At 38.9% G+C, this 70596-nt stretch overlaps 4 protein-coding genes across 11 annotated transcripts; 1 reads left to right on the top strand and 3 right to left on the bottom strand.

Moving 5' to 3' along the window:
• Nucleotides 1-6071: 6071 nt before the first annotated feature.
• On the bottom strand, nt 6072-15833 carry MAT2B (methionine adenosyltransferase 2 non-catalytic beta subunit). The gene is made up of 7 exons (XM_054217278.1): nt 15705-15833; nt 14290-14484; nt 13291-13405; nt 12840-12992; nt 9825-10018; nt 8744-8857; nt 6072-7713 (listed from the first exon to the last, which is right to left on the bottom strand). The coding sequence occupies exons 1-7, from the start codon at nt 15765-15767 to the stop codon at nt 7543-7545; spliced, it is 1005 nt and encodes a 334-aa protein (XP_054073253.1). The 5' UTR covers nt 15768-15833; the 3' UTR covers nt 6072-7542.
• Nucleotides 15834-17567: 1734 nt separating this feature from the next.
• Nucleotides 17568-35488, bottom strand: HMMR (hyaluronan mediated motility receptor). Of its 5 annotated transcripts, none has more exons than XM_054217274.1 (18): nt 35219-35488; nt 34016-34145; nt 33312-33388; nt 32391-32471; nt 31432-31620; nt 31029-31115; nt 30400-30500; nt 29110-29184; nt 27957-28135; nt 26963-27111; nt 26433-26647; nt 25702-25818; nt 24707-24865; nt 23065-23217; nt 22858-22957; nt 22440-22616; nt 21744-21906; nt 17568-17917 (listed from the first exon to the last, which is right to left on the bottom strand). In XM_054217274.1, exons 4-18 carry the CDS (start codon nt 32427-32429, stop codon nt 17874-17876), a joined length of 1947 nt encoding a protein of 648 aa, XP_054073249.1. In that variant the 5' UTR covers nt 32430-32471; nt 33312-33388; nt 34016-34145; nt 35219-35488; the 3' UTR covers nt 17568-17873. The 5 variants fall into 5 exon arrangements, with proteins under 5 accessions (XP_054073249.1, XP_054073247.1, XP_054073250.1 ...); XM_054217272.1 differs by having other exon boundaries at nt 34016-34114; XM_054217273.1 differs by lacking the exon at nt 17568-17917 and adding an exon at nt 18288-21031 and having other exon boundaries at nt 34016-34114.
• Nucleotides 35426-42277, top strand: NUDCD2 (NudC domain containing 2). The gene is made up of 4 exons (XM_054217281.1): nt 35426-35665; nt 36399-36447; nt 37741-37892; nt 38866-42277. Exons 1-4 carry the CDS (start codon nt 35477-35479, stop codon nt 38947-38949), a joined length of 474 nt encoding a protein of 157 aa, XP_054073256.1. The 5' UTR covers nt 35426-35476; the 3' UTR covers nt 38950-42277.
• On the bottom strand, nt 41283-47363 carry CCNG1 (cyclin G1). 4 transcript variants are annotated; one of them, XR_008468838.1, is made up of 8 exons: nt 47128-47363; nt 46141-46404; nt 44814-45067; nt 44140-44218; nt 43959-44057; nt 43538-43732; nt 43242-43474; nt 41283-42866 (listed from the first exon to the last, which is right to left on the bottom strand). XR_008468838.1 is itself a non-coding variant. In XM_054217279.1 (7 exons), exons 2-6 carry the CDS (start codon nt 46402-46404, stop codon nt 43541-43543), a joined length of 888 nt encoding a protein of 295 aa, XP_054073254.1. In that variant the 5' UTR covers nt 47128-47362; the 3' UTR covers nt 41283-42866; nt 43538-43540. The 4 variants fall into 4 exon arrangements, 2 of the variants coding, with proteins under 2 accessions (XP_054073254.1, XP_054073255.1); XR_008468837.1 differs by having other exon boundaries at nt 43242-43457; XM_054217279.1 differs by lacking the exon at nt 43242-43474 and having other exon boundaries at nt 47128-47362.
• Nucleotides 47364-70596: the final 23233 nt, after the last annotated feature.

Raw genomic sequence — 70596 nt, 5'->3', positions numbered from 1 at the left:
TGGGAGTTAGTGTCACAAAACAGCCAATCCTCCTCGAGAGCCCTTTCTCAGATTATAAAGAAGCCATTTCAGACAGGAGTCTCATTTCTCTAAGGTTTTAATTAAATACAAATTCAGGCAAATAGGAGTTATAAAGTAAACAAACAACACTGCAAAGCCAAAAGTTCACTGAGCCCAAAGCTGCAACTTAAGGTCCCACAAGTGCTAAGCTTACCATTCAATTTAGCTCTGAACTCCGAAATCTCATCAAAAACTGTGTCTATCATAGGAGGCTGTATATTTCTATCTTATTATACAATTCATCTAAGCTCCTGTTGCACTGTAATCTGGAGATGCCCAAGCATTTTTATATGTGAGTAACTGGTTGTAAAGTTAACACATTAAACCAACAGCTTAACTAAAGATGTGCCACTTACTTAAAAAGAATATCCAGTTTTTAATTATTGAGCATGTGGGAACACAATGGTTAAAAACTTGGGTAATTTATGTCATTAGTGAGTTAGTCTAAGTCAAGCTCACATAAATTAGGTCAGGAATCACTGATATAATTTGAAATTAAGTTACCTGACAGATACGCGCAGGTCTGTCACAGTTCACTAATGAGTCTTCTCTTTTCATTTAGGAAGTAAATTAGATTTAAATTTGGATTGTCCATTTTGACATGTTATTGCAGCCAATAATCAAAGAGAGGAAAATTCTAAAGCAAAATGAAACACTGTTTTGAAACTTTGGTTCCTGCCCCCAACATACACAGAGAACATTTCAATCCTCATGGCTCTGCATCTTCTAGTACTGTCACCAGTCCATGCATCGCAGCATACCTGTGGGCATCCTTGTCTGCCCTCATACCTCACTGACTGCTTGTCCTGCTTTTTGCCTGCTCTGGCAGATGCCACGCAGGCACAGGTCAACATGGAGCTCCTAAAGGTACGTTAGGATGGTTTGGAGCAAGAGTTAGCCTGCATGCCATCATACTTTCTGAGCCTCCTGAATAGACATGTGGTCCCTCCAAAGCATATACTGGGAGCAGGGGAAATCCTCCCTAACAGACTTAGTTATTTCTTGTGATATTAACAACCGAAAAATTGGTTTCAGCCAGCTGTCCTAATCCAGGTACCTATATTCACCTCTGTAGCAGAAGACTCAAATGCAGTGAGTTCACATGCTTATGTATATGTGATATTGTTCCAGGTGGGTCGTGTCAAGCAAGGCTGAGTGAATTATTTCAGCTGTTTTTAAGAGCTTGAGCACACAGAAGAACTTCATTCATAGGAATTATTTTTAATGAAGAATTTCTGTGAGTCTATATTAAGAACTGAACTAAGACATTACACAAATACTGAAGCAAAGAAAGCCTGGACAGCAAGATGACTGGATTTTATGAAGTAGTCTGCTCACGGTATTTCACGGAATTTGAGATGTTCTTTGAGCGGTATCCTTCTCATTATAAAATACACACATTAAAATCCCCAACCCCACTGCTTCAATTGTAGTACCCATGTTTCACAACAGCCTTTTAAACGCGTCTTCTCAAAGGCCCATAATGGGTATGGGAGGGAAAAGCTACTGATATGGTTGCATCCTAAGCCAGTTACAACTTGACAAATCAGTATATTAGTTTTGAGTGGACAACAGAACAACTGTAGCCTAGTGCAGTGATCTGGATATCAGAATGTCATCTCTGCTTTGCTCAGGGATGCAGCATTTGGTGCAAATTGCTTCTGCCTTCCTTCTGCTATAGTAATTTAATATGGAACTGACAGGTGCATTGATCACTTGGCCAGATCCTCTTCCAGACAGCAGCCAGAAGATGGGAGAAATGCCAATCTGCCATTTTCTAACTTACATTTCTTTTTGTGTGATGAGAAATGTCACCAACTTCTGACAACCTGGTTTTATTTGAAATCTACAGTATAATATACAGGAGGAAATGAGAAAAGCTAAAAAATTTGAACTGAAATTGTGTTTTCCTAGAGATTTTCACATAAGTTTGCAAAAATGAGGGTCTTAATAACCAAAAGGATTTAATGCATTATCTGATTGTCCTGTTTCACATTCTCCCCATAAACTATGAATCCCAGAGTACCAAAGCAGAGTGGGTACGTAGAGCTATTACATCAGTTTTACTTCTCTTTCAGTGTTTAACAGAGAAAATAATAAATTTTAAAATGTAAGAGAATCTAGCAAGTTCAGACATTTACTTCTTATTTTTGGATTTTTTTTATGCAAAATCCATAGCAAATTGGAAGTTTAGACTGCAAGGAGACAGTTTAAAGCTTCTTTTTGAAAAAAAACTGGCAACAGCCTGTTTTATAAATCTGATGGGCATGAAAGTCCAGCTGTGCACAAAAGCCCTTGTAGATTACATCACTGGCACTTCTGCTACAGAGCTTCTACTGCAAAGCAAAACACTTCTTATACCTTAGTGCTTCCCAAAACAGCCAAGAAATTTCCTCAAATGACTCACTCCTGAAAAATGTCAGGTTCCTATTGAACTTGTGGGAGCCCAACTTTCTGGGAAATTGGTAGTAGATATTGCTTCATGGCTTCAAGACCACTGGTCTAATAAGAATTCTCTACCTTTCCCTGGTGGGTTTTCAGTTTATCAGTTACAAGCAGAGAGGCATGCCATTTTTGGAACTGATCCATACTTTAGTTACTTACAACAAACTTTAACAGCAAAATGGAGTCAAGTGGACAGAATGACAACTTTGTGAAGGTTTACAGTGACAACCTTTCTGCAGTGCCTCAGCCCAGCAATAAACCAGAAAGTACTGAGTTTAAAAACAGACTTCTGTCACTGTTTGAAGAACTACATGGAACTCTGCTCTGTGCACAGCTATTAACAGGTATCACTGCTATGAACCCATGCTAATAAAATTAGCTTTAGAAGATAGGGCACAACACTAAGTCAACAAGTTATATTTCTCTTGAAATGAAGTAAATAGGTTGTATTAATTTTTTTTTAATTCCAATATTGTATTATTCTAGAACAATAGGGGAGACTTAGAAAAGATCTGAAACATTTATAAAACACTAAGTTCAACTTTGTTTTACTTTCAGTTTAGGGACAAATCTGTATGTTGTTTATGTCATCTTTATGTAGAAATAAATCAGAAGAGACCAGATGAGATAAAAAAACTCATTTCATTCATGAAAAATCCATCCTTTGGGTTTAGAAGGCCGGGAAGATAAAAAGTGAAGTGCCTCTTTGCAGTCTACACAGAAAATGAGACTTTAAAACCAGTGACTTTTCTTTCTTTATCCCCTTAGGTGACAGAGAGCAGTGAATAAATGAATATAAACATCAAATAACCCTAGAATGAGGATTCAAGCAGGACTGACTCTGTAATGCCATACTTTCACAATCACTAAGCTGTCAGAAATTGGCACTGCTTCTGTAAAAGAAGCCATTTTTTGCTCTGCACACAGACTGTGTGCAGACACGCAATCACAATGATTTTGACCCCAAACAGGTCCTGGGCTCTTGTTGACTGACACAAATACCTACAGAGCCATGGAGCCAAAAACACAAAGCCAGAGAAGAAAAAGGAGGAGTATGACCATTTCTTTCAACAGCAACGTAGCTTAAAAGTGATTGGAAAATTACCGTACTAGTTCCACTGTCTTCTTGCAATATCTATAGCGCTCTCTTAGATCTCTATAACCAAAGGAGGGAAATGTCATTAAAGGTGTCTGTCTAGTAATAAAGTATCCTGGAGGCTACATTCTCCAGGGCAACTTTTTCTCTGCTTTATGGTGGGGGGATGCTGAGGGTGCGGATCCCCTCTGACAAGATATAACTGAATGGTAGTCTTCTCTTCACAGGAATGACCGAGTTAACTAATTTTTCATTTCCTATTGGAACCCTGGAAATAATGATTCCTTATTCTTGACTTGGTACGAAAAAGGTAAGAGAAACTGTTGTTTCTGTATTCTAGTTTAAATATTTTTGTCAAAGATGACAGACTGTAACTGATTTTGTAACTATATGTAACAGCTATGATTTTCACCTTTAAGTATTAAGAACAATTTTTCTTGGCTGGAAAACTATGAAGCAAACAGACGTGACATTTAAGAACATACTTGCCTTTTGCCTTTGTAATCTGTCACAGCCTTCAAATGATGGTAGTAAAATAAAGCAATGATAGCCAGATGGAGTTTGGTATTTATTTTTACAGACTACATATGGAGCAAAATGGAAAATACATTGCTAAATAAATATAGATTGCTAAACTTAATCATTAGCATACTGCAATAAAATGTGTATTTGTGTGAACAGAATCCAGATCTTAACACACAATCCAGATCTTAACACACATATATATAAAAGGATTGAATATCTCATCTTGGGACTTCCCACCTATTTAATATGACAGCTTGATGTTCATGACCACCTTGTCAGAATTTAGACAGAATTACCCCAAAACTCCTGGTCAAAAGGATTAACTAGTGAGGTTTCAGTCTAGGTTATACTTTTGAGCCATGCTGTAAAAGTTGATGAATGAAAGGAGCTACCCATTTAACCCAGTTATAGTCAGTGAGAACCTACTTGAAAACCTTTTAGGTTTGATTTCCTTTACACCTCAAAATAACTTTAGAGTTGTCAAAACTGCATCCAAGACATTTTTGAAAGCCCTAGTAACAAGACCCTTGGACTGCGGTCTAGCTGGGAATATAGTTTTCATTGAATATGCCCTTGAATATATCTAAACAACTTTTTGTGGAAGGGATGCAGCAGGAAGTGGGAAAACTCCTGTTGCCTTAAGATTTGATTTTTCTGTATCTTTGGTCATCCAACTATTCAAGAGTGCAACTTAGAAAATGACTTTTTTGATACATCTCTTGTCATCTTTGTATCTTCCAATCATACTGTCATCCTTTGAAACTTACTCCAGTAACCAGATCTAGACACTTCTTTTTCAAATGAATATATTCACCCTCCTTTTAAGTGGAAAAATTAAGTATTGAGTTGGGTAACACTAAATCATACTGCCAACGCCTTATACAAAAATGTTATCTAGAATGCTGAGTTCCCTAAACCACCCTTTCCTGTTTGAACAATTGTAGATTTTACTAAACACAAAAATGATTCTGCAAATGTAGATCTTAAGAAGTGCTCAGTGAGAAAAATTCAAAATTCCAATTCTCTCCTTCCAGTAAAATGCCCAACTCATCCCTATTAAGTGCTTTATGTTTAGGAGAGAACTCCTTTTTCCTTCCTGGTCAAACTGCTCTGTTTGCAGTGACAATTAAATTATACCAGCTGAAGGGAATGGATGGCCAGAGCACTTTCCTGTAGGTGGAAGAGACGGTTTTGCATCATCTGAAATAGAAAGGAAGCCCCTTTTGTTAAAAAAAAAAAAAAAAAAAAGTACAGAATTGGATACTGAGCTAGTCAGTATTGCAACATCCACGTGGTTTTGGGGTTTTTTGTGTGGATCTAGCAATAAGCAATTTGAGAACAGCTTAACAAAAATCAGCAATGAATCCAGAATGACATATACTGCCTTCCAAATATTAATGTATTTTCCCACGTTTTTAAAATGGAAATGAGATAAAGAGAGAACCACTTAGAGAATTATTTAGCTACTTGATTTTAATAAAATACTGTCACTTCTGATTGTGTATGTCAAGGAAAAAAAAAAAAAAAAATCTCCACACAATGGAAGTGCAAGTCTACTGTCCACCTCAGTGCTCCTTAACATTTTGTCTTCTTGTAGCTTTTGTTATCTCTATCCCCTATTTTTCATATCAGTTTTAAATTTACTGTGATTTTTTAAAGAGTATAGTGTCAAATGTAATAAAAACTTAGCTGCCTGCAAGCGGAGAGGATGTACTCAGAATTTTCTTAATCAAGCACTGAGGCACAGGGTGTTTCAGGCTTGTGTTTTCAAAACCTCCTGTATTTTTTTTTTGGTGTACATTTATCACATTCCCAAGGCAGCGGCACAATTAAGGAGGGGCAGGAGGGGCAAGTCACTGAAAGAGCACACAGATTTCAAGAAGAATTGCAAATATTTATGATTCAGATCAACAAATCCTGATGGTAAAGAACAAATCAACAACTGTTTCTCATGCTGCCAATATATATTTATTGTCATTCTGGAAATAGGTCACCATGTATATATCAGGACTTCAGACTAAAAACATATTGGGATTATGAACTCTTAGCATATGCCAGTTGGAAATTAAATGACTGAACATAAAGCTGACCTTTAGAAGATCTTCAGTTGGTTTATTTTTGTTTCATCCCCCCCTATTTTTTTTTTTAAATTAAAAGCTGAACATCTTTCCCTCCCCCTCCATTTCAACCTCAGAAAAATAAATGATCATCCAAATGCAGCTTTTCCTAGTTTTACTAATGATCTGCTGGCAATCTCAGAACATTTATAGTGTTGATTCTACAAGTTCAGAAGGAAGCTAGCCTTTGCAAACCATGTTCTTCCTCCACTTTACCTGGCTACTGAGTCCATCTTTAAGGACTAGACTAAAGCAGATTAAAGATTTGCTTATATTAGACAATTGCAGTTACACTATTATGATGCAAACCTTCAACACATGCACTTTGCTGTTCCAGAACAAGCTACATCAGTGCAAGATCTGAGAGTCTGTGCAAAAGAAGCCACAGTGCTACAAATTCTTGAAATAATTTTCCTCTCCGTCTCACATGTATTGACTAACAAACATCTTCCTCCCAGTAATTTCACCAATCCCAAATACTACCCAAAAGAAAGAGAAAGATGAAGATATTTCATGCTTTTATACAAAACACAAACAACCCCCTACTTGGGGAAAAAAAAAAAAATAGCAATCACCCAAATCCAGTCCCCCACCCAAAAAAAACCGGGTCAAAACTATTTGTTCCCCACCCTCCCAACCCTCTTTTAGCTTTAATATGTCACCATTAAAACAAATGCATACAACTTACTGTACAAATATGAAGCTGCAAGCATTCAAGTTACAGAACATTCTGAAAATATTTCAAGCATAAAAAGTACACTTGATAATTGCAAAAATAAAGTTTCACTTTTCTTTAAAAAACATTTTGATCAGAGCTCAAGCAAAACAAACATTTAACAATTCCTACTTCAACTTCATAAGAACACCACCTCCAGAAGTTAAAAACAAAACCCTCAGATTTGTGGTGATAAAGTAACTGACCACGTCTTTTAATGAAGGGAAATGGTATATACAACAATGGCACAGAACCTTAAGCATCAACAATGTATTTCAGCCAAAAGTAAGTCTACAAGTGATCTGAGTCATCTTAGCATCAAATGGTACAAAGAACCAGAATCCGCTAGGAACGGACATTAAGTTAGACTGGTACAAATGAGAGGAAAGATCCATGACATCAAATAGGCTCAGTTTTTGTCACTGAACTTTTTTTTAGGCTAACGATTTCACTAGTGCAAGACCATATGTTTACCTGATTAAATGAAAACTGATAAATGTCACAATTTAAGAACACTCATACAAAACTATTTTTTTCTTTTAAAAAAGTGCCACATACCATACTTTTACTAAAAAAGTTACAAACTAATGGAAGACTGTCTGCCTCCATCTTTTGTCAACAAGGAAAGGCCAAAGTGATTCTTTGATCCCAGCTCGAAATGGCGTTCTCTGACCTATCCCCAGCATCTCCAACTTTGAGCAGTCTAGCTGAGCATTCCTCGGACGAAGAGCACCCACAACTGGACAATCAGTAATCTAAAAAATAAACAGAAGAAAAACCCCACCACACCAACAAATTATCAGAAATGACAGAAAAATATTTATTCTTACATGTGCTCATTTAGAAGTTTTCCTTTCCTAGCTTTCTATAAAGGTATGTTTCCCTACTCCCTTTCAACTACTTTGTGGAGGTTTTTTGGTTTCGGGTTGGGGTTTTTTTTGTTTGTTTTATGGTTAACTTCATTCCAACACAAGAGATGTGAGGCAGAGTGACGTGAAGTGTCTTAAGTTAAATTTTTCTCACTCAATTACTGCTCACCATTTATGCTTTTCTATGTTTTATTCCTGTTTTCACTCTATGACTATAATCACAAGATAAAAAATGCTCTAAAATGTTGACAGAACCACGTCTTGATCAATATACTTGAAGAGAAATAGATTTGGGCAGAAAAAAAAAAAAATCAGACTAACTTAGTATTCTCCATTCTTTTTCTCTCCATCTTCCAAGCCACATTTCAGTTCCAGCCTTTACTAATTCAGAATCCTTGGAATTCATTTTGGATATAAATAATATCTTATTTACATGTTGTACTCTCAGACCATTACCAGCATATCTTTAAGACTAGTCTTACTTTTAAGTGTCTATAAAACTGAAGGACAAGTGTTTTAAGCAAAGCAAAAATGATTTTAAGTTCTCTAGTGCATGCATTCAGAAATAAATCTGGACATTGCAAAGTTCTTACAGAGAAGCTTTTTTAAAGACAAAAATACAACAAAAAACATGAATTTACTCCTGACTAAGGGGAACTGTTTTGCAAAAATACCATTACACTACAGACTGTGAAACTGGTTGCTGACAATTCTCCTAATTCAGCAGGTCAAAGCAGCTGTTGTTTTCCTGCGTTGAAGTATCAGGCAGCGTCCTGAGCAATACATCTGCTGTGAGAGACATACTCACACAGATCCTCCTGAAGAGGAAGCTTCCTTGTATAGCTAGCATGAGACCTACTGCTTGAAATGGTAAAGCACATCCATCTTTCTACAGGTCAAAAAACATACGACTTACCGGTCTCAAGTGGCTGCTGGGCAGGTTGAAAGCATCTGCAATTGCACACGCCATTTCATACTTGGTCATCTGTTCATTGCCAGACCAGTGAAACGTTCCTTTTACTGATGGGTCCTACAGAAGAAACGGGAAACACAGGTGGAAAAAAAAGCAGGTAGCTAGGTCTCCGACCAATACCCGTGCAAGAATTGTGCAGAATCTTCCAGCAAGATCCTATCCTGAAAGGCATGTTACAGCACCTCACTGACATTGTTGGAATGTCTTGCGCGTTTTCAGAGAACACCTGACTAGGGATTGAGACTGAAAACTGGGGTTACATCTATCTGACCTGGCTTTTCACAAACAGCTTATATGCTGTAGAATTAACAGGAGGGTCAGGACTCAGACAACTAACCAAAGTCAAATAGCTGGGGAGGAGGAACTCAACTGTTCTGTACTATTCACTTACTCGAAAACAAATGCGAAAGGCACCAAACGCATTCTGAATGTTAAACTGCACACCATGTACTAGTCCTATCAAACAAATTGATTGTCCCACATCCACCGTATATGCATGGTTCATTTTTTTCAAAGTTATATGTATGAAAAATAAAGGTGGTTGGTCAGTTTTGTTATCTCGCAGAGGTGGTAATCTGAAGGTGCTGGGATGAATAAACATAAAAAAGTATTTAAGTCCACTGGCTTTTTTTTTTTTTGCCACCTCAGCGTTCTTAATACAATAAACAAGGGCATCTTTGAGAATTACATTCAATCACCCTGGAATTTTTTTAGTCCAAAATGGCAATTTGTGAAAGGCATATTAGAATAAGTCAAGTATTTGCATTTTTGTCCTGCATACTAGCAGACACATGACAAATTTCAGAAGGTTTTGTCCCATCACTTTTGTTTCAAATATCCACAGAATATCCACGCACTGTCATGTAAAGATACCGTAGTATTACAGCTAGTTCTTCCTTCCCTCCCAGTGTTCCAGAAATGCAAAGAATAATGCAGGTTATGTGCAGTTCTCAGTTGTTCAGAAACAAAGCCAAGAACTCAAACTGGTTTTACCTTGAAAAGGCTTGTTTCTCTAAATTCTTACCTGCATTCTCTTCTCTGCTAGTTGTCTGCAAACAGTCGCTACATCCTTGACATTAGTAGGAAATCTTTGTTGCCAGTGGTCCATGTTGGCAGATTTATTACTGAACTGCACTTTATCAAACATAACAGTCACAGCACTTTCCTCCAGTCTTTCTACCTCTCCGTACAAGACAGGAATCCTAAGTACTGCAGCATCTAAAAGAAAGATTATTTTCATAAGTATTAGCATTGTTATGAACAGGCACGGATGCTCTAGCATAACCTGAAAGGTGTTCTGGAAGTGTTAAGAAATATGCTGGTGATATTAAGCATCTACAAATCACAAAGAAAATGCAATTAATATTTTTCCCCTCAGAATATAATTTTAATTTATATCAATTTTAAAAGTTTATAAACACTAAGTTTATATAATTTTTTTTTCTTCATTTATGCCATTGATTTCTATAAAGTTAAGAAGCTTTCATTAACACTGCAAGAGAGAACAGACAGCTTGTTTGGGTTAGAATAAAAATTAAAAAATTAGAAAAACCCAACTGCACTATGCGGTTACTCCAGCACTCCCCATCCTTCCTGGGTAAGAGCAAGAACAAGAATTCCCACCAATCACAAATCACCATACTGAGGCATCGATGACAAAGTTTTTTTGTCCAGCATGCAGAAGCCTCCTGCATAAAGGAGGATATTATTTACCAGAAAAAAAGACAGGAACCTTGGAATTAATAAAAAGCTTCGCCAATAAGGAAGAGGTTCACAGAATACAGTAGTAAGCAATATTAGATGTCAAGATTGCGATTTGAGAAATTAAACTAACAGTAAACACGTGCAAAGAGAAGGATATTTTATGACGGAATACACTGTACCAGTCTATCTCAGTCATGGAGACTCAAAAGGCCTCTTTGAGGGGAAATCCAAGAAGGCTACGACAAATTCATTAGAAGTAATACAGATACTTTTACTTAAAGAAAAAAAGAATAAAATCAGTCCTTAAATTAGAAGTGGAAGTCATCAAATCATTGCAATTCTTAAAGACCTGTAGGAAAATGTTATAGCTATTAGAAAGACAAAAAGAAAAGGCTAACAAACAAATTATTCTCAAAGAAAAATAAACCAAAAGAAGTACTTACACAAGAAAAACAAATACAATTAAAACCCCCACATGACACTTATTTCCTGCTGCTCTAAAAAATAGTTATTTGGTCACTCCACAAATATGTTCTTCCTCTCTTTAAATACTGCTTGCAATATCTCTTTTTTAATATCTTTGGAAGTATTCGTTGTTTGAGAGAAAGGCTGATGCCTTTTGTCCTCAGAGAGCTGAGACTTGGAGAGCGTTACCTTCATTACCAATGGTTCTGAACGCCTACTGAAACTTTTTAATTTTATAAGCATGAATAGCTAACGTAACTTGTATCCTCTCCTAACCAAAGAAAAATGTATTTTTAAAAAATATGCAAAAAAACACATTACTTGGGGAGATTCTTGCATTATACAACAGAAATGGTCAGGGAAGTTCTTCGCTTAGCTGTAGACATTTGATAGACTGAATTCTGCCTTATACAATATTAGCAAATTAGTGGTTGTAAGACTAATGCACGTAAAATATTTACATTTGTATGAAACAATCGAACCGATGTTTTCAAGCATCTTACTTAGCACCATCTCGAAATTCCGTCTGCTACTAATACCACCACTGCAACCCACTCCTGCCTGACAGATCATGCTCAAAAAGGTTATGAAACAGAAGTGAAGCGCTGAGTTCGGGGAAGGATCTAGCAAGATACCCACACATACTTCCATTTGGAGCAGCCTTATCTCCATTACCAACCTAGAAGAGGGAGCAGACAGCACCACAGTCAAATTCAGAGATGGTATTTAAGTACGAGGCGGAGTGAATAACTTTAAATTTAAATTGATTTTTACTTAAAGAAGACTCTTTGTATCGAAGTATTTTTTTGGAAGACTATTTCTTACTAGCAATGAAAAACCTATCCTAAGGCCTATCATTTTCAAATATAATATGTGTTTACTTACTGAAAGACCATCAAGCTAATTTATCAATTGTTAATTCTCTGGTTAGACAGAGCAGAATCCCAGTGCAGGCATCATACTGACATATCAGAAGCCTCTGCTGTAAGTGCACCGAGATTGTTTCCTTCAGATTCTGTGAGAAAATAGAAGTGCTTCTTTCTTTATAACCCATGAACAGAAACTGACGGCATACTTACTGGAAACAACCAAACCTCTCTTTTGTACAAGAAGTAAGTTTTAAATGCAAGGGAATATGTTCAGTCCCAAGCTTTTTTCCTTTAAGTAGAATTTTTTTTAAAATTATGTTTGTATATTTTGAATGCCAATTTTCATTAAGAAAAGATTTAAATAAAAAATTTAAAAATGGTTGCTTAAAACCAGAACTATATTACTACCCCTTTGGAAAGTGTTACAAGCAGGAATTTGATGTGCGTGGCAAGCTGGGTGGGTAGAAATGAAATGGATGGCCTGATGGCTTATGTAACGAGGGCAAAACAGGAGATCAGCGAGAAAACCTAAAGAGTAACAACAAAAGCCTGTGTTAATTTTATCTGCATTATTATTGAATCGCAAGTCTGTTTTTCCCTTGAAGTAAACATACATTTAGAACAATTGCACTGCATCCCCCTAAATAACAGCAGCTCTGTTATTAAGGGTGGTAAAGCTTGTGCCGTTACAATACATTGATGATGTATTTTATCCTTCCTTAGGAATGGTTGATTCACAGTAGACAAAGGCTTGTGGATGTCCATCAGCAGAGACTAGTAACAAAAACGAAGATCGGAACAAGTAAGAAATAAAGCTTTAGTCAACCTATAAGCAATAGGAATCGTTTATGAGCAAGAAGACTGACTCCTAATCGCGTTCTTTTCTAAGTCTCATTTCCATGGTTTTGCAACTTTACTGCTGACTTATGAGTCTATTGAGCTTATATACAACTAAGTAAAAATAGAAAGCCTCTATTAAAAATGTCTGAGTGTATTCTTACCTTCATTATTTTCCAGGACTGCCTTTTCACCATCCAGTTTGGTTTTACCATATAAATTCAGGGGATTTGGTACGTCAGTCTCTTTATAAGGAGGGCTTGTTCCATCAAATACATAGTCTGTACTAATGTAGATCAGGAACGCTCCAACTCCAGCTAGGAAGAAAATGTTTATGCATAGTCTATTTTAATCCATGCCTTGTTTGGACTCCCAATAACTCTTTAAACAAACATCCAAAGAACCTCAGCTTCGAGCCCCATTCATTCCCACTGCTTTGTCTGTTCACTGATCCTTCACAGAGACATACACGCTACCCCTACAGAAAATGATCGACTGCACACTGATCGCAGAAATGACATTCACCACTTCGACTGACTTATTTGTATTTATGTTCCTGCATAAATAAATACAGTATTTTAACAAGAAACCAAACCCATTAGATGGTCTCCTTACCTGCCTCTTTTGCTAAATTCCCTGAAGCAGCCACATTGAGCTGAGAAGCAGCATCTGGTCGACTTTCCACAACATCTGGCCTTCTCTCAGCAGCACAATGCACTATAACATGAGGCTGGAAATTAAAGACTAACTTTAAACAACAAACATTGTAAAGAGACTGCAGTGGCACCCTAACTCTAGCGATGAACTCCCTTGGGCAAAAAGCATTTCACTAAGTGGTGAGAAGTAATCAAAGCAGTAATATTATATTTAATTGTGGCATTGTGAGGAGCACGTTTTCCTTGAAGTAAAACAGAACCATGCTGCTTCAAGCTTTCATATTAGAATACCAAAATCAAAAAGATTATTAATTTTGCAATTATGATCTTCAATAGCTTCAATTTTACAGCAAGATCAAAGTTGTTAGACTTTTTCTTTTTAACTCGGTATAATAGTATAAATCTCACACACACAAAATGGTACTTAAAAAAATATTAACCAAACTATTTTTAGATAAGCCATTTACATGCGACTTATTTGATATATGCAGACTGTTAACAAGATATCTAAAGCCATTTAGGCACCCTCCATAAAGTATTTCAGATTTTGCATATTCCCCTTGCAAATCAGATTGAAAAACCAGCAAACTTCTTCCTGCACGCTAGACATGTGGTTACTGCTGTTGTATTCAAGTACTCTTCAACCGCTTCATATTATTATGTCAATAACTCACATTTATCTCTTTCACCTATCGACGCATGCGTGCTGGCACGTGCATCTGTTACCTGCAGCCTGTCTATGGTGATGATAGCAAAGTTCAGAACTCTCTGTATCTGCAGAGCAAAGCTACGCTCCAGATGTGGCAGAAAGGACAGCCATGTCTCTTTTCAGAGCTCTGCCAAAAAGCCCCATTAGCCCCACTAAAGCCACACGAACTCGGTATGAGAACAGCACTGCCAGCTCATCCCTCGATGTATAAAGTACCTGATCCGTCTACTTCATGTTCCAGAAACTTACTTGAAAGTCGTGGATGATGTCATGAACTGCAACAGAGTCCAGAAGATTAATCTGTTCAAATCTAGGCTGAGCTCTCCTGTATCCACAGCCAACTGCATTCCAATTATTTTCATTGAATTCTTTAAACACGGCTCTGCCAAGAAGTCCCGTAGCACCAGTAATCAAAACTCGCCTGCTAGGAATATCAACATCTTCCTGGGGAAATGAGAACAGGAAAAGTTTTCTTTATGCTGTTATTTATTGCTGTTTTTTCTTAAGAAGTATGCACCACTGCCGTTTGCAGAAGCTCCTGCTGCTGCCTCACAGCTGTCCACACACAGACAAATGAACACATATTAACATACTGTCTTAGCAACTAATTTTGAATATCACTACTTAAATGCACAGCTTTGAGCTTTATAACACAGCATCCCATTTCCTTTTGCTTTATCTGATGTTCAATACTGAATAAAAATTAATGTAAATAAAAAAAGAATTGTACTCTGTAGTGTCATTCACATAAAAATATACAATCTTACACTGTAAGATTAAAAAATAGACTTTATGAGATCTAAGATTACTTTGTAGATGCTACCAAATAGAAAATAAGAGTATAATTTGCAGATGTGATGCATTTCAAGGTGAAAACCAAGATACAAGTAATTTTTAAGCTTTATATAAAAACTAGAATCCACAAAATCATGATGAACTCAAAAATATCAATTTTAAGGAACGCCCACGAGAACCGGAAGCTTGTGGTAGAACACAGATTTGTAACGTAACGTGACGGCAAAAAAGTCACTGCGGGGCAGCGACTCCAAGTCCGAGCCCTTCCCTCGGCCGTGACGGCACCTACGGCCACGGCGGGCACAGGCAAACCGCCACACGTTCTCCGAGTCACGGCCTGAGGGGCGAGCACACACGCCGACGCTGAGGAGAAGCCGCTGCGCGTTTAAGTGACGGTCCGGGGCTGCAGCCGCAGCCGGTACGAGCTGCACCTGTTGTACGTTACCGGTAACGAGCCGCGGCCGCAGCGACGGGCGGAACGGCAGGACCGCGCCGCCTGCGCGACAGGGCCGCTAGGATCGAGCGGGTCAACAGCTAAAGGGGGTTTAACAGACACAACTTCCTGCTACGAAACCAACGTCTCTGCGGTAATTAACGTAAAGATAACACAGGGAAATACGAAACCGCTGGAGCTCTAGAGCGCGCGGGCAGCCCGCAGCAGAGGCAGAGGGCTCCCCGCAGGGCTGCCGGACCAGGCCCCAGCGGACCCGCTCCGCCCTGCGCCCGGGCAGAGCCGCCGCCGCCCCGCACCCAGCACAGGGCCCCGTTCGGCGCCACCGCCCGGGAGGGGCGGCCCGGCCCAGGAGCCCCCGCCGACCCTCGTTGCGCACCCGGAGAAAACCGCCCCGCCGCGGGCCGCCGCCGCTCACCTCCACCAGCTCACAGCGCCCCGGCACGAAGCGGATCTTGAGCTCCTTCTCCCGGCCCACCATGGCGGCGGCGCCGGGGCCTGCTGCTGCTCCGCCGGGCGCTGCAGGGGGGCGGACGTGCCGTGCGCCGCGCGGCAGGGCGCGCCCTCATTGGGCCGCGGGGACGCAGGCGCCTCCCGCCGCCGCGCGCTCATTGGCTGAGGTGTGGCGGGGGGCGGGGCCCGAGCGGGGTTTTAAAGGGACGGCAGCGGGCCGTGGCGGCCGAGGCTCCGCCGGCGGCAGCGCTGCAGAGCCGAGGCCCGGGGTAGCTGCGGGCGACCCGGCCGGCCCCGACAGGGAGAGGCTGAGAGGTGCCGCCTGCCGGAAGGTCACCCGCCAGCGCCTGGTAAAGGAGGTGTGAAAGCCTTGCATAGAACGTGCTTTAGCGCGGACACGCCGCCAGGCCCAGCACCCGCCGGGTGAAATATAAAATTACCAGCTCAACAGGTGTCAGTTCTCAGAGAAACAGTCCAGACCAATTACACATTCTCCTTTCCTCATGGAGAGAAGGGAATAAGTCGCCCTTTGCCCCAAGCTGTGCACTGGCACCTGGGCACTCACTGTCCAGCATTACAAGTTTGCACATTGAAACCCCCATCTCTCATTTGCATAAAATGAAAGACTATAAAGTGAAACTTCATCATTAGACTGAAATACCTCCTTTGGCTGCTAAGAGATACCGTTAATATCACTCTGGCACATATTCAATGGAAATTACTTCATCTTCCTTTTAGAATGGTAGAAAATAATGTGTATTTTCCAGTTGCCTTTATCTATAGCTTTGTTTAAAAGCAGCTGGTAAATCCCAGGGAGGAGGAGGGGGAGGGACCCTTTGAGAAAGGAATCACTGCTTACTGCTTACAGTACTCACCCTATACATGTAATTATATACTTACAAGATGACAAAGCTTATTTTTTTATATGCAAGGTTTTGAAGTCACATGAAGGCATCAACAAAGCTCTTTACTGTCATACTTCTGACCCACGCAAGGCCTGTGTGCCTAACATGGTTTTTAACAACAGGATTAAAGTTAAGAAAATGCATAACAACTAGTGGCTAAGACTTACTTCAGCTACACATTCACATTTACATCTTCACCTGATAAGTTTATTTCAGCTTGGCTTGATTAAAACAGTAATTGGCAGTCAAGGGAGAAGACTATCTGATACTACAGGAATTAACACACAGCTAAAGAGAAATCAGAAAATCTACTAAAAATTGAATACAATCATATTGTAAGTGACCTTTACTTACGACAAACAACTGACATTTTACAGGACAAAAAATATACACGTATAAATCACTTTAGCCAGTTCCTGCCTTTTTGGAATGCGGATGCCCCAGTTTTTCCTTGTAGTAAGCTATGGATATTATATTCCCTTTCATTAACCTTAGAATTCTAGTTCAAAATATCAGTAATTCATAACATGAAATTCAGAAGAAAAATGTACAAAGAAATTATGAACCGTTCAGCAGCACTGAGGTAACACCCCCGAGCACAGCCACTGTCTCCTCCTGACACTGGAAAGAGCCCACAGTTCATCTGAACAAGAACAAGCACCTGGAAACAGAAGTTTTGCCTTCAGGCCTTAGAGCAAGAGGAAAATAGGAAAAGCACTAACACTGCAGTCCCAAGCTTAGAACCATAAATTGGCCTGCAAAATGTCTTCACATTTTCATCACCAATAGAACAGTTACAAAAACTACATGTAATTTATCTTCATAACAGAAGATAAACTATTTTTTTTCTTAAATATTTACATTGAATTCAGTAGCATTCTAGATCATATTTTTAATTTCTTTATTACAAATATTTTCACTTGTGAAACACTGATTTCATGCTGTACATAAACAAAAATTTTATTATAGCCCATATCGCAGTCATTTAAGCATAATGCATCACCGGGTGACTACATGCACCACTCATTAAATTAACATTTCAGACTGTAATTCGCAGAGACTAAAGCATAATTAAGTGTCTCTCTCCTCCTGTTTCCTTTTCCCTAGATTCTGTAATCGAAGCGTGGCAGCAATCTGTTAGTGCAAATATCCAGAGCCTTACCTGCTCCATTCCCACCAGCATTTCGGGCATTGCCTCAAACTACAGCAGGAATTACCAGCCTGGGAAATTATTGTAGTTCAACCGCACGTTTGTCCCTTTGTCTGCTTTTGCCTGCAGAGAGCACATGGACTGAAAGAAGCAATAGCTCAGTTGACCTTTGAAACCAAAATGCTAATCCAAGCCCTGTATCACGTGTGGCTCTGAAGCCTGTTAAGCTTTTGGTTTATTCCCTATGGTACCATTTAAGCAGCTCAGTATGAACTTAAATTTTTACTTCCCAACAGCCAGCATCAGCAAGTGCAGCCATTGTGCGTATAAGTGTATTCAAAGCACCGGCACCGAGTCTTCTGCAGTTTGCCTTTTAGAGGAAACACAGGGGGGCTCTAATTAGGGCAGCCAGGTTGAGGATTTGAGCAGCTCTCTATTTTACATTTAAATTAAGTACAACCCCGATCTTGCTACAATACAGTGAGATGGATGATCAGAGAAATAATTTCTTATTTTTTAAACTTAAAAAAAAACAACTATGTTCCACAACACGTAAGTAATTGATTCTTACAGGGAATACTTAAGTCAGTTGAGCTACCAGTATCAAGGTTTATTTTTAATATACATTTCATATATGCATGAAACTGGCAAAACTAGTTGAAGTTGACAAAAAGCACTCCAAATTCTCCCTTTACTTCCACTCTTTACTTCTCTACCCGGTCTGCTCTAAATTATTTATGTATATTTTGAAGATAAAACAAAAACCGACATTGCTGTAATGCTAGCATAATTATTTGCAAGAGTTTCCCCTATTCTTTTTGTCAATAAGCATGCTCTTGCTAGCCTAAAAAGCATTTAAAATTACACTTAGGCAAAACCGCCAATTAACCTAGAAAGCTTTAAGAATTAAGGCTGTATGAAAAAAGTCTGTAGTCATCGTAAAAGCATAATCCTGCGCTACCTGCAGGATTTTCTTCACTTGGTATACTTTCACCCTTTGACAAACACTTGATAATTTCATGCATGATATGTCACACACCAAAAAATGGGGTTCAGTTAAGTGTACCTTAACTCAGTGTCCCCATTTCCATGTGTAAGTGTTGTGGAACCTTTGGTTAACATTGACTTGCCCTAATCTCTCTTGAAACAAAAGGCTCATGTACATTTAAAAAAACAAAACAAAAAACCCATGAAACTAAGGATGTCTCTCATTTTTGCCATGAAGGCTTTTCATCAGATGTTCATCAGATTTACGAAGATTTTGCCTTAAAAATCCCCATATGATTAGAACAGCACAGAAAGCGTGCAACTGTCAGCAACCCTGCATGAAATATGCCACATTTGAGAAAGACTCTACTATAATAGCTGTAGAGCGTTGCGTTACGTCCATTTTCAGCTGTTCACAGATTCCCCAGCACCACCCCATTGCTCCTTCCCCTGCTGCTCACTAGATGGAGTTTGGTTTAACCAGCTGCTCATTTTGCACCCACAGACCAGCGGCTACACAGGCTGTGTGTAACATCAGGATTTCTTGCAAGACCATGTTCTCATCAAATGAGTCAGACCAATGCACATTTTCTCTACAGTGTTCTTTTACCCCATTTACATCTTTCAGGCAAGAGAACTTTTATCTTTTTCTCCACGAGGAGAGATAACTCCAGTATTAATTTATTTCAACAACTTCCTTATTAAAATATGCCTCTCAACACTTGAGGCAAACTAGTAAATTGAACATTAACTATTTCTCAATTCAAACACCTGAAGTTAATCCTCATCCTCAGTCTCTAGCAGGTGAAGTAATCCAGCAGATACACAAAGATGACATTAACAGACAAGGCCTAGTAATTTCTTTCCTTGGACTTAATATGCATTTTTGGTAACTCATTTCCTAGGTATTATCAATTCTCTGTAAGCTTATAAAGTCAATATCAATGGCAATATATTCAACATACTCAGCTTTGTGCACTGTCTCTCTGCAGCACCCATATGCAGGATATTAGTAGGTACAATAACAAAAACAGAGTTCTACATTTCACTTAAGTTCCAGTATTTACTTTTGTATTAAGAGAAACTCACAGGAAATGAAAGGATAAGGGAAGTGCAGGTTGTATGCGTTGTACAGTTCAACTAAAGAATGGTTGTAAGATTAGAGAGTACATAGTCTTTGAGGCAAGACTGACATTGGGCTTTGTTGCGAAGATTTAAGACTAGAACAAAGAACATTAGGTCAATTACACTATGTAATTTGATTCTGGTTTTTATCCCTAGTTTGTGAAGGAAATAGACAAATTCTTTAATTAAAAATTTTTATTGTGCTAAAACATTCTTAATATTAGAAGCAGTTAAGCAGATTCTTTCCACCTTGCCAAAATTCGAGTCCATACAATGAACACGTGTACAGTGGGTATCCACACACCCAATTAAGTCTAGTTCTGTTGTTACGCCCCTTCACATAGCATCGATCAGTTACAACAGCTGTCTACAAAGATATTGTGACAATTTAAGAGTCCAGTGAGCACAGCATTATTAAAATAGACATTTCTCTTAAGATACTAATCTTAGCCGCAGTATGCAAACATTTAGGTAAATGCAGTCAACTTGAGTTTGACCTGAAAATCCTCTTTTGAAGATCAACAGCTGCAACATTTAGCCCCAGGATTTAAATTAGCATATTCTGAATATAGATCCCATTAAGAATATCAGTCCAATTTTCTACATTAGTTCTATTATCATGTAGGCCGCAGAGGAAAAAGGGTCTCTTAGCGGCATTCCTGCCCTTGGTATTGAAGGATCCATAAACAGCAATATTAATTTAACATGAGAGATGCATATAAATCTTTCATGAAGTCAGATTACATTTGCCATCCTTATTCTCCAGTGCTTATTCACATTTTCTGAACTTAAACTGCTCTGTCGAAAACAAGCTAAGGATCTTCAGCATACAAAAAAGTGAAACAGTGAACACTTTTTGGAGTGCAAGAATGCAGCGCTGTCACCAGGAGTCCTGAACACACAGTGACCAATGGTTTCTCAGTAAGAGTATAACCAAGCATAGTTTTTCTAAAAATATATAATTTCAGACCATTCCTCTAGTACTCTTACTAGTTTGCATTATGTACAGCATCCAAGTTCACCTTGAACAAGTAGTCGAAGTCTTCTGTAGTAGTACATTAATTTATTTGCGATTTTAGGTATTTTTCTTAATACCAAGAAGAGATTAAATTTTGTTTTTATTACCTGCAATGGAAAAGTGTTACTAAGTTTGAGTGTTTCACTATTGCTCCCACCACATCAGGTAAAGATTTGTCTGCTGGGAGGGGGAAGGCACTTCACATAATGGGCAAGCCAGAATTTCAGACCCTGGAGCATACTGTAAGATGAAGGTCTAGTTGATATCTATACCCGCTCTCCTCTCTCTTACACTGCTTCCCTTCATGCATCCCTATGCTTTTGCCATCTTTCCCTCCACTCCGTTCGCAGGCCTTTTGCATCTTACTTTTATACCTGCAGCAGTATAACGTCGTGCTAGGTAGCAGCTAAAGAACCAGGCCTCAACCCTCTGGCTGAGCAGGTGTCACAGCCTATGGCCTGATTAGCTGTAACGAGCGAGCTGTTCCACTGAAAGAAAAGTTGTAGGTGCTACACAGTAGCAAAGTTCACATCTTGCAAGATCATGCAAACCCACTCCTTCCTCTTCCCCCCTGTCAAACACACTTTCTGTTGCCTGACCTGACACACCACCTCTCAGGTCAGGCTGTAAGCAACTGGGCTGGAAAGCACAATAGCAAACCATACACTTTGATGCCGCCTTCCAACATCTGCTGTGAAACACACGAGAGATGCCATGTTCCTTCCTTCCCCATTGCAGCAGACTATGCAAGACAGTCACACCTTCTTTGGTAAGTTTAAGAGGTACAAGGACACAGTTACATCTAATATCTAAGCTTACCTTCTTTAAAAGGAGTTTTTGGAGGAATATTTTCCTTGCTATCATGCTGGAAAGCTTTGGAAGGATCAAAACGCCTAATGCCCTGAACTGCACATAGTTGCTCCTGAAGATTTCTGCTTGTTTGCTTTTCTTTCGCTAGCAATGCACGCAGTTTTGAGACATCCTAAAGAAAACAGTACTTGTAAGTTAGATTAAGAACAGGAGAAAAGCCTGCTTCATCATTTACTGAACTAGCCCTTTTGACTAATGCTAAACACAAACATACATAAACAATTATTGGTGGTGTTAAAAAACAAACCAAAACCAAACATACAAGTGTAGAGAAACCAGCACCACTGTATAATTGCTGTATAACAGCACTAAGCAGTACAGTAGCCTGAAACTTTCAGATGCTGCTTTCAGCGGATAGTTTATTAAGTCCAGAACCTCCAAGAGAGGTAAGAAAACACAACCAAGCTAAGAGTAGGCGTAGTTATTTGCACTTGTGATCCCTCTGCATATCATATAGTCAGTCAAAATTAAAACAGGGTCTCTTGGTGTTTGGAGGCCAGTGGTTTGTTCTAATCTAGCTCTTGCAGGGAATTTAAGAACCATAGAAAGCAAGTACTTTGCAGGATTAGTCTATAAATGTTTAGAGAAACAAAGGAATCAAGAAAATTAATAACTTACAGATTTCTAACTTTTAATTTCACAAACCTGCTTCAGGTGGGTATTCTCCTCCTTCAACTTCATAACATGCTTGATTTTTTGCTTCTGGTTCTGGTGGCCAAGTAGTTTAGCATATGCATCACTTAGTTTATTCAATTCTTCCTGGGCTGCACCGTGCTCATTTAAGAGCGCATTCTTCTCTGCTTCAAATGCATCTAGTTGTTGCTGAAATACATATTGAACCTTTTAGAAATCTTTAAATTAAACACAGCTTTTTACTGAACTGAAATCTACAAAGAAAGATCGGTTTGGGAAGGGGAATAGCTGGCTCGAAGGACAGTAACTTAGGAAGCCGTTGCAGACAAATGCCTTCGAATGGGAAACAGTATGTTTACTTCTCAAGAGTAGAGCTTGAGTCAACTGCACAAGTCAACAGATACTAATAAACATCTACTTCATAACCTACCTGAAAAGGCTTAGTTTTGTTATGCAAATCTTCGTATAGATTACGCCAGGTCTTTATCTCTTCTTTTAAGCTAGAGGTCACATCTTCATTTACGGTTTTCCTAAAAAGCAAGAAGTGGAGTTTCATTATGTTCATTGTTAGCTCTCAGCACTTCACACTAAAAATCTGATGTGCTATAATATGCAGGTTTAGTTTGAGAAAAGTCACCTCGATCTTTCCACTTCTAGCTGTCTTTTCAGATCTTCAGTTTGCTCTTCCAGTTCTTCCTGAAGTTTCGTCATTTGTACAAGGCAAGACTCCTTTGTTCTCTTTGTTTCTGCTTCTTTCAGTGCAAGCTTTGTCTCGGCTTCTAAAAGCATCCTGAGGAAAATATCATCCATCCTTAATGAACTCTTACATTTTATTTTATTTAATTTTTTAACACTATTTTAAATCCAAAAACACAAGTAACCATGATTGAAAAGCTGTTAGTAGAACTAAAATACAGGTTTGCACAAACGGTGCTACAAGAGAAGAACAACAGTGCAGAAGCCAATCAAGTTCAAGATGTACCATGTTTTTAAAGTTCTATGAGGAAGCAAACAGTGCTTTTGAAGCAAGAAAGATCATACGTTTCTTATTTATGACTGTTTAATGCCAGCAGCTTTCAGTGGAAAACACTTTCATAGTTAGACTTTACATGCAGAGGTTTGCTCAAGCAGGCACTAGTCAAGACTGTTCAGTGTCGATGTACTCAAGGGTTCAAAAACTCTATACCTAAAGCATTGCCTTCTCTCTCCAACCTCAGCTGTTGTGTTTTAAAATTATCTGGGGTAAGCCGTAATCGTCCTTTGGACAATCTTAATATACTGGCTATGGGTGAACAAGACAGCAGAAGCAGCACAAAACTTTAGAGAGGTATTTTATAAATAAAAAAAGAGACAGAGCTGGGAAGATCAGAAACGCCCAATTCAGTTTGGCCAAAACAGCATTCTAGTGCAGTTGAGGACATCATTTATCCGCATGCAACAGTTGAAAAGATTAGAGCATAGCCGTTGACTTAGATCCAGAACCTAACTAGGAACTACATTAAAAGAAGCGGGGAAGGAAATCTTCCAGCACATACACAATATGTTCCTAATACAACTCATGTACAAGCAGTGACCACAGTTGCCTAATACAGGTGATTGTACACTGGGACCTTTTAAGACCAAACTCCCCCACTTCCTCAAATAGTTGCTTGCCCACAGCAAGGGACTTTCTTATGCTCTGTACAGTGAGCTGGAAGGAGAACATACACCATTAAACTGCTGTTAGGTAGTCAGAGAAATATGTCCTCAGTTAGTGGCCTAACTCAACTTCTTGGGTGTTACTCCTTACCAGCTGCACTGTGATGCTTCATATTAGGCAGAGGGAGGGCCTTTGTTTACCTCACTGCAGTGTGATAATTCATAGATGGTTAATTGGCATCTGCTTGTGAGCAGAATTTGTGATGACACGTTATTCAGAGTGGCAAAGGGTGAGCTCTGCATTAAGTGTTTGTCTGCCCCTGTGGGTGTTATTTGTGGAGCAGTTACCATAACTGATATTTCCGATAGAGACAATATTCCAACATAGTTAAGTATTTTCCTTTTCCTAGGTGTTCCACATAAAGGAAAAAGCCAAATCAATTGATTGAACAGACCATTTTTCTAATGCATATAAACATTGTCTGTCAATATTTTCAACCCTCTGCACTGGGAAAAGGAAGAAACTTAAGCTTAAGCCAAATACTGCTTTTATTTGGTAGAGCACCATGTTAAGTTCTAGTTAAGGCAGCAAGCCTGAGTTGGCACGCTTTAGCTTAAGGAAAAGTTTGTCTCTCTAGTACCTCGCACATTCTTCTTTTGCTTTGGTTTTAGTGTACTCCGCTTCCTGAAGCAGCTGTAGATTGTCTTGGCCTATTTTTGTTAGGTTAGCAACTTCTTCTTGCAGAGAAGTGTTCTCCAGTTTAAGACTGCATATTTCTTCAGCTATTGTCTTCTTGTAGCTGGTATTCCAATGCAAATAAGAAAAATCTTGTTACTTTAGACAAAATACAGATTGATATGTTCAGGCCTTACAAGAGCAATACAAGCTCACACTAACAAATATAAAAGACATTTTATAACCTGGAGATATGGCAGTGTTCTGGCACTGATAAATCCAAAGTTAAAAAAACCAAACCCACAGACGTATCCACAAAGCCATACGCAGTAATGTTATAACAAATTCTGCGATAAAGATATTTTTCACATTTTTGTGGATGTTTTCAAACACAGAAGACCTACTATAGCTGAAGCTTATTTTAAGCACCAAGAGGCCTGCTGTCTGCAGCTTGCACTGGCAAATATCTCACTGGATCCTTCATGGGTGCCTTGCATACTTCTCAATAACAGTATCACTTTTTAAGAACTTCCACAACCTGATTATTTTGAGATGAAAGATCTGCAAGAACTGTAGGAAAATAATCTTGATTCAGTGCAATTTTGAGCCTAAACAAGAAGTCCTTTTGCAAGAGATTTTAGTGCAAAGGAAACACCATCACTACTTACAACTCTCATTGAGATTCAAGAGCACTTAAGTGTTCTAATTGGCTACACTTCAGAAGAAGAAACATCCAGTTTCCTGAACTAGATACTGAGTGTGTCATTGCACTTGACTAGTACTCAAAAGGAATAAATGAATATCTTAATGCCATCAAATACACCATCACAAAATCCTCTGCTCTAATTTGTACTAACGCTCATATACAGTGTTAAGTACCAAAGTACATGAATAAACAGCATATTTTATTGTAATCTTAGAAGTAATCCCCATCCTAAAATCTTAATGAAACTTAAATACCTTTCAAACTCAGCAACAGCCTTTCCAAGTTTGTGCAATGTATTGCTATGCTCTTCTTGGATTTGCAAAACAGCATTGCTGTGCTTTTCATTGATTTGCTCCAACTCAGCATTCTTCCTGAAATAAAAATTCAGCATTCCACACTGGAGGTAAGTAGGTTTGAACACATTAACAAATGCTGTTATCACTTAGAGAAGGCTTGCAGTGGCAGCAATAAATTTATTGTGACAAACCAGTAACTTCTCTGCCACAACTTCTCACGTATTAAAGCACAATCTTCCTAGCAGATTTATCAAAGCATTTCCCCCTCCCCTTATTTTATAAGATAGCTATAGACTAGATTGAACACCTAACAGTGTTCTTCCTTTCAATATGTGAAAGGAAGAAACAACTTGCTTGAAAGTCTTTCCTAGTCATTGCCCCCTCCAGGTCAGAAACGTCAAACACAACATGCATGTAGCCTACCCTTCACAGCAACGGCATATTACTTCAGTACTGGCATTTCAAGCAAGTATCAGCACACTAAACAGTTTTAAGACAATAGAAAACTGATTCAAATCACTCAGCTAGACTAGGTCTAACCACTATCAATAATCGACAACCATCAAGAAATAAATTTAGACCTGTTTAGGTATCTTTAAAACCCGAATTAGGCTCAGAAGCTTCGCTTATGCTACTGATTTAACATTTTTCCTTTCAAAGCTTCAGAATTAGAAAGCTATTTCACAAACCCTTTCAACTTTACTTCCATCTGTGCAAGTTCAAGAGCTTGAGATTTGATTTCTTGTTCCAACCGCTTCACCATCTTCTCAGCTTTCTTCTCCTTAGCATGTAATTTATTCAGCTCATTCATTGTATCATTCAGCGCTTCTTCAAGAAGGTGTCTCTCACTTGTTACCTCATCTTGGAACTCTAGTAACTTCTGATGCATTGATGCAGATGACTCCTGCATGCCAGAGTATCACAGTTTTTAAAACTACCAGTAACTTTTCTAGATATTAAAAACTAATTTGCAGTATTCAAACTTTAAAGCACAAGAATAAGGTCAAATCTACAGGAAGAACTGAAACACCCATCATACCAGCTATGATTCTTAGAGACTTCGGACCACGCAGTTTCTGCCTGCCAGCACCCACTTCAACATTACACAGTTTAGACCATTAATAATACAGCGATCTCATGCGTAACCAAAATCAGAACCTTTAGTGCCTGTCATTGGGATTGAAGTCTATTTTTAGACTAATTTATAGTCTGTATTTACCTTCTCTTGCTGCAGCTTAGCGACCATCTCCTCGTGTTTCTGAAGAAGCTTTTGGTGTTCTTGTTCTTCTGAGACAATTTTTTTTTTCAGGTCTTCTATTTCAGCATTCACACTCAGAAGTTTTTCTCTGCTCTCAGACAACTCTTTCTCTATGTAGAGGAATTGCCAATATAACACAAGTTCCCTTCTCTATCTTCAAAGAACTACAACATCTATTCTTCATAGTACTTCCATTCTAGCTTTAAATTTAGATAGGTGGGGGGAAATAAATCCAAACCACATCCTTAACCCATCTGGAAACTCCTCAAAATCAGCTGAAAGTACACCATTTTAAAAATAAATTTTAACAGAGTCTTTAAATCAAGCAATTAGCCTTCACCAAAACAGCAATATAGCTAGGGAAAAACAGCTAAATGATTTCCCCAAAGCTTCTTCCACATAACACTTGCACATACAAGCCAACTGTACACAGAGATTTGAGTACCAGTTTCAGGCTGCAGGGTCGCAGGTTTTGGGGGAGAGGAGGAAAGAGACATGAAGAAGGATTCCTAGACACATTCCCAATCTCTCAATGAACTTGTGCAGCAGCTGCTAACAGTGGATTGAGACAATACCGTACAGCTTCTCAGCTAAGAGTAAGGAACAAATCATACAAGTTCAGCTTGCAGACTAAAGCCATTTCTACTAGGTAAACTATTTTCATTTCTGTACTATTACCTTAGTAACCCTCCAAGGAAACACACATTTAGACTTAGCAGATGTCAGATTTAAGGTAGTTTCCATATTGTTAGAAATATGCCTCACTTTTCAGCGGAAGCTCAGAGACATGACTTTTAACTTGGAACAAACTGGTCTAAATTGTCATTTTAGAACAAATTCATCTGAGATGCTTTAAGACAGGTTTATGGTCCCTTCCAACTAACAGTTCTATGATTCTACGTGAGTGATGCCACGTATGCGAACAGCATACAAGCACTAACTCACTAACTATTACCTTTTTCTTGTTGAAGCAATTGACACCTTTCATTCAGTTCTTTTATCAGTTTAGATGATTCTTCCTCTTTTGTTTTGAGGGTATCCCTCAGGATCCCATTATCTTGGTCTTTCTTTATCAGCATCTCTTCCATCTGGGCAACATCTAGTTTGTATTTCTCAACTGTTTCTGCAACACTACTGTAGGAGAAAAATCAGGTATTTGTTAATTTTGTTTGTAAGCTTACACTTCAACACACAGGAAAAATGCTTGGGGACTGTTCCTGTTTCCAAAAGGAACACTGCCTTCACCTACTTTCCCACACACAAGTTTTTTTAATTAACCTTTCTTAATGTGCAATTAAAAGCAGTGTATTTCAACATCGATGTTTTATTTCAAAAGAAGCTTATACAATCACACAAATAAAATATAATGGTTTAAGACAGAATTAGTCACTATAATTGATTTACAGATGACTGCTACATCCAGTTTTTTTAAAAGCTGAGTTTTGACAGAAAAGCATATACATTAATAAACCAGATTTTACAAGAATAAGCAAAATCTTAAGACACATGTTAATGAAGAATCTCTTAATGAGTAAATTGACAGTGGGGCAGGGGAGAATGAACTATTTAAATACTTTTGTATTTTTACCATGTTCTCAGCTAGGGACACATTAGTGTCCTAGTTAGGCTGGTTAGAGTTTCAGTTGGTTGCAAGGCAGTAGATTAGTGATTTTTAGAGTCAGACTGATGCTCATACATACATAATTCATCACAACTCTTAAATGCAAATTGGAGTATTGTAAAGTTCACCGGAATCCAAGATTGAGGGCTTTTTTTCCCTACTGTACATTGTTTTACAAGCAAGGGATAAAAGACATTACTGCCAGTACCTTAGAGGAAAAGGATTTCACTTGATTTATGTACAAAAAACTCAGGTTAAAAAAATATTTCAGAATCTTGATACAAAAAGCACATTTAGAAAGATAATTAAAATATTATTTTACAACTCCTTTACATTGTGTGGAAAAATACCTGATTTCTTTCCTCTCTCTATTTTAATACTGTTAAACAGAATTGTTGCCAAGGTTCTACTTCACCAGTCACAAGCAAGGCTGTCTTTTACCATCTTTTAACTTACCCAGTCCAACTCAAGAACAATTTGTTAGTACCTGAGCTCTGTGATATATTCCAGGAGTTTTTCAGTGTCAGACTTTTCTTCAACTTTCTCTCTCTCAGTAGCAGATCTAAAACCAGGAAATTTTTCATGATGGATGTATTTAAACAAATTCAGAGCTACTTGTAAACTATTTGTTTACAGATAAGCAAGTAGAAATCAACTATTGAATCACAACTTAGTAGTAATACATACTTTTCATAATCCAGTTCGGCTGACAAACTGGTATTGGCTCTAAGAGGTGATTCTACCCTCTTTTGATAATTGTTCCATATGGTCTTCTTTGTATTAAAGATGCTGAGCTGTATCCTGCCACAAGCAAATATGCTAAAACAGCTGCATTAGCTAGACAAATTATCATTTCCTTCCTTCATGAATTGCACTACCTGGATTATTAGCTTTGTGTATTTTAACTCTAATGTAAGTATAAAGATTCTGCTCATATTTGAACACTTGGATATCAATTAAATGCAGAAAGCATAAGAAGGGTGCTGCAGTGCCAATCATGCAAAACTGATATAAAATATACCTTATAAGTTCATCTTTCTTAGGTCACCATCCTCAGAAATAGCCTATATGTTAGCACACTCTTCCTGTGCGGCAACTGACATTATTTGGGCAGAATAGAAAGTGTTGATTTGGACTCTCTCTTCCTACATACAGCTGCTACAGCCAAGACACTTCGCAGTTGCCTTTCTTGAGAGAATGTGGCTAATGTGGAGCAACTCTGAAGACACCACAACTGCTCTTCAACACACTTCGCTGGAGAACACACGTGTTCATCGAATCTCTGTAAAATGCCTGGCTACTGAATTAGGATCTCAGCCCCTGGTCCAATGTTTTTTCTTTTTTGCCTATTCCTAATTTACTCATCTAAAGGGCCAGACACTGAAGTATCCAACCTACATGAAAGTCTTGCTCCAAGATAAACGACAAATCTTTTCTCAAGATACATGTCTTCCCTTCTCACCCCGTAGCCAAGAGAACTCCACCCGTACCACGCTGGAAGACAGAGTTGAGATGATATGGTTTGTCTTCTGGAAAAAGGTTAGATACACTAGAGGAACAATATTGTATACGTTCATTTTATAAGAATACAGCAATTCCTAAAATTTCATCAATCAAATTTATTCCAGGTCACAAACACTAATTATTTCTGTTCCTTCTCAATAAGGAGACAGTGTGTATTTTTCCCTAAACTATATGCTTACTGTAAGGTATAAGCATGTAAGCACAGCTAGATGATGTAATGTCATCTAGGTCAATTCCTTTCCTTACTACTTACAGTTTTTCTTCTAACTGTGCTACTTTTCCTTTTGAATGCTCTAGATTCCTTTGCACTTCCTGCAGCTTCATTTCCATGTTTTCCTGCTTTGCAAGTGCAGTCTTAAAAAAGACAGAAAAAAACACGTGTTACCACCAAAATGAGATTTAGTAGAAAAATAAATCAATTGTCTAAGAGACAGTAGTAAACTGAAATTAATTCATAACTACAATTCAATGCTAGCACTTGCTACTATGCTCAATGTGATTCAAAGTATCCCTCTGTAAAGATATCAGCCCTTTGTTAAAACAAAAACAACCACTACACCCCAAAAAATGCAAAAGTGTTTAAGAGCTTCAAACTATACCAGCTTTCAAAGAAACTAATAGTCTGACCAACAGATTGATATTGTGACAGAGTTATTTCTAGGCTTCCTTACTTGAACTCAGATTTACTCTGCACATTAACAGCAAAATCAAGAACACTCATCATTTGATCTCTCTTTCTCTATTTTCACTCTACAGAAAATAGAATAATCTACCAAGCTGAGGACAGAAATAAAACATGATCTGCAATTCTGTTGTAAGCACTTCATTGCCTGCTCCTGAACAGCTCAGAATTACTACCCTGTGCAATGCAAATGGTCATACCTTTTCCTTAGCGTCCCTCTTGTTTCTGAGCTTCATTAACTCCATGCACAGGCTGCTCATTTTCTTCTGCACGCCATCTTCAGACAGCTTATTAGAGATGAACATAAACCCACTAAGCTTAGCTTCTTCATATGAATTACTCTTCAAACAATGTTTTAAAAGTGTCCCCCTCCCACACATAACACTGATTTCTACCCATCCTTGAGACAGGCGTTAGGAGGTCCCACCCTGTCTTTAGAAGGAAGTGCACGAGATCCCAAACCAGACATGCTCTATCCCTATGGCAATGAAGGGACACAGGGAATGTGAAAATAGATTCTGAGCAGCAACTGAAGTTTCCTCTTGCCCAGGGAGCTTAATAAGCACATATTTGCTTTGACTTTGCTGTTATTTGTCTGAATACCTTTGATTTTAGTAGTTCGTTAGTTCTTGTTAGCTCCAGAAGCTGTTTTTTCAGGCATGCAACATTTGCCAAAAGAGATGTTTTCTCCTGAACTGCAGCACTCAGCTTTGCTTCCATCTTAACAAAATCCTCATCCAGAGCCTTAAGTTTTTTATCCTGCTCTCCACGCTCTCTCACTAATGCACGAATCTAAAACAAAAGAGGTATTTTCTTTATTTCCTACTATTATTCTTCTTAAATAACATCATTAGTTTATATCTGTCATTTTTCTTAGAGAGGCTAAGTATCCAAACTGTATTAACTTTCATTCAGAATACATATCTTCCAATTATGTCATTCACAGGAAAGCAGAGAACAGAATCACCACAAACACCTATTATTAGACACCATACATTTGCAGTCCTAGCATTTCATCTGACTTATTTTGTGCTACTTAGCCAATACAACATGTTAAAGTTAGAACAGTCTTAGCTTCAACTTGCGACAGAAGCCAACTCTCCTCTTTGGCTGTGGAATGGAAAGACAGAAGGTGACATTTGAGACATGAGGCATAGATTAGTACACAGAAGTGTACTGATAAGGAAAAGCTAGCTGCCTCTTACATTTTAAAATTATGTAAAGTATTAAACAAAAGTCTCAGCAAACAGTTGTTAAATAAAACAGAAACTTTTTAGGGTAGAGAACTTAGGACTTGGTTCTCCCCCCTTTTTTTTTTAAAAAACAACAAAACAAAACTGGTTGCATAGCTGTTCACGATCAGTAGGAATTTATGCAATTCCGTTAACAAACCCAATGTTTTCTACACACCATAACATTTGATAATCTCTGCTCTACACAGAGCTCTTTGCAAACTATTTGTATGCTGTGTTATGCAAAGGAGGCTAATTTTACCAGCTTGTGTTTTTAATTATGGTAAGTGGGAAACATTACAGGGTTGCACTCCCATAATGCATTCGTACCTCCTTCTCCAGTGTCTTCTGTTTCTTTTTCTCTTTCATAAGGATAAAGTCTTTTTTAGGCTTCAGAGTCCCATTAACTGGCTTTTGAAAACAGATGTGTTAGAAATATTTAAACTGATCTCTAGCTGCATACTAGTTTAACAACCCAGTCAAATATAACAGTGGATGCCTTCATATAGACAGTACTATTAAAGATACACAAACAAAATAAAAAGCAAACAGCTCTCTTCCACACATAGGGCAGACAAGTATCAGGGTAGGATGGGTTTTACCATTGTACTTTCTCATAAGCATTACTCCGAACAGACAGCTCATAACCATTGTGACAGGAAGGAGACTAAGAAACTTTGAGACATTAGCACCCCCTAAACTTCATAAAAAACACTTTAATCTCTTAACCACAGGTTGGTTTGCAAAATTTCATCCTACAACAGGACATCCTACACAGGAGTACTAGTAAACTACATTAGTAAGTCAGAGTTATAGTTTTTCAACTGGTTAAGCTATGCATCTTCAAATCCATATCCTTGCACATTGCCCTGAGAGCCTGTATATACAGTATTATCCGCTCTTTGTTTCTTTTACCACTAGGTTTCTGCTATACCCTGTCCACTGTACGAAAGCAGAAACATGGTCTTCTTAAAAAGAAGCAGGTACACCATAATTACGTGGTGAGCAAGAGGCAAAACCCCACAACATTGTAACACTGAAGACTCTGTAGTCCCAATCACACAATTTCCAAAGGTTCTGCAATTTCATTTTTCCTTCTGAGTTATTAAGGAATACAGGCACAATAACGTCTTTTATGGTTTACTCAGGTAGGTTAATAGTAACTGTATAAAGTGGCTATATGATTTAACTAGTCACAATGAGCTTTAGCTGGAATTTAATAGTGCTACAGACACCATAGATGAGTCTTACTGTTGATCCGAGAGATGCAAGTCTCCTTCCAGCTACAGGGGTGGGTGCACTCTTCTCACTGTTCAGATTTGTCTCACCTGCAGAAGGACATAGAAAAGAATAGTGAAGGAAGAAGGTGTGCATGCACATGGCAAGGGAAAAATTTAACCACACTAGACAAGATCAATTGGCTTTTTATAGAAAAGACAGAATGCCACCTGGTTATTAGACTATCCACTTCACAACCCAATGCCAGCTGTTTATTTCATTATAATTCAGCAGTTGAATATTAGTCATCTGAGCACTTGAGAGAGTTTAGAGAGAGACTACCAGATGACAGTCAGTTTTGAGAATTCAGCTTCTGCCAAGTTTCCCCCCCACCATCCAGATCCATGCTGTCAGTTTTCAACTGTGGCATGTGCTATATCTGAAAAACCCATGAAAATATCAGTAAAAACAAGATTAATGAAGTAATTAAATAATTTCTTTGACCTCCAGAGGTCCCCCTAATTAGCAGAAGTCACATATAAAGCTATTTTTGAAGATTCAGTTAGACATGTTTTTATAGCTGCTATTCCCTTGAGCTGTAAGATAGGCAGAGAGATCCCACAACATAAATCAAATTCTAAACAGGAACACAGCAGTAACAGCATGTAAGCATTAACAATTGTAGCATTCAAAGATACCATACCACCATGTTCTGTGCAACTTTTAAGACTACTTACTCTTCTGTTTCCTAACCCGTTGACATGTTTCAGAGGGCAGAGAACTTTTCAGTGCGTCTGAAGATTTAACATCGTAGGATCCTTGCAGTGGGGTACATACTAGAAATGAGATTTTCAGAACAGCAGAAAACTGTTAAGGTAAATGATATGGTTTTCAATTTTACTGAGTTGAACCTGGCAATGCATTTAAGTTAAATCCTTTTAACAAAAAGAAAAGCAAACAAACAACTGGAGTCTCAGTTCTCCTCATCCTCCACCTAAACATGAAGAAAATATACAGCACACAGTGTGGGAAGGGCTTCTTTTATCACACTATAAAATTAGAAACAGATTTAGATATACAATATTGCAAGGCATCTTATTAGTGATAGCTATGCATTAACTTCCATAAAGAGAAAACCCAAGTGGTTAGAGGATCTTGATGCTTAATTGGTGAAAGAGCCAGTCTAAAGTATTAAAGGCTAAAAAGCAAACCTTTTTTTAAAAAAAAACTTCTTTTTTAGAAAAAGCTACTTAGATGTTATTGAATGCCAAACTTTTCCTCCAAAGAACTAAGTTACTTAAACTTTTTTAAAAAATAAAGTTTTTTAATAATGAATTTTAAGCAAAACAGCAGAGAGGAACAAGATGGCTACAAATTCTTCATACAATTATCGCTATAGTCAGGTGGTCTCAAGCCCAATAAATGCTTACCTACTTGCTTCAGCTTTCTACAAATAAGAGCAACTTCATTTAATATGAGAACAAGTGACAATAGCAGAGAGGCATTCAGCAACAGCCAAAAAGTCATCGTGAGAAACTTTTACATTAGAAAACGCCCTGAGTAGCTTCAGTTATGACTGGTTCTGTACATTTCTTTGGTAGCTTTGTATCACAATACCAGAAGGCTAGAAAAACACTGGTTTATCACTGTTTTGTTTAATACGTGCATATAGGTATATGTTCACTGCTACATTTAGTAGCCGTTTACTTACGACCAGGATTCGACCTGAAGTCGGAATTTTTCCTCCTCAGAAGGAGACTCCTACAAGCGCTCAGACAAGAGGCCCTCACACATACTGTTACAGGCAACTCCCCTCACGGGGGAAGCAAAGGTTCTGGGGCACACTGAGGCAACCGCAGGCCAGTTCCCCTTCCCTCAGGCACGACTAGGAAGGCCCCAGGCTCCCTTCCCTCCACCACCCGAAGCCGGGCCGCACGTACCAGAGCTGTGGTTGAAGCGGCGGAGCGGAGCTCTGGAGAAGGCCATGGCAGATTGAACCCCCCGCGCCGCGGCCGCCTCAGCGTTCAAAGGCACCAACGGCCACCACCACGCGCCGCGGGCAACCAATCACCTTCTCCGGCTGCGGGCCGGCTCGGCCAATCAGCGCCGCGGACACGGAGCAGGCGCGTAGGGTGGGTAGCCCTTTGGCGCTGCGCGCGTGCGCAGGGTGGTGCTGCGGTGCGGGGCCGCCGTCCCCCATGTCGGCTCCCTTCGAGGAGCGTAGCGGGGTAGTGCCCTGTGGGACGCCCTGGGGCCGCTGGTACCAGACCTTGGAGGAGGTGTTCATCGAGGTGCGGGTGCCGCCGGGCACTCGGGCCAAGGACGTCCGCTGCAGCCTGCAGAGCCGGCACATCGCGCTTTCCGTGGGGGGCCAGGAGCTGCTGCAGGTATGGGTCGGCCCAGCGGGGGCGGTGGGCCTGTGAGGGCCCCGGGGTCTGAGGGCGCTTCGCTGCCTGCCGAGGGGATTAAAAATACCTGTCTGCTGCGTTGTGCCTTTTTTTTTTTCTTCTTTAAATATCGAGATTTTGGTAAATCAAACATGGAACATACTAGAAACAGTTTTGTCTAATTGCACGATCTTTAAAGACGGTAGATATGGTTTAGTGATGGTTTTTGTCAGAGTTAGGTTGATGGTTGGACTAGATGATGTGAAAGGTCCCTTCCAACCTAAGCGATTCTATGATAGGAAAAATAAAGATGATAAGTTCAGAGATTTACTTTCACGTTGGTAGCAAACGGTTCTTTGTAGCATAATGTATATAGATGGCTCCATAGCTGTATGTTACCCTTGGCAGAAACACTGGCTTTTTCATGGCAACTCTATTAAAAGTGACATTACCCTCTGAGAAACACAAGCCCTTTTAATGAATTGAGATACTGAAACTGTGACAGCTATTTTTACTGTATTAAATGCTTCATTAAAAAAAAAAAAGCAAAGTTGTGTAACAAAAAATAATTCTTTGATCGTCTATGTGCAAGTAAGATTATACATAGGGCCAGATCACCCTGTTCATTTTCAGTAGAAAACAAGGTAAGTTGTGAGCAAAACTTCACAATGACATACGAACTGGTTACTGATGGGGTTTTCCTGTTTTGTAATAGCATACATGTTTTTTGCAGGGTAAACTTTTCGACTCTACAATAACTGATGAAGGAACGTGGACGTTAGGTAATAACCTACATCTGATGACATTATGAGGGCAGTAGAACTTCTCAAAATACGCTGCAGAAGAGTTTACCCTTTTTGTTTTTTAAATGGGGAAGATTACTTTCTTCCCTGTACGTAGCTTCGTAAAAAAGACAATCCTTATTGCCAGACTAAGGAACTGAGATAGCACAAAAGCCCTGGAGATTAAGGTTAATGGAAAAATGCCATATCTTGGAAGGTAATAGTCAATGGATTAAAAACACTTCCATATATTGAGAAGTTTTTTGGAAACCCTCGTTAAAGCTGTACAATTATGGTACAGTTATTGGTCTGTGCCTCTCTATAATTGTTACTTCTCTTTTTTCTCTTTCTCTTTTGCATTATATTCTTGTGATAGGTGACATTATGTGCATTATATTTCTGAGATGGGTGACAAAACCTACAGTCCAAGAAAATCAAAAAGCAATCTAAAAATCACACTAAGGTACCAACAACAGATAATGAGCAAAAAAAGCTTCTCTGATCGTTGCATCATAAATATTGTAAAGTGTTCTCAATATTTTGCATTTTGACAATCATATTTGTGGATTGTGCTTAATGTTTTCCAATGGTGGATTTTGTTTTCCATTCAATATTTGTTCTAAATATTGGTTAATGATTTAGTAACTTAAGCATGAAAACTAGAAGTGTAAACAAACATAGTGAAGTGAAGCCTACTCTTTTCCAGTATGGGAATAATCTTCAAAATACACTTTATAATGTTGTATTTATTCAGTTAAGTAGAACTAAACATCCTACATGTTAACTTTGAAAGGTACTTGCAATACATTGTTTATAACCGTACTGTCTGTGTTTAAAAAAAATTCATTATACCTCCATATGTTGCTAAAACTTATGGCTTTTATTGGTAATAACTCTCTGTAAAGCCTGACCTCAAATCCTTCGTTGTTGCCTTAGCTGAGCTGTATATATTAATAGATGAAATCTTTTCTCTGTTGTGAAGCTCTCTAAAAGGTTAGTGTATATTTGCAATAGAAGTACTTGTGAACTATGTTTTAAAACCTTAAAAACAGCTTCAGCATTTTACAGGCCAGAAAGGGGAAAGATGGCTGTATACGCTATCTTTCCTTCAGCCTTTCTGTTTCTTGTGAACGTTTGTTTATTTATCAATAACCCTGTTGGCATTAAGAATTTAAATTACATCACCAAAAAAATCCTGTGCTTGTTAATGGTGAGTTCACCAAAACAACAAAAAACCATAGCACATAGGACTGAGTTTAATGATTGTTTTATGTGTTTGTTTTAACTCAATAGAAGACAGGAAGCTGATACGAATTGTTCTAATGAAGACAAATCGAGATGCTGGAAATTGTTGGACATCTCTGTTAGAAAATGAATATGCTGCTGATCCTTGGGTGCAGGACCAGATGCAAAGAAAACTTACACTGGAGCGATTCCAAAGAGAGGCAAGTTAAAGGACCATAATTCCTCCTTATATTTTGTGTTTGCACACAGAGGTTAGGCCATGAAAGCTGAGCAAAATTGTTCTGCTGTCCAGTGCCATGGAAACATACAGTTTAAGATGTAAAAATATATGTACAGATATATATACATAAAGATATAAATATATATATAGCATGCTTACGGGGCTTTATCAGCGTACTTTCAAGAGGTTGTTCTGTCTGTAGTCTGTCTGACAGTTTTGTGAAAAGTTAAGATGAGGTTGGGAGAAGGGTATTGCTGTTTTAGGATTTGTTGCATAATACTAAACTTTTAAGTTAGGCTACACACAATTGCTGTTATTATCTAGAATTGTAACAGCTGTATTTACAACAAACTTCTTACATCAAGGTCTATTAAATATGTTTGTTTATAACGTCAGATGATATAGAATAGTTAGCTGGAAAATATTCTCCTTGCCCTTTTACTAAAATTGCTTGAATTGTTTTGGTATACCTTTAGCATGCAACTATTCCTATGCATGTCTGCAGAGTTGCAGAATTACTACTTAACAACTGAACCAGCATGCTACATCCTGCAACAAAGAACATAATTTTTATGAAACTTATGATCCAACACAGCAGGTACTTATATTTTCAAATAGGAGTTTCAAGGGACACCAGAAGCCAGAATTTTTTCTTAAACTTTCTTTGATGTTTCTTTACTGGGAGATATAACTGCTTGCCAACATAGAACAGCATTACAAAGTCACTTCAGCAGTAGGCAATCAAACTATGACAATTTAAGTTTTATTTGTTGATGTATTTTCCAAGAACTTCAGTGCCATGACAAATGGATGACAAGTTGATCTGTGTACGTCCTTGTTACAGACTATTAATAGAAGCCATTTTGGACTTTTTGTTTGTTGTTTGTTTGGTTTTTTTAAACATTTTGATTACAAATAATCTGTCTATTAAACTTTTCTTTTACCTCCATCAGAACCCTGGATTTGATTTCAGCGGAGCAGAAATTTCTGGAAATTACAGCAAAGGAGGGCCAGACTTTTCTAGTCTTGAGAAGTAAACTGTTCATCTGTGTTCCTTGAGGGGAATTACAGACTTAAGGACTGGAATCATGTAACTGCTGAAGACTTCAGTGATCTCTTCAATGGATTATTGTCAAGTAATTACTTCAGTGAAGAGAAAGATCTCTTCCAGTAGAATGAAGACAAAGTGTTATCAGCTGATTTATAAGCTGCAATAACTTTCTAGTACTAAATGACAAACTATAGAGAAAGGTGTACATAAAGTAACATCTTTAAGCAGAGTGTTGGGTTTGGGTTGTTTTTTTTTAAAAAAAAACACCAGAGTAAACTAGTCAGTTACAAATACACCACTTCTCTTTATGCAAGAATATCTTATTCACTGTTGAAGAACAGATGTTATAAGCAAGATATTTAATATTTTCTCTTAACTTGCAATGGGAAGGATGGCCACAGTTACACTTTCCCTCTGTAGTAGTCCTCTGAGAACTCATAAATCTCATTCTAAAAAAGTGACTTAAATAAAGACATTACTGCATCCTGCCTCAGATAAGGTTTTACAATCCACTGCGCGGCCAAATATAGTACTAATGATTAATACTTGCTACCAGGTAAGCAATACTAGAAAACTGAAAGGTCAGGTGAAAGTCTGGATATAAATAATTTTACATGTTAATGTAATATAGCCTTTCAGTATAAATATCTAAGATTTTGAAAGGAGATATGGCTTTTGAAAGGAATAGGAAGTACCTAAGTAGGAAATGGTATCTTGCACCTGTTCATTACTGACATGTAGCCCAAGTTGTTGATGATGTATCTAAGAAGCTGTAAATTTTAAAAGTAGATACTTTTAAACATAATAGCCACATTTTAAACTTAGCTGCTGCATGATTGATAGGATATTTTGCATGTGCCAATTATGTATCGGGAGTTTTCTACTCGTGGTTAAGGATGCAGCTGAGAGCACTCCAACCACAGCATTACACAGGATGGAGGCTGTGTCAGACTACCACAGGAAGAAAACACAATTGCCAAATCCTGTTGAATTCTGAACACTGAACTACTGTCTATACTTAAGTCCCAAGCAGAAGTCTCACAGGAGATAAATTGCCAGCAGCTGTACGTCATACTGCTGAGCCTTATTTCTAAAATTGTATCGTTATTTCAGTTGGCATATGGCAAAAATGAAGCAAAGGTTGAGGATGAATGCTTTCATTGTAATTATATCCACTGCTTGCTTGTTGTATGAGCAAGCAAGCATTAATACTCCTGAGGTAATCAAGTGTGCTCCTTCTACCCAAGTCATCTTTAACAGAACGTAAAGGAAGTCCATATGCTGTGCTTGGGGTTTAGAGAACTTGCCTAACTACAAAGGAAAGTAGCATGGTACCAAACGTTGATTTATAGCTATGGAGTTTTGTCTTTACCACGATCCTAGTATAGAAGGTGGATGGTATAGTTAAGAAACGAAGGAGACTGCTGCAAAAGCAACTGAAGACAGAGGGAAGATAGAAAAGTGAATGTCATCATTTTGATGCAACATTATATCCAGTGAAACAGTTGTTTGGGTTTTTTTGTTACAGCAGTTGATTTGCACAGGATGGTTTTGTATGTCTCTTGCTTAGAGCAGAAGTTTAGAATGGCAGCTGACACTTCAGTGCATGAACTTACATTTACCATATGCACTTTCAAAGCTAAACTTTATTCCCTTGTTTTCTGCTTTATGAAGTAGCATGAGGGTCATCCTGCAGCTAAGTCCAAGGCTGATGTGAAGGTAAGAGAACTGTGAGGTATGTATTCAGGCTTCACAGCTCTGAATTGTTTTTAAGAGGAAAGGTTTGAACTACTTGGTTAGCTACCTCTATCGTCTACTGTAAGTAGACCTCTAATTTTGGAAGAATGTAGATGAAAATAAAATTATATTGATGCTATGACTTTCCTTAATTAGTACCTTTTCAGTTCTAAGAGCAAAAACTCAAATCTTGGGATTAGAAATCTGAGTGCAAGATTCTCTTAAGCAAGCACCATCCATGTATTTGCTGCAATGTACAGAAACACGTGATATGTACTATTGGATAAATAACAGAAGAGGGTTGAAGTCAAATTTGAACAGTTAAAGCTACTTTAGTCAGTCTTCTCGATCTTGACACTTTTAACATCTCAAAGGATTTAGAGTAATCATGGGCCGAGTTGAAGTAATTTTAATCGAGCACCTTGAGATTTTCCTGTTGGTTCTCTAGCCTTTCCCATGCAGCCTCAACCTCTTAAAAAAAATCTCTGTAATCTTTTACCTCCAGCCTGGAAGTTTTCCAGGTGCTGTTCAGATATAATAGACTTCCTACCATGAAGTTTTATAACAAACAGCAAAAAAAAGTTACTCAGTTAAGCACATTTCAATGTTTAATTGAAAGGTATGCATCTTGAGACATGACATTTAGAATTGCATCTTCTCCACCTCTCCAGTAGGCTGGCCACACCTTTGTCTGAATCACAGATATGCTTTTCACAGGCCAGCACAATGCACAGATAGCACTGTTAGATGCAAAACCTAATTTGATGTTATACAATGCAATCACTGCCATGGGTTCATGTGGTGGCTTGATTTGTCCAGTATACAGCTTTGGTATGAAGTCTTCTGTGAAAGGTTTAATTTAATTTAGTTTGAGATATGCAAATAACAGTTTACCCCCTTAGCTATTACCATCAAGGGAAAAGGGTTGGTTGGCTAACATCTAAGCCCACGCTATGCAGAACATTCTGATCTCTCCTTCTTCACTAAGTTGGTTCATATAGCAATCAGTTATTAACAGCCTCTGCTCCACCGTGTGATGCAGAATTCAAGAGGTCATTAGCAACATCCCCCCAGCCCCTCTGTTCATCTTACATACAATAATACGTTCTCATATTCACTTCCTCATTAGCACCAGAAGCATGATATGCCTCAAGTACTGACCCGGTCTTCAGAAAACGCAGTTGTATTTTGTGAAGCTTACCATTAAAGAGATCAGAGTTGAAGCAATCTTCAGTGCTTCTCAACTAGATTGCTCCTATGTACAGGGCAAGATGGGGCATTAGCCCTGCTCCTACTGTGCCTGTAAAAAAGTACCTATTCAGCATCAGCATTTTTACCCCTTGTTCAGTGAAACTTTGAAAAACTGATGTCAGTTGAAACACTGTCATCAGATGTCGAACTGATGACCCCACTACTTTCCTTCAGCCTTCATTATGTATCATCAAGTTTTTACACTGTGAAATAATTTGTGATCTCAGTAAACTACACCTCTTACAAAATACTGAAGTTCCTGATGCTGTGTTAGTGACTACCTTTTATAAGGTAACGAAATAAAGTTTCTTTTTTCTTCTGCTCTAGCACGTTCTTCTGGCTCTTGACGTGTTCAGTGGGTATCACAGTGTCCAGGAGAGAAGGGCAGTGCCCTGCCCAGCAGGAACACATGGACATATGACACTGCCCAAACAGCGTGTCAGGGGGACTGACAGGCATTTGCTATTGTCATCAATATCAAGCAGGATTAGTCTTTAGTTTGGTTGAGACACTGCAGCACTGTGCTACTGCACATGATGTTTTCCTACTGTCACATAACCTTTGGAAAGTGAAACAGATTTTTAAAATTAAATATATAATTCAGCACCTGCAGTTACAGTAAACCAAGGTTAGACTACACAAACTGCTCTACAAACTATAAGGTGTTACAATTCCTTGTATTGGTACTGTGGTATTTCACTGAACAGTAAACAGTCTAACAAATAAGACTGAAAACTGACACTGAATATTGTAATCATCATGAAAAGAACACATTTGCTGGAAGGATCTTCAGTCTGAAGCATTACATGTTCTTTCCATGAGTTGAATTCTTCATTATTAAGCTCATGTTTCCAAAATATTCATGTGTCTGTTGACAAGGTCACAGGATGGTTCTCTCCTTGTTTTATTGTACTCCTGTAACAAAACAAAACAAAACAAAAAGTCAACTGAAGGGCTTTCTGTAAGAGCCAAACAAAGCATCAGTCTTTAATATAGCAGACAATAACAAGACAGCCGTTACAGAAAACGTGTAGCCTTTGGAATTAAAGTCTAGATAATGAAGTAGTTCACAATTTCTACAGAGCAAAAAAACAGTAATAAGAATAACTGAATTACAGTTTTTAGACTTTACTAAACAGACAGCTATACAAGCAAAACTCTAAAACTGTCTTCCTTTTAAGTGGTTTAAGTGAATGATTACAAGAAACTCATTCTAATAGGCAACTGTTTCCTCTTAGCCGATTCTTTTTAGTATAGGAGCAAGCCAAGTTTTTTTATCTGCCTTTTTACCAGTTTTACTCCACATTTTAGTTTGAATGAGGTCCCAATGTCTGTAGAACACATTTCTGCTCCCACAGCACACCAGAGGATCAGTTCTTTCTCCAGCGTTCATATATTAGGTTGCCACTCCTTTAGGTACAGCACTCGCTCAAGCATGAACACGAGAACAGACCAGCCTCTATGACAGGCCTACTACATTTATGTTATATGTCTTCAAGAGGTTACCTATACGGAATAAGAAACTTTGAGGTGGTTAACAGCTAATTACTTCTACATTATCAGAAGATGATTTTACAAGGAGTTACCTATTATGAGCTGGTTTCTGGAATTGTAGGAAGGTGTGTTATTCTGTAGTAACTATGTTTAAGCTGCCGTGCTGTACGTCCAGACACAATCCATTTTAATTTCTGGACATTTGGTTTGGAACACTTGCTCGAGGAATATTCTGTAAGGCACTTTAACACCAGTTCCTTCCAGAAGGTCAAATCTCTGTTGTTTATCTAAATAGCAAGACAGAATCTCATATGTTGGTTAAATCCTTGTTTTATACATGTACTTTCAGCTTCACATAAGATAGGAAGCCAAAGATCCCAAGCCAAGTGGGGAAAAAGTCCCAACAAAGTCACAAAAGAAGTCAGTATGCCAATGGACCTCCCACTTCCCCACTACATAGGCTCTTGCATACATTTTTCTTCCTTCCTTCCCTGAAACTTTAGCTATGTGTACCTTGGAATGCAACTGCAGAAATTCCAATGCCTCTGTCAACTCCAGTAGTTTTTGTTCTTCTATCTCTAGTGCCATAATAGACATTGCCAAGACAGAAGGCTGGGGAGAGAGAAAACACTTTTAAACACTGCTTTGTTACGTTTCAGTAGTCTCATTGTCTTTGAGCTTTCAAGAAGTTTACCTTGGCTTTAGAAAACATGATTCTGCAGTGACATGCTTTAAGCTGGGTCTCAAGTCTCTCAAAATTAAGGTATTTTCTCCTATAATAAAGACAGATGAATGAATGTATAAGAAGGCGGCAAGCTTCATCAAGGCAGCACCACCCTGAGAACTCAGAGAAGCAGCGAGAATGTTCATTATCTAAACAAAGGCCTCATTTGTCCCAGAAGTTCTAGTGTTACAGTCAAACAGGTGTTCAGTTTTGGCAGTCCTAATGCCAAAAATAAATCTTGTGTTACATTGGGGAGAGTAGCATAGTCAAAATAGGCTTACCAACAAGGAATTTTAATGCTTACTAGCAAAAGGAATCTCTTTCTAAGCCAGATTTTGAAATCTTTACACTGAAGCAATACTTAGTACAGCAAAAGTAGAGATTTATTATACCATCGTTATTGAACAAGTTTGGTTTTTGGCTCAGAGAGTGGTCTTCAGACCACTGTATGCAAACAACATTTAAAATTAAAATAATATTAAACCATAGATGTTTGCATTTATGATATGTACCAATAAGGGAGAAAGTTTGTGGGTTTTTTAAGTATAGAAAGGACAATTACTCGAGTGATTTCCCTGCTTATTTTTCTACATAGGCTTCCTGATCATATGCAGTCATAGCAAAATAAGTATTAGATATTTTACCTTTCACAGCTTAAATTCTCATGAATAAGCGAATGATATAGTTGTAGAAACTGGAAGGCTGTTGTAGCTTTGACTTTCCAAGACAGCTTCTCCAATACGATTTTCTCCATTCTCATCAGATCTGAAACAGTAAACCTATACTGGCTTATTCGAATTAAGTCAGTGGCTAAGGGAACATTTCTCTCTTCTTCTGATGCCTTCACAGCCAAGTAGAAGCAGCTGAGTCCAACACAGCCCAAGTGTTTAGGCTGTACCTATAGAAAAGTAAATTGTTGTTACTTTCAAAGAGGAAGGCCTTTGATCAGCCATTTCAATATGTGAGTACCAAACTATATAGGAACCAGTGTATTTTAGGGAAAAATTGTGGGGCACGGGGAGGGTTGTTCTGTTTTTTGAAGACTGAGAAATCAGTCTTTTATCTACTTACGTACTTATCTTTATTTAACTAAATGAGAAGACCATAACACACAAGTTCTGCCTTGTTCATCTAAATAGAAAGATTGCAGAACAATACATTCTGATTGAGATAGAACTGGTTTCTTAATGAGGTTCTATAATAGCCTAATCAGAAGCTTTTAGGACTTGAAGTGTTGTACATATTGGCTTATGTAAAAAAAATGTTTTTTTTTTTACTCTTTTCTATATATATGTACATATATATATACATAAACTGACTTATTTTAATCCATAGGCACTACAGTCCCCATTTTTACTGCTTATTTTGGATTCAGAAGTCTTTCAAATAATTATTTTCGTATCCGCTCCATCTAGCTTTCTCATTTTTGTTTTAACACACAAGGAAAACAAGCTTTTGTTCTTGACCAAATAGCATAGCAATAATCCTGTCTTGTTAGACGATTAAAAACAATGAGGTCAGCATGCCACATACTCACGGTAGAATGGAGTGCTAACTAAATGTTTTACCAGATTCCGAGTGCTGAAAAGCATCAAGCCTCTTGATATACGTGAGGCTTATGGGTAGGTTGAAACAGCAGTAAAATAAGAAGTAATTTAAGGTGTTCTCGTATACATGCAACAGGCAAGACAATCTGTCTTGATCTAATCCATTAATACAGCCTGCATTTCCAAGCCTAAGGGCATCCTCAAGTTGAAACTGATGCCCTCTTCCTTCTCTTCTCCAGGGGAAAGAGCTTTCTTAACAATACTAAAATCGGAACAGGGAAAGCCATTTTTTAGCTCTTGCACAATCAGAATCTCTGGAAGGAGCTTAACCTTTAGTCACCTAAACCCAAGATGTTCTAACTTATAACAAGGTTGCAATGAGCAGAAGATAACGACTGAGAGCTTATACTTTTAAAAGCCTTACCTTCATTTTTGACAAGAATCTATCTAAGAAATTCACAGCTAGTGAAAACGTCTCTGTATGGAAGCCAAAGAATTGAGTTAAGCTGAGGAGATCTTTCACTTCAAAGTCTCGCAGCCTTGCAGTCATTCGAAGGCCATTATCATGAGCAGATTCGATTAGTCTCAGGCCAGAGGCCTTTGGCTGACATCTTAACTCCTGTTCCAACAGGGCCGTGAGCTGGTACAGCAGTTCCTGAGCTTCAGTAGTTACAAGTGTTTCAATCATCTGTTAGGAGAAACAAATATAAGTGTATCCAACAGCTAAAAGAGGAAAAACTTACAAAGTTATAGTTGTCTCTAAAGCAAAGATAGAAACTTTCCTTTCTCTGTCAGTATGCGAACTACTCATTTGTAAGTCTGAGTACTTTTGCCAATTAGCAACACGTGTGGAACACCTGGATGCACCAGCAGGGGCACACACACCGGCGGCCCCAGCGCCGGGCCTGGTGACGGGCAGCCCAGCGTACGCGGGCCGGGGAGCTCCGCGGTACAGAGTGAGCTGGGCCTGCCCAGGCCCGTCAGCACGGCGGCTGGGGCGGTGGGAGGGTGCAGCTGCCCCGCTGCTCACCGCAATAATATTTTTCAACTCAGATTTCAGAGTTACACCGCCCACCCCGGGCACTGGGTGACACGGCTGCTAGCACAGCATCAGGCCAGAGCGCTTCACAGCCGGGGCCCGTCGGACCCCGGGGAACGCCGGCACCCCCCAGGCCCCACAGCCTAGTCCCACAGTCCGACAGGGCCCGGCGGCGGCGGAGCCGCGCAGGCGCCGCCTCCCCGGGACATGCCCGGGCCTGTCCTTCGGCGCCTCAGGTGCTCCGCCGGCGGGCGAGGGACATGCCAGCTCCGTCGGCAGGACAGAGGAGTCACGCCCGCCCCACGGGCGGGCCAGGCCCGGCGCGGAGGAATCCAAACCGGCCACTGGTGGGGCCCAGCCTCGCGCCCTTACCTTGTCCCTGTCGCCCTGCTGCCTTCTCTCGCGGGGAGGGCCCCGAGCCGGTGTGACCCGCGGTGACAGCCGTAGCAGCGCTGAGCGGTCACTCTAAAGTTCTGCCCGGTTCTTCAGGCACCAGCGGCCTCCGGGAGAACGCCATACAGCCGCCAGCCCACAGACAAACCAGACAACCCAACCCGTCCCGGTCTCCGCTCCGCCCGGGCCGGGGCTGAGGGGGTGATAGACTTCCAGACAGGCCAATGACGGGGCGCGGACGGCGGGAAGGGGCGGAGCGCCGTCGCTAGGAGACAGGCAGGGCCGGCACAATGGCGGCCTCTGGTGGTGTCTCTTTACGGCAGCGCCCGCTGCTTCCCGCCCGAGTCCTCCCGCTGGAGGGCGGGCTGGAGAGCACGAAGGACCGTGTCCTGGCGGGGTTTTCGCGCTGCTGCAGTTTTCTTCTCCGAGCGCGAGGACCGCAGCCCGTTCCCCCTGTGGCAGCCGCCATGGTAAGGCCCGGCCCCGCCGCCACCCGCCGGAGGAGGCCGCGCCCCGGGCTGTCAGGGGCTCGGTACGGCCGCTGAGAGCTTGCCCACCGCCCGCCCAAGCCCTCGTATAAGCGACTTCAAAACGTTTGTTACAACTCCTTGCTGTGTTTTCGGGTTATGGGAGTTGAAACCGTGTCCCGGTGGCTGAGGGCCGGTGGGAGCTGGCTGTGTGACTGCTCCTGCCTCCCACAGAGCTGAAATCGTTTAAGTACAAACCAGTAAGGATTTTTTTTCCTAATGCTTTTGGGTCCCTCAGAAATGTTTCTGTGTGTTCGTGGAAAGTCAAGACTCATAGAAAGACCGAATCAAGCTCTTGCCTAAAACAGCCTGAGCTGTTTGCGGTTCAGGTGGCCATTTACAAATACACCTGCTCTCGTCTTCCTTCTGCGTTCGGTTGAGTGAAATAACAAACATTCTTTCTGCTTGGAAAACTCATGTGAGTTACTCAGGCTTATGTGAAGGTGAACATGTTGCTGCTGAAAGTTAATTCCAGTTTGCTGAAAGTATCAGGTCAGGTTGTGTATAAATGTTTTTATTCGTTTGAGATCAGTAGTTATTTTATAAGGTCTGGAAAAGATATGGTATTTTTTGAAAAAAACACTTAAAACAGCTTTTAAAACTATTCTAGGGGCAGAAAATATTCCACTTCTTAACTGACCTTAGGCAAGTAAAGGGAGTTGCTTACTACAGAGAGCTTCTATTTAGGGCATGCTTGAGGCCCCAGGCTTATTTATTTGATAAATGTTCTGTTATTTTTTCAAAAGTGAATACCAGTTTCTTATAAAGGCTGAGAAATGGCTGAAGGAGGTATTTTGCAGACCTATAGTGGATACGGTTTCTTTCAAGTGGGTTAAAGGTCCTTTGGGTATTTGCTTTCCTAAAACTGTTGGGGTATTATTTCTACTTCAGTCCAAAACTTTCAAGCTATTTTGTGATGATTACTATGAAGTGGTTGAAAGGCTTAAAATTCTCTGAAGGAGCGAACTGGCGTTTTCTGTAATGCAAGGTTTTTAGGAAGGCAAACCTATCTATATTTGATCATCTGACTTCTCAAAGAGAATATATGTTGACATGTGATTAATAAATGAAGTGATATGCAGACCTAATCTTCTTTTACCATTAAATATATAAGTACTGAAGATATATGCATCTTGCAGGTGGGAGGAAGTTCTCTGAAGGGCTTGAAAGAGTTTAAATCCAAGTGGGCTTTATGGTTTTTGGAAATTCTCTCAGGAGGTCCAAGACTTCAGTACAGCCTAGGTGATAACTATCCTGAGAAGAATGCTTTGTTTTCAGTGAAGTCTACCAGCTTGTTTGTTGTCCAAGAATCTTCCTAATAGGAAGGTTGAATGATTTATTTAGCTTTCAGGCAGCATTCCTGGCACCACTTCTAGCTAGCTCTACTGATAGCCTACAACTGAACACACAAGTCAAAGAAGTCATCCTACGTCCTCTGAGACGGAGTGTTTTTCTGTCTCTACGTTTTCTGCTTATGAACGTGTTTGTTTTGCATTTGCTATAAGTATTATTTCTAAAGTGCTTTATGCCTTTCTTTAAAAATGGAGGGAGGATGAGTTGCACTTTAAGTGGTGGCAAATTGCAAAAAGCCAACACCTGCTCCATGCAGCATTTTACCCTCCCCTATATCACAGTGTTTTCTTTATAATGCTTATAACATTAGAGCTTGTCACATCTGCCAGGAGTAGAAGATAAGATGAGTTTAAAGCCCTTTGAGGTAAAATTAGTATATTTGTGAGGCAAAAATAGAGTCATGTATCTACTCCCATGAGGAAGTTTAGCTGACGGATGCGATAGATAATGCTGCAGTTGTTCAGAACAAGGCATTTTGTTAGCCAACGATATGTCTAATACAGTTGCACCCAACAACGAACTGCGATCTGATGTGCATAAATTCTGGTCCCTTCTACCTGAAATGAACACCACTGTGGATTTGCTTTCAGAGGTAGGTCTTTGTGTTATAGCTATGAGAAACCGCAGTTGTTTTCATTATCTTTATACATCTTGGAGTAATGCTGTGGAATTACAGTAGACCGTGTGGAAAATAGAGATTATAAGAGGATTTTGTTCAGCAAAAATTGTTCGTATGTACGGGCTTTTTTAACTGTTTAGAAACATTGGCTAAATATTGGCAAGAGCCTTGTGTGTGTTTTCACCAAGAGTGAGATTCACCAAAGTAGCAGTTAGCCTGAGTTGCTCTAAATATGGTGATCCAGAGCCGATTTTAAAAGCACTTTGCACATCCTCCCTGTTTCGGTGTTAATGGTTGTCATTAGCAGTATTCATTGCTCTATTGTCACACAAGGAGGAAGCAGCTTTCCTGGGAAGCCTCTGCAGTTTTGTTCCTTCATTTGAAGGAGTGTGAGTGTAAAACAGAGGGACTGTTTTCTGCATCGACGAGTTTTATCGTCTTTCTTACTCCGTATATGCATCAAAACCTGTATTCATTGTACTTTCTCCCATTGTACTTCTCACTGGTTTATTATGGGTTTGTTTCATTCTCCCTATGACTTACCTTTGGAAATCAACTGAAATTGGTTTTATTAGAAGAATCTTTGTACTTCGGAAGGCTGGAATGAATGATAAGAAAGGCAAGATCAAAAAGAAGTGTGGTTAGAGGTGCAGAGATTTTTAATAAAAATGTGTTTTGCATAGTAGGCTCTTGTATTTCTAGAAGTCTCAATGGAAGTCAGCATGAGGGAACTTGAGGGAGCTCTTGGATGTGAAGGTGGAATGACCAAATAGTGTGTGTATCTTTCTCCTCTAAAGCACTGTTCACTTACACAGAATCTAACTTTCAGGTTTCTACTTGTTGTCTATTTAACTTTCTTCCTCAGACCTGTGCTAACTACTGGTAGAGTGAATGCATCTAAAAACCACTGTTTTGACCATCATTATAATGACCTTGATTTGAATGTCTATTAGACAAGAAAAAGTAATTTGTTCAAAAATGAGGGCGAAAGCATCAATCCCAAATCTCGTGCCACAGCCCTTCTGAAAGAAAATGAATTGGTTTTCTGTGCTGCAAACTCTTAACTATAAATCAATCTGTTGCTACTCTGATATTCTTGTATAATTGTCCATGAATGCAAACTCAAGTACTTCAAGTATTCACAGATGCAGAACATCAGAAATAAAGATTATAGTAAATCACATCTCATGAATATGCATATTTTGTTGCCAGTAAGTAATCGGAGTTATCTAAATTAAAATTCAAAATTACATATCACGAAGGAAGCTTTCTTCTTTTTTTTTTTCTTTTTTGAGTTGGAAAACATTTGCAGTAGTCTTCCTGTCATTACTATGCACATAATAATCACATGAAGCACATGATACCTCTTTTTATGCTGCTTGTTTTAAATAGCTTTTATTTCTTCAATTGCTGTTAAAAATAGACTGAGAACTCTAAAAAGCAGTGGGCCACAGAGCTGGTTGGAAGCCACTGTCAGCAGCCAAAGCCGCTGGCCTGTTTTGTGTTCTTGCAATAAGGATTCTGGACTGAAATGACACTAAGGAAAACCAATTAATCTCAGTTAAATGTAATGTACAGGTTTTGATTTAAAAACATTTCTAGGGCTTAGACGCTTAGCAAGTGGAAGTACAAAACACCTTCATCAGTGTATGTAATTAACTTCCTGGTGTGGAGTCTAGGCTGCTGTTAATCACTTGGGTAACAGCTGTGAGCAGTGGCTTGCTCTGAGGTGCCAGACTTTGTGCTGAAGTGAGTGCACGTACTACATCTGCTCTGCAGCCTGCTGTGTCGGGGTAGAATACTCTTCAAGAAGGCGGCAGCAAACAAGTGAGGGCACCAGTAACTTCTTAAATATGTTGCAGCTGTTCCCTGGTAGCTCTGGCAGATATGAGATAGAGGATTAAGACTAGTTAGCTAAAGGTGTTATATCTTCTAGATGTCTATCCTATCTCATTGGTGGCTGTCAGTCCTCAGGGAAGAACATCCAGTTTTCTTGTGAATCAGTCTGGTGACTGAAGGCACATTGATCCCAGTGTGTATGGCTGTGCCAAGCTGAGGAGCGTGCTGGTCCTGGGACTGCTGCAGGGACACATGGCAATCCTGCCATAGAAGCAGAGTGGATAGTTGTGGGAGTGACATCTTCATCTCTTTTCTATTTCATCTATGTCTGTCTGACTTTCAGAAATCTGTGTAAATGTCTATTTAATCCCTAATGCCAGAGAGCACCAGTAGGTCTTAATTACCTGGACCAGCCTCACCTGGGACTTCCACCCAAACTCCCTGCCCAGGGGTCCAGGAGCCCCACTTAAGCTCAGAGCTATGGTCTAGGAAGGACTGTGGTCAGCCTTCTCGCCTGCTTGTCCAGACTGGTTGACTGGACTTCTCAGATTGACCTTGAATTTGCCCTGCCACCTCTCATTTGTTTGGTAATCAAGGGACTGTCAGCATAACCTGTGGCTGTCACTAGACTGGCTCTGCTCGCTCTGCTGTGGGGCGGTGTCTTTGTTGATGAGGTCCTGCCCTGCCTTTGCCAGGGTGGTTGTCCTCAGGTTCTGGCTAGTATTCCCCGGTGGAGTGATGTTGTTCCCTGTCTCTTTGATCTTTATAAATTGGTCCTCAAAACTTTCGTCTAATTCTATAGAAAATCCTGTGTCTGTTCTGCTTCACTTTGTCTAGAAAAGCCTTGTATTAAAAGGAAAAATCCTACATGTCTTGCTGCAAGTAGTATAATTATAAACAAAAGATCTTTAATCCAAAGGAAGTTTTCATGGCGAAGTCTTAGTACTTTTTAGTACATAGTTTTCTCATTATCCTTCTACTGTACTTGTATTGAATAACATTCACAATTCCCCCTACAAGTTTATATAAGATTTGAAAAATGCTTCTGTAAGGATACTTGCTGAAAAGAGTAGGGCTTCCTTTTCTGTGAGCTGTTCTGGACAAAAGCAATTATTTATAGTAAATAGGCAGAGGACAGATCCTATAGCTAAGTCCTTTGGAGACTATAAACCTGTTGTTATCAGCTAGAGGAATTTCTGCTGTGGCAGAAATATGATTATTGTGTACTGGTTTATAAACAGATACTGACTTGCCTGAACAACATCAGGAAACGCTGCAACATGGTTGTTTTAATTGGAGAATCGTGTGTATGCAGTCTGAGTCCTTGGGAGTGAGAAATGACTCACCCACACACACACCCCCACCCCCTGTCCCCATGGAGAGAGACTTTTGTATAATGTTTTATGACTATAGCATCAGAATTAAGATAAAGCTTCTCAAATATATTTTTCCTGGGATTTCAGTAAATGAAAAGATTACTGTAAGAGCCAGAAAGGTTTCTTCCCCCCTGCTTCTCTTATGTCTCATGTACAATTCAGATAGACCCCCCATGCATAAGAAGAATCAGGATTTTGATTACACTTGTCAGTAATTATGTTGTGATTTTTCCCTTATTGTAATAATTGTCCTGAGTTAGTGCATTAATATAATTGTAAAGAAATGTGTATGAGAAAGAAAGGGAGAGAAAAGGAAGGAGGTGAGGCTTCCCGAGTAAATGTGAGACCCTGTAAGAGATTTGCTTTTTCTGGTGTTATTCCTTTACTGAAGCTCATTGTAACAAACATGCCAGAGAAGAAAGAGTAAAGATCTCTTGCATGGATTTAAATATGAGTGCTTGTGAATATAGCCTGGGCGGCTAAGGAGACAAGTCTCCAAGCCATTTGGACCTGCTTTAGGGAAAGTCTGTTCATAATTTAAAGTACAGCATAGGCACAGGACAACAGTAGGATTCTAGTTTCAAAGGCCTCATTTAAGCTTACAGAGATCCAGGTTCTTAAAGGTGTTTACGCATCTAACTCCCACTATTCTTAATGTAAAGGATTTAGATGTCTAAACTTCATTGAAGAACAAAGGTCATCGAGATCAGAGGAGGCATCAGTTAGCCCTGATATTGATACATTGAATGATCTGACTGAAGCTGAGATTAAATGATTTCAAAAGTTTCCTGTGACTTTTACTTTCCGTTGCATTCTTCAGCTTTTCAACAGAAAGAACTCTACAGGCCAAAAAGGCAGGCAATGAGCTCTGCATTTCGTTGCTATAAATCAGTTGGGAGGAGGATGCTGTCAGATTGAATATGGAGATTGTAACACTTTCCATAAATACCAAAATTTGGAATGGATCTAGATGTTGTAACTAACACTTACTTAATGTTCTTATGCTGATCTTAGTCAAACATCTGTTCCATACTCTCTTTTCCCCCTATTTTCTTAATAAAGAAAATTTAAAAGGTAATACAGGATATCTACTTTCTAAAACTGGATAACTTTTTACTGCGTACTAATGTGAAATTGCTGAGCTGAGCAGAGGTGCATTTCTCCACCTTGATTGCAATGATAATGCACAAACCCCTGTTCTAGATAGGGATAATAGCAGTCCCCTAACTATTTTATTAGTGTATTGGAAAAACATATGATCTAATTACCTCAGTCTCTTCTATGTATCTATCTGATTTGTATGCTTGCTTATGTTTATTGTGATCTCTTTGAGTTGTTTTTGTAATGCATTGATTTTTTAAAAATAATTTCTTCTTACTCCAAAGGTATTTAAATTGAAAGTCATTCAGGAAAATTCTTTGCTATTTCACACCCTTTCCCCCAGCCTTTGTTAAGACAGTTAACATGTATCATAAAGAGGACCAGTGTGTAGTTATCTGTCCTAGAAGAAAAGAGCATGGAGTATGAAATCTTAGATGCTGTGTTGGAAACCTAAAAAATTGCAGCAGTCCTGAGCTCTTCATGATTACATCTTCTCTGCCCTTAGTTTTCAGCTAGGTATTTCCTCCCATTTTGAGAATATTCAGGTCTGTTTTTCTAGGAAGAGTGTGTCAGCTGGATTCAGAACACAGCATAGTTTTCTGAATAGACAGGGAAAGTTTAGACCGGGGATTACTAATAAGCTTGCCAAGGTGTGTGTATTTTTGGTTGGTTGTTTGGTTTTTTTTTAATTGCCCCTATGAGGAGCAGTCTGGGGACAGCGTTAATTTTCTTCAGAGAAAACTGTTTGAAACACTTCAGTTATTACAAGACAGTACAAAGTCATGTTTCACTATTTTATTTTTTTTGGCTTGCAAACTAAATGTTTCTCGTGGTTGTGAGAGTGCTGCACAGTTGCTCTAGGCTTACTGATAATGAGCTGATTGTTCCTGAGCACCCTGGTACACCAGTTTGTGAACACTACTAGCTGCGTTTTGACATCATGGAAATATGCGCTTTGTCATTTCTGTAAAGAAAAAATATTAGGAAGCAAAGTAATCGAATTTGGAAACTTTTTACAAAAAAATCTACATTTCAGTAAATCCCAAACGAATGTAACTTGAAAGATTGAGAGCTCAGGGGATTAAAAATGGTTGAAAATAGTTTGACAAAAGCAATACTTGGGGATCTTTTGTTTCATGCTTGGTTGATGAACACGAAGAGATGGACCAAACAAGTGTTTTTGGTTTTTGAGTGGCAGATCCTTGATGGATCACATAGTACTTGTAAATAAGCAAAAATAGAGAGAAAAGATTGTTGGGGGAAAATAAAAAAAGTAACTGGCTGAAGGCGTTCTCCCCGCCTTACCCTCCAAAAGCAAGGTCACAGCCTGGCAGTACTGTTCTGGGGAATTCACCTTTATTGGTTTTGTGTCGCAAAGATTAGGTGCTCTCTGAATTGAATGCATTGAAATGTGGGGTTAGGTTTCCCGCCATTCACTCCTCAGTTCTGAGCTGATCCTCCTCCCCATCCCAAAGATCTGATCTCATGGCTAATATTTTTTTAACTCATTAGTGTCTTGATTTCACTATAGGGTAGTATTTACAGCTTAAGCTTTTTCCTTTGACTCTAGTTCCATCCAACCTCAAGAGCCATTAAGTCAGATATATTTGCGAATAAATTAATTCTATGGTGGAGTTATTTTAAACTTTTTGATTGACAAATTTAGCTGTCTCATGATTCTAATGCAAATTCCTTTTTATGACCTTTACAGTTATGGGATTGAGAGTGTGTTTCTACACAAATGTCTTGTCCCTGGTCGTGCATGAATGGCCTCTCTTGGCCTAGCTTTAGCACTTATGTGGCAAGTTGACTGGAGAGCAGATTCAGTTAAAACCTATTTTTTTTCCTGAATCATTGGATTAAAGTGACGGTAGAACAGTATCTTTAAGGGTTGGATCCTGCAAATGTCTTAGCTTGATGGAAAGGAAGAAGCCTTTTAAGCCAGGCCTATACTTGTACCTTGCTGAAGACTGTCCTTCAATAAACCTTGCTGCTGTTCTTTTCAAAATTGGAGCTCTGTGACATTCTGCAAAGTGTCCCATAAATAATCTGAGTATACAGAAGATTGCTTCATGTTAGATTGGAATAACTCGTTCTCCCAGCACCCCAGTAAAGAGTGATACATCTTTTTTGAAGAGGAAATAGTTCGATTTGTGTTACCTGTGTTGGATTTTCAAGATGAGAGGTCCTACTAATGGCCTGATGTGCCTTACTAAATGAATGGGTTAAGTAGTTCAGGTAGTAGTTTAAACAATCAAGAGTTAAATATCTTTTTCCAAGCCACAGATTTAGAGTGCAGCAGCTTGCAAGTCAGTCAGCATCTATGCTATTGTGGGAACTCAGTGTTTAGTACACAGCTCAGAACATGAAGCATTAGGATATTTCAGTTCATGTGCAGAGCTACATCCTTCTTTTCAAAAGCTGTTTTAGGAAAAAAAATGGACTGGTTTTCACAAAGGCAGAGCTGTGATTAAAAGACAGTCTGCTTGCCTGATTGAGCCTTTTGGTTTAGCAGAGATCTTCAGATAACCTAATGAAGCAAATTTTGTTCTTGCAGTGGGAAACCATAGCAACCTGCCACTTTAGAATGCATGGTATATAATCTGTCTGTCCTTCAGATAGTATTTTGCAGTCCAGAAATAGTCATGGTTTCCTAACGTGTGAATGTAAATGTCAGACAAATGTAGCTGGAGTGACAGTGTTGTCTCCGAGGTAAACATGATCCCTGTTGTGCTGCTTGTCTGGTGCTGCACATCTGGAAAGCAGGTTCCAGATGAGGGTGAAGGTAGTCTATTTTTTAAATTATTTTTACTTTTTAATAAATAGGTTACAGAGGTGCTCTGAAAATTGGTAATTGAAAGAGATGGCTGCAATCCCCTTAGTGGCAATCTTACACTGCCCTCCAACCCATACATGTCCCTACTTATTTTTTGGCACAGTTTTCCTAAATGACAGTATTTGAAATTCAAAGCTCTTTCATTACTGGTCTCTTTGACAACATTTTGTTCAGGCTTAAACAACCGTAGAAGGAGTCAGCAATTGCAAGTGCCCTGCAACTTGCTTGCAGCTGGCCAAAGCTGCTGGCTGTGCTTGATGAAAACACAGAAAGCATTATTCCTTGGTTAAATAAATCAAATGTGTGTGAGTAATCTCACTGACTTCCCTCTTTGTGTCTCCCTCCCCCTTACAAGTTCTGAAACAAAGCTGAGAGAAAGTAGTTTCTGTCGAAACCAGCATTGATTACTAAACTGTTAAAATTTAGCTTGTCAGTCTTAGAATCTATTGCTGGTTTCAGAGATTGGGCTACCAGTCTGGAAATGGGTGATTTACTCAACTGTCAGGCGAAGAGTACTGCATGAGTAGTGCGTTTAAGGAATAAATGGCAAATATTTAATTATATTACCAGGGATTGATTTAGACTAAACACCCTGTACTTCCTTTAAAATATTATCGAGATTCTAGCTTGTTTAAAGTGTTTAGAAATCAACTTTAATATCACCAAATGCTTTTTATGAATGTACATTTTTGTGGAATAGAGCCATTTCAAGTGTTTATCTATAAATCAACTGTTAATAGCTGAAATGTATTGCTTAAAATGCAAAATTATTTTGATAGGGCTGTGGTCTACTTTGACTTAAGGGAGAGCAGAGCAATAATTGATCAGTGTTTCTTCTGTTCATTGCACAGTTTCTGTGTCATAGTGGGCCAAGGCTATTAGATTCCTTTTGCTCCTTCAAACTGATCTTGCTCCCTATTGTTTGTGACACACCAGTTCCTTTAAAATTATTGTTAACCAAATCTTTCTTGTCACTTATCCTTCCATTTCCTTGCCTTTTCTGACATAATTTTTTTTTTTTAAATCATGTCTGCTCAATAACTGTTTTTGCCCCCTTGCCCCTTCCTCCCCCGGCTTCTTTTTCATCCACCTTTTAGTAATTATACCTTTATGAACAGCAGTGGAACATATTTAAACTATTTCCATCATCATTAATTTTTGTTCGAATATCTCTTTTTTTGTGATCTGATTCCAAGTTGTTTTCAGCTTTTGAATTTTTTTGGATTGTGTATTTGTTACTTGCATTTGTACATAGATGGATTCAGCACTGAAGTCGCTTGTGATCACTTGTGTCTAAGCAAATGCTGTGGGTTTCTTGTTTTATTTCTCTTTTAGTCCACTAGTAGGTTTTTCTTCCTGTCTTGTTTGGGGATCTAATAGAAATTCCTCTAGTTGGGAGAGGATGCTTCAGGTTGAAAGGAAATGTAAATGACAGTACATATGCTTAGATATATAATATCAAAGCTAATAACAAAAATAATTGTGTGGAAAATTTGTATTTTAAGAAAGAGGAATGTCAGATTCCAACTTCTCCCGAATGAGGGCAGTAGTGGCACATGATTTGTATAGTCCTTATTCACGTTTAATATAACACTCATTAAAGACTGTGAGCTTTGGTATATTTATATTAGGTGTTTCAGTGAATGTGTTGTGGAATTACTTTTATAAATTCAAAGCTGAGAAATACCAGAAAAGACTGTGAAGGGAGATGTTTTTAAAAAGAGGACTTTCAACTTAACCTCCCACTAGAATGACTTTTCAAGTTCTGAAGAAAAAGCAAGACAACTTGCTGAAGGGAAGAAAATGCTATCACTTGACAAGTAGATTTGCCAAATCTGCATGTAAAGTTTTCTAGGTTTTCAGAAGATGGTTGCTTTTTATGGGAATTAAATTTAATTTTTCCTGAAGTATTCCTTTCCACAATGTTTAATTTTACTGTTTAGTTAAATACCCACCAAGTCTATTTATATATACTTAAATAATGTACTTCTAACTGTTACAGCCACATGTGGTGGCTTTGCAGCAGCAGTTATGGAAGTATTTGATGAATAATTATCCCTCCCTCTGCCTTGACATGAGGCCCGGCTTGTCCTCTTATCTGGCTTTCAGTATTGAGTAATGTTAGATTTGTGAGAGATCAATATATGTTGGTATAGGTGTCTTAATGAGTGTCATCTTCTGAAGCATGACTTCTCTACCAATTGAGGACCTTTTGATAAGGTATCTAGTGACATCATTTTTGGGGCAGTTAAGACAACATTATAACTGGACAGGTATCTTGCTCAGGTGGTACAAGGACTGGCATAGTGGATTGAATAATGGAATTAATTATGCAGTTGGGTATTATAGTTTTAAGAAACTGCTCATATGATGTCCAATCTGCTTTTGTTTGTTCTCTGTGTCTGCTCAGCTTTACATGAGCTTGTTGTGCTTGTGCTCCACTGAGCCTGGAAACTATGCAACTGCAAGCCAGTAATCATGCAGAACAGCGAACTGAGGTCTTTCTGTAGATTTATTAAATGAGGTGGAAAGAGTGACTTCTTGCAAGCACAACTGCTGCTGACTTGTCAATGGTCAGGTGTTTGTATTTGCATGCTAACATCGGTGCAGAATATGAAAGTTTCCTGAAGGCTTTGCTAAAGCAAAGTGAAAGATGTACGTCTAATCCCTGGATGATGAAAAGTGGTAAAGTGGAGTTACTGGCTTCGGCATGCTAGGGAGCACAAACCACAGTTCTGTTCTAAGTGTTAACCGTTAGGCAAAGCTTTTATTTTAGGTTGAAGAAAAACAAGGGTATTAGCTTTTCTTGCACATAATTTTAACTATAAATTTCCTTTGGATTATCTGCCAACATGCCAAAGCAGTCTTAACATACAAGAGAATAATGCTTCTTGCTTCCTAGGCGTGGTAAGCAATGGAATGGATAGAGTCAGGAATCTATATTAAATCTGAATAAAAACAATCTGGCAAATATAAAATCATGTTTTCAAATGTATGTAGGCAGCAAACTTGAAGGGATAAGGAGAACACTGGGGGAGTGTCTGTAGGCTGCCAAAGGGGTGACTGCGGGCTACATATTGCACTGTAATATGTGGCTGCTGCCTTCATAATGTATAAAAGGAGAAATCGGCACTTTTTAATTGAACTTTGCACTTGTGTGTGGGAATCTATTCCTAGTACAAACATACCTTTTGTTCCGAAGCCACCATTTTGGTGCCTGTACGTCTTCATATGCTCTGTAGACGTCTTCATAAGGAATGTGTAGGTTATAGCATCCGTGCTGGTCACTTGTGCCTGAAGTAGTGTGCGAGGCACAGTCTACCACGTATGTACTGGAGCCAGGAGGGACGGGCTCGTTCCTTTGAGGCCGGTATATATGTGCATCGTTAGGACAAGAGTGGTCAGTGATAGGAGCATGGGAATCTTTCCTTAAAAAGTAGACAGGGAAAACACTCCTCCCCTGTTTTACTGAGCTTTGTGGCTGCCAGAGAATCTGTGCTTCATTAAGCATACCAGCTGTAAATTGTCAAGCTATCTGAAATAGAATGGAAATTGATTAGTTAAGTATTTGCCCACTCCTGACTGGATGTCTGGTACATTGTAACATAGCATGGTTTTCAGGTTAAAACTATGAAATACAATTTATCCTTATCTTTGCTTGGGAAGCCCAGCCTAGTCCAAAGTAGCAACTGATCTGAATGTAGCACAAGTACAGGTCCAAGGAACTGCAGCAAACATGGAGAAACTAGAAAAGCTAAACTCTTGTGCGTGCTTGAGTTGCTTGTCTTTGAATTGGGCTGCGAAGTGGTTGATCAGTTTACTGGAAGTTTGGCTAGACCTTGCTTGTGTATTACTAAGATTAAGGTAGCGTTTTGCTCACAAACCTTCTATTTGACATTTATCATGAGGTTTGTAAATATATCTAATGGCCAGTAAGCCCGTACCACGTTCCATGTGTGGTGAGGGTTTGTGGGAGGAAAGCCTACATTTTGGAGCTTTGAGAGGTTATCTGTGTGCCGTGGGCTCAGAAACAATGGGCAATAGTTTTTCTTGTCATTGTGGTTGCTCTTCATTATCTCTGGGAAGCACAATTTGCAAATTCAAAGGCTGTTTATCAAATGTCTGCTCTAAATAGAGTGAGTTTTCCATAAGGTTAAATTTCCATGATGTGATCTATCTCAACAAAATCACTGTTGCTTCTATCAGTTTCTTCAGTGTCACTTCTCCCTCTTCAATTTGTTCTTTGCTTCCTGTAAACGAGCTTATACATTATTTATCTATAAGCTGTTTTCCTGGTGTTCCCATTGAGAATAACTTCAAAAACATGACAATCAATGCTGCTCAGGAATCTGTCATATTTGGGTTCCCAGACATCTTGGAAGGTTAAAACCCTGTAGATGGCTCAAAGGTGATAGCATTCATTGTAATGGATTGCACAGAAAATCAATAGGAAAGAACTATTGTTTGAAAATGTTATTTCAAGATAACGTCACATTAAAAAATATTTATCAACAAACCCTCTTGTATTGGCTGGTGACAAAAGAAGATATGGTTTATTCAGTTACTCTGTGGTTGCAGTTTCATTTTTGTTTCAGAGTAATGAGTATCTTTAGGCTTCTGCTTCTCTAGCCTCTGCTTTTCTTGCATCCAATTTAATTTAATTGTAACATGGAACTTTTTTCAGATTGACAGGAGACCTGTAGAGGCTGTCATCTTAATTATTGCCATGAGATAAAGTCCTGCAGCATGTTGAAAGGAGTTTGTGCTTTTCTTCCCTTCTGTGCTCACCCATTGAGTGGCCCAATTCCTATTGAGAAAAAAAATAATTTAAGGAAGAAATGAATTATCATAACTTTTTTTCTTTATCACAGTAGAAAAACATATAAGATGTGTTTACAGCTTGTCTTGTAGAAGAGTTAATTTTGTTAGGAATATTTTGAAACTTTAAACAGAAAGAAAGGCAAGATCAACAGCTACTTCCATAAACTTGGTAGTAACTTGTGTCTCAAAATTTATCTAAGAAACAAATAAGGTGAAAAACTGGCTAATAGAAATGAGCTGAGGGATTTTAATGAATGTGATCCACAAACAACCTAACCTGTAATTTTTTGGGTCCTATGGTGCTGTCTGTTTACCTGTTTCTGGCAGGACTAAGTAGCAGCCAAATTGGTGTACTATCAGCCACCTTTGCCTCTCCTGGTCCAAGACTTCTTTTCAACCTCTTGTCTCTACTAGCAATTTGCAGTGCTTGTTGTGCTGATAAATCTGCATGAACCCATATGCCTCAATCAAGTGACACTTTGCATGGTAGTGCAGGCCCACTTGGCTAATGGGAATGTGACAAGGATTTCTGCTTTGCCAAAGATTTTCAGCTCTGCCTTTTTATTTCCTTTCCCGCAGAACTTTATTCCACATCAGCATTGCTGCTTGTCTGCTAAGGTGCAGCAGCATGTCAACGTGCTGACGGCACACAGTTTGTAACCAGGTAAATTGGCCATAGGTAACAGAGTTTACTGAAGTGAAAACATTTTGGACACTATTCAATTCTTCCCTGCATGTGGAAAGTTATGAACATCCCAGGATCAAGCCAGGAACTATGATACTTATGTCTGCAATCTCTTTCTTCTAATAGGACCTGTAGTCATCACTGTACCAGGCATTGGCTAGACGTAATGCAAGAATTCCCATCTTGAATAGCTGGTAACTAGTCAAAACTTAACTACGGGTGAAGTAAAATGGCAGCTTTTTTGGTGAACCCTTAAATCTTCATTCAGTATGTTTCATCAGAAACATGCTTTGCTTGTTTTTTAAAAAAACAACAAACCAAATCAACAAAACAACTATTTTTACTTAGTAATCCTTATACCTGTATCCTATTTTATAGATTTTCATAATTAATGAAGCAGTGAGTCACTCTCACTTGTTACATCTCTGAGACAACACTAAAAGACAGTAGATTTCATAAGTACTCCAGAGAGCTTCTGTGCTATGTCTCATTGCAGCATTTAGTTTGTAATTAAAAAGGCTGTTCTTGATGGCAGGACAAAAGGATTTAGAAAGGAAGATGTAGTGAGTTTTTAGTTTTGGTGTTTTTTCCTTTTAAAATATTTTTTTTGAACAGAGAACTGTTGATATGTTGAGAATATCTGTTTTCCCCCGTCATAGAAATTGCATTTTTACAACATGTAGTTATTGGAACTATTTTTCCTGATAGGTTCAGGGAAAGGAACTCCCTGCTTTCCTCCCCCACCCCTTAGAAATTGTGCTTTGAGATTTTGGGATACTTTAACACTTAACCACCACCACAACAAAAATGGTATGGTGCTTATCTAGATGGTGTCCTACATGCTTTTATGTAAATTCTCATGTAATAAAAATAATATTGTAAGGAAAAAAACTGACACAGTGATCACTGTATTGTGGATATATGCAAACCAAATACTGCAGAACTACCTTTTAAGTACCTAAGTGCCTTTTGTGTCTTTTAATGGAAAAAAGAATTTCCACAGAAGGCAGCCATCTTTGAATGGAGAAGAAAATGTAAGTTATGACTTATTTTACCCACAAGCCAGCAAAAAAAGAAAAGATTTTGCAGCAAGTCATTCAGAACTACATTGGCTTTTAAGGTCAATATGTTGAAATTCCCACCTTCCCATTCAAAATGTGCTTCAGTTTTTAGAACAGAACTTCATTGGATGCATACTTACTTTTGGAAACCTCTGATAGACACCAGTAAATGTGGGTTGTCCTCCTGCAAGTCTACAGTCTGTGTGCTTACTCAAATGATTTGTTTTCTCAGTCACTGTGCTTCTTGGGGCTGTCTTTCCATGTTAAAGCAGTTTTATGCTTCTGTGACTTCTGGTAAGGTGATTATGTGACCAGTACAGAATTCTTTTGCCTGCTAAGGACTTGCTCTTCCAGATGTGTGTTGCTGAGCGTTCACAACAACAGCTGAAGTCAATGCACATCAGCACGTCTGAAACTTAAGCCCTGAGGCCCAATCAACCTTTTGCTGAAATCAGTGAAAAGGCTGGCAGCAGTGGGAGCTGGACTTGAGGACAAAAAGTCTTTTGAGCCAAAAGTCAGAGTAGGAATATAATGAAATGCTGTGTTCCTGCCCAGCTCCAGCGCTGGCTATTGTTCGGAGTTAGTCTGTGCTTGCCTGCCCGCCCTCTGTGCCTCTGTTGTTTTGCTTTGTTTCTGTGAACAATCGTTTTAGCACTTTCAAATGTAACATTTCAGAGCTCCCTCTGGCACAAGCTCTGTAAAGTGCAAGTGTGGCCATGTTTTGTTTCTGTCTCTTTGAAGTTGTTCTGTGAAAAATGATAAAACTTGTGCTGTTTGTTGGTTTAAAAACTGTGAACTTCATAGGATTTTCCCTGAGAGACAGAAGCAGACAGGCCCTTGCTATAAAGTGGGTGAATATATAATCACATGGAGACTGTTTTGCACTTGTTCCCTTCTGCAGTTATTCCAGGTCTCTCTTCCGTGCCCTGTTCAGCACACTGTGTCTAAGCCAGGCTTTCTGGTTAGTGTTCAAAAGAAGTAATTACAGGAGATGAACCTGAGAGACTTCTCCTCAGTATTCTTGGACAGACCTTTGAGTAGATGAATCCTCTTAAGCCTCTTCTGAATGCAAAGTAGGAGGGCAAGAGTTTTTGATGGAGACAGTAAACATTCCAGTGTAACTTTGGGATTCTTTTAAATTGAAAACAGCTCCCTTTTCATAACCCGGAGAGCTGAGTTGCAATGGGACCCCAGTCACTTGTAGGCACAAGGTGGTTTTGTTTGGGTTTTTTTGCTTTGTTTTTATGAGTCAGTGTTTTACTACAATGCATGATCTGGTTAGTTCCAGAGCCCAAACCATAACAGCTGTGTAACTTTGAACCACAAATGAAGGGATATTTGGCCAGTCTGAACTGATTATCGGTTTTGGTTCCTTCTGTTTATTTAGTAATGTTTAAAATTCTAAATCTATGTTTCTTTACATTTTTGTCAGCTATCAGAAATAAATCTTGTTTCTTGTATATACAAACAGCAACTGCTACGTTCCCATTTCTCATTCTTTAATGTGAAAATGCATTATGCTCAAGTGTGTGTGCTGAATTACTAGGCAATTGTGAGAAGGCATGCTAATAAGTGATTCTCGAGCTACTTGAGTGAAATAGGGGTTTTCTTACTGAAGCTGGATGGAGTAGCAACAGCAAAAAAAAGATATTTCTGCCTTTATGAAACTAAGTGCATAACTGGTGACTGACAGCTGGTTAAGAAACTTTTGATGAAATAACTCTTCTTAGGATGGGCCAATTTCAACAAAAGCTTTATTTGGAAAAGTCAAGATGTTTCTTCTGGTCAGAACTCAAAGGAGACACCCCTACCATCATCAGCTCGTATGCGGTACTTCTATACTTATAGTTATGGGGAACTTGGGTTGAACCCTAGGTGTTTTGGGCACTTCTAAAGTAGAGGTCTTTTTTACCTCCCTGCTGATAAACCACAAGAATGTACTAATACTGGGTTCTTCTGGATCTTCAGAAACAGATTCCTTTACTATTTTCTAAATGTCTCAACATTAACGATATAATGTCTATGTTGGTCAAACATAGAAGTGAAAAACTCTACCTCTTGATGACTGTATTATGTGTGAATATCAAGAGATGTTAGGTGGTTCTACCTATGGGTACTTCAGTGTCTAATGATGGATCTTGCCCTGAAGTACCAGAGGAAGACTGGGAGGCCTGCTTTATTCTTTTCTTCTCTCTTCCTGATAATCTTCTTGATTACAAGAAGCATATGTAAGGAAGAACTAGCGCTGCTTTAAAGTATTAATTCCCATTCATCTCCTTCCTAAGTCTGGTTGTGTACTCCTTAATGAGTGAGGGATCCCCCAACAGAAAAGGTGTTCCTTGTGGATGCTTCACTATTGATTTTGCATTTGGATCTTGTGGAATTCAATGATCATAGGGATAATGTATCTGCAAAATAAATACTTTTTGTTCAGGAGCTTAGCTAATGCTTCATAAAAAACTGTATAGTCCTCCTAAAGGTATTACAAGTGCCTGAATTGTTCTGCTTTCTTTAGCATTTTGCACATTCTGGAAGCATGAGTAAAGCTATTAGAAGAAATTGCCATTCAAATGACAAAGTCACTGAGATGAAAGCAAGGATAACAGAATAGCGGAAGGTGGGGGGGATGTGGGGGAAGCATGAAAATAATATTCATAGTACTCAGTGGTACTGCAGCTCATCTGAGGTAGAATAAGGCTTTATGTGGGCTAGACAAAACAAAGTCAATTATGCTGATTTAAATGGCATTCATGATATAACCATAGGTTGACCAAATTCTGCTTTGAGTTTGCAGTAAACTATAAATATGCATGTAATTACTAAACTGACCATCGTAAGTCACTGAACTGTAGAAACTCTACTTGTCTGTAGCCTTTCTTGGCCACGTAGTTAGTAGATCTTAATGTTCAGACATATTACCTAGCAATATTTTGAACTTGGCCCAAATTCATATAATCAATGTCCTTCTAATCACAGAAAAAGGAGATTTTAATGTACTGGTTTTCTTTCTCTAGTATTGGAGTCATTAACAAATCAGACCTGTATTTCAGATACCATACAGTAAGACAAAGAAATTGTTTTAAGCCTTCTAACAGCTGCTGCTTAAAAATCAGTAAATGATGCCAAGTGGCATCTTGTGTCATTTGCTGCCAAATATCATTTTGCCTCATAGAATTTGAATCCACTCAAGTGGTAAGAAAGCAAAATTAAAAATCAGCCTACTGCTGTTTCTTAGAAGCTTTCAAGTGTACTTGGAAAACTGAGATCAATGGAAACCTTTACTGAAATAACAAATTAAAAATAGGGATTATCTCACTCATGTAAAAACTAATTTAAAATAAACTATTTGCAGTAGGGATTCCTGTTCCATAGAGGACTTGAAAAGTGCGGTTCGCATGGTTTCTGGTGAAGTTTTTGTGCTTTGGTTTTTGAAAAATGGGTATGATTGTGGAATAAAGTCTTCCATGTTTATAAATACGGTAATACAGACTGGAGAGCTGGGTACAACTACAGCCTATTTTGTTTCTTTACAGCTAAACCAGGTGAACGGATTCAATTCCTTTAGAAATGCTACGTAGATACTATAAAAATCCCCCGAATTGACTTGCATTTGGTAACATCAAATATTATATTGGTCCATGTACATAAAACTGTTTCTTTAATGAATGGTGTCATATTCTGGTAAAATCCTTTGTGTGGGAAGAAAAATATTTCTCTAAGCTATAGAAATCTATAAACCAGAGGACATAATTGCAGGGAAGGGATCCATGTGCTCAGAGTTGCCCATTAAAAGTGCAGGATGCTTTTGAATGTGTGAGAACTTTCATCCAGGAAAAATTATGGATGCCGCCACATCTCTGGCGGAACAGCTTTTGTTTTATGCAGTTGTGCTTGGGTGGGTGTTGGGATCACTACTGCTGATGTGCACTGCCTGTAGAGCCCTCTTGGCTCCATCTGCACAGGCATAGGAAAGAGCTGTGGGATGGGATAGTCCAGCTGAGGCCACCCTGGCATGTATCTCCCACTGAGCATCAAAGTGAAAGCTGGGAGCTACTAACACTACTAGCAGTAACCATTGATGTCATGCTTTGCAGAAGAGACTGATGTCTTATTTTGATACATAAATTGTTCATTTGAGCAGTAAGTGTGGGCTAAAGAAGTTGGAGAGTTTACCTTTGTGGAGGAGAGGGGTGGGGCAGAATGCTATGCTAACTTCATGTTAATTAAAAGTTTTCTTCTGCTGTGTGGGAAGTACAACACTTGATGCTTGAGCTATTTGATCAGTGGTGTCTCTGGTACTGACATATGGAGTTATCAGACTTTAATGTTGAAAACAGAGGAGCTCTTTCTGAAACCAAAAATGGTGTTTGGTTCAGTTCATGTGTGGAAAATCTGGTATTTTCCAGAAGGACAGAATTCTTTGCAGAAGGAGACAATGTCTTTTTACAAGCTATGAAACTAATGTAGTGCCATTGAATTCTTAAAAGGCATGAGAATTTTAAAAGAAACTTACTTCATTGGCTAGCTCTGCTTGCTAGAAAATAAAAAAATAAAAAAAGCTTACAACTGGTTCCCAGAAAGTTACATAAACTTATGCTTATAGTTGTGTTAAGTGGAGAAAGAGTACATTAGCACCTCTTTCTGTATTGTGAAAGAGTGTGCATGACGAAATGTATTCAGAAGAGCTTGCACAGAGGGATGACTTTCTGGAAGGCAAAACATCCCCTGGGAAGTTCACCTTCCTGTTCCATCTTCTATGTCTGTTGAACTTCAGTGTCACCGTAAAGGTTTTACAGACCTTGAAATAGAACTCGTTTCATAATGTTTTTCACAATTAAGAGAAAGGTAATCCTAAGCAAGACGTGGCCGCTGGGGTGACCTCACACCCCATCTTGAACATGACTATGTTTGGATTTAAGTTCCTATCTTTTTTTTTTTCTCTCCCGCTCCCTCCCCCTTCTTCTAGTCTAAACAGTCTACAGATACCTGGAAGTGTGGCTAAAGCTCCCATGAAAAGCAAGTTGCCATTTAATAAAGAGCTGATGTTGAAATTGGGTATTTGGTTTCTCTGAAGGCTTCCTAACACTGCACGGTTCAAAGCCTCTCTCTGCTTTTCTTAAAACTGAAGGTTTAAATGCTTGTTTCACCTGTGCCCTTGATTTCTTATTTCAATATTTCTATTTTTGCTTTTGCTTTTCCTATGCAGATCTGTATGGTTTACTAAATGACTTCACCTTTGTCCCTCTATGAACCAATATTAGAAACAACATTTAGGAAAAAAAAATTGTAGCGATTATGTATACTTAACTAAGACATTAACTTCTAATGCTGGTTAACTGAAATACATTATTAAAAAACTTTTAGTTTGCCACTCAATACAAAATTTTGATGGAGGTAAAAGGAATTGCTTTAACATTTGGGGTAGACATCACAATTTCTCAACACTTAGAATCATAGGAAACTTAGAGTTTCTTCAGCTTTCCTCTATATGTAAACGTGAAGTGCATATATCGCATATATGAATGTTTTTGCTGTGGGACGGCTTGCTGGGTTCTCATTTGTTTTCAAATTGGTATGCCGGTTGCTTCCATGATACTGCATTTTCCTGTTGATTTGTATGGCTACTTCATTTATACTCTCTGCATCTATTCCCAGAAGAGCCCTATTATATGATGAGTGGAGCGTCAGTAGTGTATAGATTAAATGCCATTGGAAGATGAGCATGTGGGATTTCTCTTTTCTTTTCTTTTTTTTTTTGAGAATAGTGATAATTAAATTTCAGGCAAAGTTTCATTTCCCACTCATGCGACATAGCGGTATTAAGCGTCTTCATGCTCCATCACTCTTTTTTTTATTAACTTTCTATTTAGAGTAGTTGTTTTGGAAAACATTTTATCTTAATAAGAATAACCTATCAAGCAAGAAAGCCAGCAGACTTCACATTATCACACTCTCTAGTCAGGAGTTTATCTTTTTGCTGCCACTACTGCATTCCACACTGCTCTGATGTTGGAAAATGGGTTGGTTTTAATGGTTGATTTTTTGATTGCCAAAGGCAGAGAGGGCACCAGTGGCCTGTCACAAAAATGGTAGGATTAGAACTAACTGGATAGACACACAATAGGTTAAAGAGCTTTTGGGAGAAATGTGCTGTACGCTGGCACCTCTGATCAGTGTTAGCATTCTCTGCCTGTTGCAGAGACTCTTTAAAATGCCGTTTGCATTTATGATGGTGTAATTGACATAGCTCCCCAAGGAGCTGTAGGGATTGTAGGAAACTCAAATCTGAGGAAAAGTCATCTGTTCTTGGGACTTTTATGTAGTCTGAGGCCTTGTTGGTAGCAGGACTTGCTTTGTTGTATGCTATCATTCTAATAATAAAGGGACAACAGTATTATGGCTCTTCTCAAGTTCCCAGCAGTATTTTTGTTAAATCTAATTGAATGTTAACTTGCTAATTAGCATTAATGCTTCATTCTGTTGGGTAATTGAGTGCATAGTTTTGTTTTGAATGGCTTTTCTGGAAGATGTAGTGTAATAAACTTTTACGATGAAATTAATAACTTATAGAAAGGTTCATTATTTCAGCAGTAAAAGTAGTAGGATATGTGTTAAAAACTCTATATTTGCTTTCTAGAGCTCTGAAGGCTAAGTGGTATGCAAAGTGTACAAATCAATGCCTCATAACTACTGAAATAAGTAACTGAAAACATTAAAAGGGATTTTGGAAGGAATTCATAGAAGAAATAGAAGACTCCTAGGACCTAAGCAAACTCAGAAGCTATGAGAAGATTCTGCATACTAGAGTGTGGTTAGAAGGTACATTGTTGAACCTTTGGTGGTGAGTACAGTAGGACATAAAACTGATTTACCTGTAAAAGTTAATACCTGAGACTATATTAGTAAGCACTTCTTTTTTGGGCTTGCGTGTATCATGTGCAGAAGAGAGCTGAGGGAGCCAAAGTTGGTTGCTTACCTAGGAACTAAATACATGATTTGTATGTCCACATATGCATTTAATGAAAAAGGTACCAGAAAGAGTAATGAGCGGTGCTGACTTAATACATCTGTATAGTCTAAGTGTGATTACTTGTCTTTAGAAACAAAAGCTTTCATTTGACTTCAGTAAAAGGTATTGAATGAAATTTTGATCTGATATTTAAGTGCAAATTTGCAGTAATTTCATTGAAGGCTTCACTTAATCCTACACTGAATCAGCGCTAAAAATTA

This window comes from Rissa tridactyla, chromosome 11, assembly GCF_028500815.1.
Source record: "Rissa tridactyla isolate bRisTri1 chromosome 11, bRisTri1.patW.cur.20221130, whole genome shotgun sequence".
Classification (NCBI taxonomy): Eukaryota; Metazoa; Chordata; class Aves; order Charadriiformes; family Laridae; genus Rissa; species Rissa tridactyla.
The sequence above is the reverse complement of the archived record's forward strand: the minus strand, read 5'-3'. Positions and strand labels throughout refer to the sequence as shown.

What these genes read in the sequence shown, in the direction of transcription:
- MAT2B (XM_054217278.1), bottom strand. Translation starts at nt 15,767, where the DNA reads ATGGTGGGCCGGGAGAAGGAGCTCAAGATCCGCTTCGTGCCGGGGCGC. An exon ending in GGCGCTGTGAGCTGGTGGAG is followed by an intron (nt 14,485 to 15,704) that starts GTGAGCGGCGGC and finishes TCATTTCCCCAG; the next exon opens with GAAGATGTTGATATTCCTAG. An exon ending in GAATTTAGCAAAAGAGGCAG is followed by an intron (nt 12,993 to 13,290) that starts GTAAGGAGACCA and finishes TTTTCTTCCTAG; the next exon opens with CTGGAGTTGGAGCGTTCCTG.
- HMMR (XM_054217272.1), bottom strand. Translation starts at nt 35,264, where the DNA reads ATGGCCTTCTCCAGAGCTCCGCTCCGCCGCTTCAACCACAGCTCTG. An exon ending in GAATATATCACAGAGCTCAG is followed by an intron (nt 28,136 to 29,109) that starts GTACTAACAAAT and finishes TTTCTCCTACAG; the next exon opens with TAGTGTTGCAGAAACAGTTG. An exon ending in AGAATACCCACCTGAAGCAG is followed by an intron (nt 21,907 to 22,439) that starts GTTTGTGAAATT and finishes TGTTTTCTTTAG; the next exon opens with GATGTCTCAAAACTGCGTGC.
- NUDCD2 (XM_054217281.1), top strand. Translation starts at nt 35,477, where the DNA reads ATGTCGGCTCCCTTCGAGGAGCGTAGCGGGGTAGTGCCCTGTGGGACG. An exon ending in GGGGCCAGGAGCTGCTGCAG is followed by an intron (nt 35,666 to 36,398) that starts GTATGGGTCGGC and finishes TGTTTTTTGCAG; the next exon opens with GGTAAACTTTTCGACTCTAC. An exon ending in TGAAGGAACGTGGACGTTAG is followed by an intron (nt 36,448 to 37,740) that starts GTAATAACCTAC and finishes TTAACTCAATAG; the next exon opens with AAGACAGGAAGCTGATACGA.
- CCNG1 (XM_054217279.1), bottom strand. Translation starts at nt 46,404, where the DNA reads ATGATTGAAACACTTGTAACTACTGAAGCTCAGGAACTGCTGTACCAG. An exon ending in GAGAATTTAAGCTGTGAAAG is followed by an intron (nt 44,219 to 44,813) that starts GTAAAATATCTA and finishes TCTTTATTATAG; the next exon opens with GAGAAAATACCTTAATTTTG. An exon ending in TCATGTTTTCTAAAGCCAAG is followed by an intron (nt 44,058 to 44,139) that starts GTAAACTTCTTG and finishes CTCTCTCCCCAG; the next exon opens with CCTTCTGTCTTGGCAATGTC.